The sequence below is a fragment of the Erinaceus europaeus genome, chromosome 8 (genome assembly GCF_950295315.1).
Source record: "Erinaceus europaeus chromosome 8, mEriEur2.1, whole genome shotgun sequence".
NCBI lineage: Eukaryota > Metazoa > Chordata > Mammalia > Eulipotyphla > Erinaceidae > Erinaceus > Erinaceus europaeus.
In genome coordinates, this window is record NC_080169.1 from 36,153,357 (window position 1) to 36,225,445 (window position 72,089).

At 38.9% G+C, this 72,089-nt stretch overlaps 2 protein-coding genes across 3 annotated transcripts; one reads left to right on the forward strand and one right to left on the reverse strand.

Moving 5' to 3' along the window:
• Positions 1 to 2,516: 2,516 nt before the first annotated feature.
• Positions 2,517 to 14,580, forward strand: AGR2 (anterior gradient 2, protein disulphide isomerase family member). Of its 2 annotated transcripts, none has more exons than XM_016192070.2 (8): positions 2,517 to 2,663; positions 6,333 to 6,478; positions 6,686 to 6,749; positions 7,041 to 7,093; positions 9,118 to 9,191; positions 10,777 to 10,840; positions 12,718 to 12,801; positions 14,387 to 14,580. In XM_016192070.2, exons 2-8 carry the CDS (start codon positions 6,340 to 6,342, stop codon positions 14,434 to 14,436), a joined length of 528 nt encoding a protein of 175 aa, XP_016047556.1. In that variant the 5' UTR covers positions 2,517 to 2,663; positions 6,333 to 6,339; the 3' UTR covers positions 14,437 to 14,580. The 2 variants fall into 2 exon arrangements, with proteins under 2 accessions (XP_016047556.1, XP_007532025.1); XM_007531963.3 differs by having other exon boundaries at positions 2,646 to 2,681.
• Positions 14,581 to 20,009: 5,429 nt separating this feature from the next.
• On the reverse strand, positions 20,010 to 52,755 carry TSPAN13 (tetraspanin 13). Its single transcript, XM_007531964.3, has 6 exons — positions 52,437 to 52,755; positions 33,110 to 33,277; positions 31,301 to 31,381; positions 30,583 to 30,696; positions 28,489 to 28,602; positions 20,010 to 21,057 (listed from the first exon to the last, which is right to left on the reverse strand). Exons 1-6 carry the CDS (start codon positions 52,497 to 52,499, stop codon positions 20,983 to 20,985), a joined length of 615 nt encoding a protein of 204 aa, XP_007532026.1. The 5' UTR covers positions 52,500 to 52,755; the 3' UTR covers positions 20,010 to 20,982.
• Between the last annotated feature and the right edge of the window lie 19,334 nt (positions 52,756 to 72,089).

Sequence of the window (72,089 nt, forward strand, 5' to 3'; positions counted from 1 at the left end):
AGCCCTTCATATTTTATAATATTTGGAGGTAAAATATTTAATGAGGTAACTGAATTAAATACATCATTATATTGGAACCAAAACCAAGATAACTGTCTTTAAAAATAAGAGGAAATTAAGCTACAGACAAGTACAGAGAAGACTGTGTGAAAATATAAGATGATATTCATGAGCCAAAGAGAGGTCTCTAAAAAAATACAACTGCAAACACACATATACACCAAAAAAAAAAAAAACAGGATCTAAAGAATCTAGAGCTTCTTCATATATATATATATAATATATATTATATATATAATTTATTTATTTGATAAAGACAGACAGAAACCAATATGAAATGGGGAAATAGGAAGAGAGACACTTGCTGCAATACTTCACCACCAGTGAGACTATCCTTCTGCAGATGAGAATTAGGGTCTTGAACCCTAGTCCTTGTGTATGGTAGCATGTGCACTAAACCAGGTGTGCCACTGCATGGCCCCACTTCCTCAATTCTTAATGCATTAAAGTTTCATTTAATATTAACTCCCATTTCACAGATAAGTCAAAATTTAAATGTTAAATGACATATCTGATATCATCCAGGTAAGCCAACACCTGGACGCAGGTCTCAAACTGGAATCTTCAGCACCTAAATCCTGTCCAATTTCAATTGTTAACAGGTGGTGAACTAGAGGACACCTGGCCTTTAGTCTCAGCATTACTCCAATTAGTTGTGGGATTTTTTAAAAGTTATTAATTTTAAAATATCATTTTAGTGCTAAGTGGTAAGATTGAATATTTTAAGGGTAAATAAATTTAAAATCCTCTCTCTCTCTCTCTCTCTCTCTCTATATATATATATATATTTTTTTTTTTTTTTTAAAAACCTCTTTTTTTTCCAAATCACTTTCTTGGGGGATTAATAGTTTGCAATGCAGCTGTCGACACATAGGTACAACTTTTCCTCTCCCCATGATAGGTGACTTTCACTCTCACACACAAACTTAGCAAAACACTCTCACCCCCAATTTAGATCCCTTTCCATGTCCAGGACCTTAAGGCCTCTTCCTCCCCGCTTTTCTCAGAGTCCTTTGTTTTGGTGCAAGCCTTTCCAGCTTTACTTATTTTATTTTATTTTTAAGGCTTTATTTAGTAATGAGGAAGATAGGAGAAGAGAGAAAGAACCAGACATCACTCTGGCACATGTGCTACCGGGGATCGAACCCAGGACCTCATGCTTGAGAGTCCAAAGCTTTATCACTGCGCCACCTCCCAGACCACTTATTTTATTTTTTTAAGATTTTATTTATGTATGTATTTATTCTATAAATATTTTATTTATTCATTCATGAAGAAGATAAGAGGTGAGAGAGAGAACCAGCCACCACTGTGGTACATGTGCTGCCAGGGGTTAAACTTAGGACCTCAGGCTTGAGAGTCCAATGCTTTATCCACTGTACCATCTCCCAGACCACACCTTTCCAGTTTTAAATGTTAAAGTCAAGTCATTATTTTCAAATACCTAAAGAAATTATCTCTGTAAATTCATGTAAAATTGAAAGAAAATCTGATATCTGGGAACCACTTAGTATGTTGCACAGAAAAATTAAGATTTTCATCTATACACACACATATATATGTATATATATATGAATACTACAAAATATATCTTTTAAATTATCTTATAAAATATACATATTGAAAAGTTTTTAAATATTACCTCATTTAAACTTTTTCCCTAGAAACTGTATCCCACTAGTTAAATTCCTGTTAAAGATTCCCCATTCTAAGCTTTTAAGGATTACACATAATTTAAAACTCAAAAAATAATTTTTCTTACAGAGAATCTGAATTCAGTCTTAATATCTTCAGTGAATAAATGTATGTGAGTTAAAAACAAAGTTGCACCGTTAAGTTTCAAAGTCTGAAAAGTAATAAAAGTAGTTTCTTGCTTGACTAGCACTAAAATTTGCCACCAAATGAGAGAAAAAACTGTGAAATACTTCTCTACGTGTTGGTGGGAAGTTACTGCATATATTCAACTCCAAGATAAATAGTAAAGCCTCATGTTATCTTTTTTCAGTAATTCCCTCAGTTTTGTAACAGTAACTCCTTGTTTTCCTATGCCTAGTGAATGCGCACATCTCATTTGACAAATGTGCACATCTCCTTTGACAGGAAGGAAGTGTACTGTAGAAAACTAATAATGGAAGATCATCAGTTATGACTATAGAGTTTAGCATTTTGAATCATCTCTGTATTTTCAACTATATAAAAGCACTGTGGCCACAAGGGAGAAGAAAAAAAAAACTACAAACTCAAACTTTATCCAATCACCTAAAGACAAATCAGCCTCCAGGCAAATCAAAAGTCTCCACTTAAAGTTTACCTGGAGTTGGCATGTTGCCCATCTTTTCCAAACCACCTAACAATATACTTTCACAGTTTAAAAGCATGCACAGTGAAACAGCAAATCTTTTGAGATGCTATTTTTAAGAATAAAGATCTCTTTAGCCCAGGCAAATGCTTAGGAAAAGAAAAGTTCCTTTCTGCATTTGCAGTATGTAAATACGGATTAGTGGGTGGGATTGAGGTGAGCTTCTGTGCATAAATACAGTCTCCACACAGCTAGCACACTAGGAAGGTTGGAGCATATTGAGGCTGGCTGACTCACCAGACAGGTGGGTGAAAAAATCCAGGTAAGACTCCACCAAAAGCTTTGGAACAGCTTTCTTGTTAAAATTAAGTTTTGGGCTCTGCTTGCTATGTGAAGTGCTGGAGATCAATGAGTAGAGAACTGCGAAGTTAGTTCCAGGGTCAGGAAAGCATGATTTGTAAAGAATTAATGGAATTTCCATCAAATGTTTACTGGTACATTTCTTTTGTCAGTGCCAACAGAGTCTTTTATTGCTGATCTCATTCAGAATAATCCATTCTCCTCTGAAAAACAGGGGGACTAAGAGTAGGTAAGCAGTCAGAGAGGTGGCTCTGTGGGTAGTTTTGCTTGTGTGAGGAGACTGTATCACCGGCACACATATGACCGTGTGTGTGTGTGTGTGTGTGTGTGTAAAGAATGAATAAACTCAAGTTGTTCTCAGGACGCCAGGTCTTCTAACTCAGTAACTACATCCTGGTCACCCACCATCTGTGCTCTGCTTTCTCACTGGTCAGAGTGAAAGCCCTTAGGACTCTGAAACCTCAGTTTGATTGTCCAGTTGGAGTTGGAATTGAGAACAGTATTGCAAAGGTGCTTTTCTTTTTTGTTGTAAAGATATCTGAGTTGCTTCTTCAGTCTTTGAATTTATGGTATAGACTATAAAAAGAAATCTGAGTGCTTTTTCAAAGTATTTATAAACAGGCAAGCTAAAGCTCCTGCAAGTTTATTCCCTGATAAAGAGAAGACAAGCTCACAGTGATGGGTTAAAAATAATAATAACATTGGGGGCCTGGTGGTGGCAATGTGCAAGGACCTGGACTCAAGCCCCCAGTCACCACCTGCAGGGAGAAAAGCTTTGCAAGTGGTGAAGCAGTGTTGCAGGGGTCGGTCTCTCTCTCTCTCTCTCCTTTTCAACTTCTGGCTGTCTATCCATAAATAACTAAAAACAATAAAAATAAATAATAACATAACCCTAGTTTCAGAGAGTCCAGACTGATAATATCTTCCATGGTAAAATCCTATTAGGTGGTAGATAGAACAGGAAATTCACATAGCCAAATCTATTCACTGGGAAAACGCCATACAGCGAAATGCAGAAGTCAGCCCAGAGAAGTTTGTTTGTATAGCAGAAGTTATATTGGGCTCCCTTGAGATAGCCTGCCATAAAGCATGTGTAATACATCAATATTTCTAATCTTTTAACTACACTGACATAATGAGGTGTTCTAATGCCACCTGTACAATAACTATTGTCTCTGGACTAAATAAATCTAGTATTTCTAGGATTTAAACAAAAAAAAAAACTGTTTTAACATTTCTGCATCTTTCATGGGCAAAGGAAAAGAAAGTATACCCAGAGTGAAGCTTAAACTATTGCAGCAAAGCCAAGCACTCTAAAGGGGCAGGCAGGTGGAGAGAAGGTGGAGTACCCAGTGCATGAGGGAGGAAGGAAGACTAGCTTGTGGTGGGTGTGGTAAGCAGATACATATCATGGGGAGATAAGAAACTGTACTCTTGTGGCAGCAACAGTCTTGTAAATCATTACCTACCCCCCCCAACCCCCCAATGAAGAGATTTGGAAAAGAGAAATAAAACACACACACATACAAGAAAGTATGTCCTTGTCTTTTTCTTTTTGAGAAGTTTCATGAATATATACTATAAATTGGATAATAATTGTCTAATACAAGGCATCATGTGTGTCTGAAAACTTATCAAGGATTTCTTTTTAAACAATTAATGCTTAGCAAAGGTTCTCCTTCAAACTATCAGAATATGAAATTTTTCCCCTTAAAAATATTAACCATAGGGGGCCAGGCAGTGGAGTACCCAGTTGAACACACATATTACCATACACAAAGGCATGGGTTCTAGGCTGCAATCCCCACCTGCAGAAAGAAGTTTCAAACGCAGGCCTGCAGATGTCTGTCTCTCTACCTCCCCTTCCTTAGTTTTTCTCTGCTCTATCAAATAGAAGAGGGGGAAAAAAAATACCAAACATTGACAGTCTATTCAGCATCTTTTGCAAAACTAGATTAAATTCAAAACCTGCAGCGTATTAGAGTCAGATATATTTTATGAGCTGGGTGATGGCACACTTTGCCGAGTGCACAGGTTACCATGTGCAAAGACTCAGGTTCAAGCCCCAGTCCCTACCAACAGGGAAGTTTCACTAATGGTGAAATAATGCTCTAGATGTCTCTTTCTCTTTCTTTCCCTTCCTATCTCCCCTCCCTTCTCAATGTCTCTTTGTCCTATCAAATAAAAAATAAAAATTATTTTTTAAAAAAGCAACAACAAAAAAAGATATATATTTAAAGTAGTGTACCTTTAGCTTTTCTAGAATCCCAAATCTCCAACTTTGTATGTTGCTTCCTGAGTATTCATAGTGAGTTGCTAGGGCAATTCACCTTGCAAGCTAACTCATTCCATTACTCAGTTTATGGATCTTATCTTGCCATTTATTATTTTTTTTTTTAACAAATGGGATGTTTTATTAAAAAGTGGTAACTGGCATCAAAACAAAAATATCTTACAGAACAGGAGAAAATATTCCAACAGTATATATCTAAGAAAGAGCTCATATCTAAGACATACAAAGATTTCACAGAATTCAACAATACCATTTACTTTCTTGTTCATCGCCATCTCCTTCACTGTAGGGTGACCTTCCCTAACAGTTAAATGGACAATACCAGAGGGTGTTGGGCGGCAGTGCACTGGGTTAAGTGCACATAGTACGAAGCACAAGGACCTGCTCAAAGATTCTGGTTCAAGCCCCTGGCTCCTCACTTGCAGGAAAGAAGCTTCACAAGCAGTGAAGCAGGTCTGCAGGTCTGTCTCTCTCTATCTATCTGCCCCTCCCTTCTCAAGTTCTCTCTTTCCTGTCCAATAAAAATGAAAAATGGCCTCTAGGAGCAGTGGATTCATAGTGCTGGCAATAAGCCCCAGTGATAACCCTGGAGGGAAAAAAAGTATTTTAAAAAAGAGAAAATACTAGAAAAAAAAAGTTAGCAAAGACATACTGTGCTTTTTCTTCTTTGTGTAATCAAACTATTTTTTTCATTTTATTAGTGATTCAATATTGGTTTATAAAATTATGAGACCAGACTACTTCTAAGTGAATGTCCACAGATACCTATCTAGGAAGGGCCACAAAGAACTCACTGGAAGGAACTTGTATCAATATATTTTAATGACTTCAAAACTAATATACAGAATATGAGTAAATGTTACACTGGGGAGGGAGTCAAATGGGTACAAGTCTTCTGCTTGTCTTTACCTCTGAATTTAAAATTCTTCTATATAAAGTGAAGTGGGGGGGGGGAGGAGATAATTCCTAAAGTGTGTTCCAGGACCAGCTTTTTTTAAATATAAATTTTATAACTATAAAAGTAATAGATTTCTCTATTTCCTTAAAATGTGCACCTATATCCACTTTTATATTGTAACTTCTATGGATATCTCCATCAGCAAATTTACATGTTCATAGATCTGTATCTATACAAAGATAAATATATATACTATGTACTCTTGAGGAAATTCTGTGGGAAGTTTTTTCACTCCAATCATGTGTTTAATCTCAATTGCTGTTATCACACAGTCAGCTGTAATACAACCTGAAATCTTTGAAAACTACCAATTTCCTTTTATTTTATTGACTTTTTGCGCACGTATTTGTTTTCTATATCAGATTTGCAATGGAGAAGATTTTGGTGTCAGCATTCTTGCTCCTTGTGGCCCTCTCCAACACCCTGGCCAAAGATACCACAGTCAAACCAGGAGCTAAGAAAGATACAAAGGACACTCGACCCAAACTTCCCCAGACTCTCTCTAGAGGTAGGAGTCAGCCTCCTGTAACTTTCTAACCCTATCCATCTGGTAAGCAGAGATTTCTGTGGTGAACATATTTCCATATGTGTCCTTTCTATATTTATCAGTTTATACTTATTTCCACTTTCTCCCTACCCTTTATTTAAATGCTTTTCTTAGTTTTGTGTCTCAAGTTATTAATACTTTTACATATACTGTTTCGCTTTATTCTAGGTTGGGGTGATCAACTCATCTGGACTCAGACTTATGAAGAAGCTTTATACAAATCCAAGACAAGGTAAGGACCAGGGTTACAGAATTTGCTAAAGCTCTCAAGAGCGCCATCTAGTGATTTAACTATACATGAAATCCTACTCCTTCAGTGGGATGGTACAGGAACTTTGGTGGTGGTGAGTGTGTGTGTGTGTGTGTGTGTGTGTGTGTGTGTGTGTGTGTGTGTGTGTGTGTGTGTGTGTGTTGGGTGTGTGTGTGCAACTATACTTTTGAAATCTCTTAATATTGTAAACCAATATTAAGTTAATTTTCAAAAAAAAATCATCCAAAGTCAATCTTTCTTTGTCTTTTATAGCAACAAACCCTTGATGATCATTCATCATTTGGATGAATGCCCACACAGTCAAGGTAATTTCTTCTTCTAACTATCCTTTATAGGCTATTAACTTTAGGGCCAGGGAAGAGATCATTATCTTTTTTTTTAAGATTTTATTTTTTTTATTCATGAAGACGATGGGTGGAAAGAGAGAAAGAACCAGTTATCACTGGGGTATATGAGCTGCCGGTGATTGAAGTCGGGACCTCATTGAGAGTCCAATGCTTTCTCCATTATGCCACCACCTGGACAACAGAGATCATTTAACTTTATATTTTTAGCAATAAGCACAATTGGGAAAAAGAAAATATATTCCATAATAAAAGCATATTTTGAAGTAACTTCAAACATATCTATCCTCTGTGTTATAACACTGATGAAAAGGTATACTCCAGAGTGCATTCCTTTTTTTTTCTTTTTGCTTTAATATCCTACTTCCAATAAGTAGCAAATACCTTTGTTTTTTTACCTTCAAAATGTATCCTAAAGCTCGTGTCCACTTCCTGAGAATACAACCTATATTCAGTGTTTAGAGGTTTATATGCTTGACTTAAAGCTCTGTTATCTCCATATTAACATTCTTAAAATTTTTTTGAGCAAAAACTTTTTTTGGTGGTCTGGGAGGTGGCGCAGTGATAGGGCTTTAGACTCTCCAGCATGAGGTCCTGAGTTCGATTCCCGGCAGCACGTGCCAGAGTTATGTCTGGTTCTTTCTCTCTCCTCCTCTTCCTCATAAATAAAAATATTTTTTAAAAAAACTTTTTTGTTCACTTTTTTATACTGTACCCTACAGTCAGTCATTTCCTGTTCCCTTACTGCTACTTCCCTGATCCAAACCAAGGGCACATCTTGTCTAGAGTACTGGTCACCTATCTGTGTTCTCCAGGCAGAAGCCAAAGTGAGACTCAAGCAAATGCTATTACTGAGGTTCATAAATAGTTTCTCTTCACACATAAAATTATCAATAAGGGGGCCAGGTGGTGGAGCACCTGGTTGAGTGCACGTTACAATGCTGAAGGACCAGGGTTCAAGCCCCCAGTCTGCACCTTGCAGGGGGAAAAGCTTTGCAAGTGGTGAAGCAGTGTTGTAGGTGTCTGTCTCTCTCCCTTTCTATCATCCCCCTACCTCTTGATTTCTGGCTGTCTCTATCCAATAATTAAATAAAGATAATATCAAAAAAAATTTGAAAAAAAGAAAAAGGATCCAAGTAAGTTCAAGTTCCCAGTCCCCACCTGCAGGGGGAGATTGGCAAGTGGTGAAGCTGTGGTGCAGATGTCCCTTTGTGTCTCTCCCTCTCTACTTTCCCCTTCCTCTCAACTTCTGCCAATCTCTATCCAATAGAAAAGTAAAGATAATAAAAAGTTTCAAAGAAATAAATGAGTATAATAAATTAAAAAATAAAAATTAGCAATAAGTTCAAATTCCTTATCATAACCTACCAGGTTGAACATGATCTGGCTCCCAGATAATTTTCCCTTTCTTATCACTGTCACCTAGTTTTTTTCTACACCCACCTAGCCCAATCTTAGTCTTTTCCGCAAATATCTGAGCCCATTCCTACCTTAAGAATATTGCACTTAAAGTCCTCTGTGCCTGGAATCACCTATCCCCCACTCTTTAAACTTTTCTATTGATCACACTTTCCCTTTAGTGTGATCTCAGAAAGGCCTACCCTCTTATCTTGCTATATTTTTCTTAAAGTATATGTCTCCACCTGAAATTACTAGATACGTTTGCTTATTGTTTCCTATACAAGAAGTTTTCTCAAGAAAGTACATTACTTTTTTCATACCAATCGATCCCTAGTACATAACACAGAGCCCACACAGCACTCACTCCATAAATATAGGCTGAAAAAAATAGATTGATGAACAAATAAGTAAATGAGTGACTGGCAAAAGACAAGGGGGGCCTAGGTATTACTAATCACCTGCTGAAATAGCAACGTGGAATTTTACAAATACAATGCACCTTAAAAACACAGTTCAAGTTAAAACAGAAAACAATAGTTTTTTAACCATCATGAAATAAGTACTTACTATTTTTTATACTATAGCTTTAAAGAAGGTGTTTGCTGAAAACAAAGAAATCCAGAAATTGGCAGACCAGTTTGTCCTCCTCAATCTAGTTGTAAGTTTATTTTTCACCATCACTAGCAAATCCTTTTGGTTCACTATTTGATATGGGTGATTCATTTTCCCTATACATCATTCCTATATATTACATGAATTTGGGTTCTGATTCAAATATCTAATCTCAAATGAAAAAGACAAAATATAACTTACTAATAATCTATCTTGCATGTTAATTTGTTTATAAGCTTAAGTTGTTTGAAAAATAATCTTCTGTAGTTAACATTTCTGTTACTGTAATATTTTTGTACTTTGCAAATTATTTTTGTGTACCTTCTTATATAACCCTAACTACGCAGTAGCCCTTTGTAATTCATCCTCCTCTTTCCTGGGAAAATACAGCTCTTTGGCTGTTCAAATCAAATCATGAAACCTATACTTTCGTATCGTGAGTTCTCTCATGCACTTCAACATCACCAGTTTACCTTATACTCAATTTTTTTTTCCTTACCCTACCCAGCAGTAAGTCTCCTTGAATCATACATACTCTTTCTCTTCTCTTCACAGATTGACAAAAAAAAAAAATCCACACCATAATTCTCCCCCCCCACTTCCTCTCAGTCTCTTTCTCCTACACAGCCATCAGTGTAATGACTCCCAATACCAAATGGGTATATTGGTATCTCTCCTAAAATTCCTCCACTGGTTATTTATGAATAAATGCAGGTATTCTTCATGTTGTACACCAACATTCGTGAAGCAGTTCTAGTATCTTCTGTCCCCAGCACCTCATGAGTCCCTTATATTTAAGCATTCCTAAAATACTGGGTCATGCCAGAAATCACTGTCTTTCCTCTTGCTCTTCCCCGTTTTCAACCACTGTCTTCTGTTCCACATAAATGATGTCTATGCATTTGAAAATATCTCTCCACTTCAGAAAGTCCTGGCAGAATCTGTATTCTGGATAAGATGTCCTGTCTGGCACTCACCTTCACATTCTTCACTATAACATTTCAACCTGTATTCATTTTGCTACTTGCATCTTCACATCTTCCAATAGATTCTATACTCATTCAAGATAAATCCTCTATATAAAAAAAATAATAAAGAAAAATTATGCATGAAAATTGATCAACTGGGCTAAAACACACACACATACAACAGCATAAGTTATTCAAAAAGATTTCCATGCCGAAGCTCTTGAGGTTTCAGGCTCAATCCTCAGCCCCACCATAAGCCAAGCTGGGCAGTGCTCTGATAACAAAAGTAACAATTAAAAATAAATAAAATGAATCAATAGATGAGTACTCAAGACCATCCTGTTTCTATAATTTCAAAAAAAAAAAAAGACCAGGCTTTTTTATTAATCTATCTCTTCCTAAGATGTCTTTAACCAAATATTATAACTCCTTTATATTCTTGACTGTCATGTATATTCTTTGTATTACTTAATGCTATGCATCACATTTTACTGGAGTTACTTCATCCATGTAACTTCTCTCCCTATTTGAATTACAATCACTTTAATAAAAAGAGCCATACAGTAAAATTTAGACCCAAAAAAGTGACTTTTTTACTAATAGTTTTGATCATAACTGAAGAAGAAACCAACTAAAAGCTGTTTTTCTTTTTTTTTTCCTTAGTATGAAACAACTGACAAGCACCTTTCTCCTGATGGCCAGTATGTCCCCAGGATTATGTTTGTTGGTGAGTGGCACAGTGATAAATCAGATTTTGAGCATTATACAAGTGGTGTCTTATCTCTCTCTCTCTCCCTTTGCCCACCCCGCCTTATCTACCACGTTAATGCCACTACAAAGCTCGAGCAACTTCCTTGAAGTTTCACAAAATATTGTCTGCTTGTTTCCATAGATAACATTTTCATTCTCTTCTGCTAATTTTAATCTTTTTCATCCTCAGCCACAAATACATCCGAGAAGGAAGCTTACCCCTTATCTTGTATTGATCATCCAGTCATAACTTGTGCAGTTTTCTCCACAGTGTTTTTATATAGGACATAACTCATGCTCCATATTTTCTGTCCTAAGAATCAACTGTGATGCAGCTTGTTCCTCTAACTCAGCAACTCTTCTAAAGTAGCACCTCAGACTCACCTGAATGTTATTTGAAATCAGACTGCCACAGTCACAACTTAAACCACTTACATCAAAATCTCTAAGCATGGGAGTTCTTTTTAAAGACCTTCCAGGTGATTTCAGTGCAGTCAAGACCTAGAAGCAATGGTCAAGTAGTTGCGATGCTGCTCTCGTGTTGATTTCTAAAGAGACCCTAGTGTCTTCTGCAGCATGAATTAGTAGGTTTTGTGTCCTTGTTGAACAACTGAATGTTTTTGCTGGTTTGACGGTCCTGGTTCAATATTCTGAAAAGCCAGAGTTTATCTACTCAAGTACAGAGTAGCAAGATTTGCATACCTGGAAATGGTTCCAACATGTCCTCTTCCAGCTTTAAGGACATGTTCTCAGTGTTCCCTCACTCACCTCTCTCACTGCAGGCTTCTAAACCTCTGTATTCTAGTACCTCCCTTTTGGATAGAGGTTGCTTTTAAAATAGCCTTTTCCTTCTTAACTAATGACTTCAAATTAAACATTTAAAAAAATGAAAAACAAATTAAACATAGATCATGAAAAGTACCTAGAGAAATGTATGTATATATAAGGGAGGTCTCTAAATCTCAAAATGCATCTTATTATCATTAAAATGAAAAATAAAGAGGTGTTATATTGCATGCTTGTTTGCCACTTAATTCCTGCTCCTAAGGACTTACATTCCTTTATTCATTAAAAAAATTTTTTTTTTCTATTTTGAAAACCAGCATTGACTATGGGTTGCTAATTACCTAGTTTGTTGTAGGGAACACATTCCAACTATGCTATAATTTAAGTTTTAAATGGGGCTGGCAAAATAACATCTGTGAAGGCGCCTGCTGGGTCATGCGTCCATGTTCTGACCAATGCAAGCCTCACCACCACAACACTGGTGGGGGAAGCTGTCATGCTGTCTGAAAAAAAGTCAGCCCAGAATAGTTAAGTTAGGGAGAAGAAAAAAAAAAGTTTTGTGGGTTTTTTTTAATAATTCTTTCCAAGAGAATGCCAATGCTTTCAATAGAAAAGAAAATACAACCACAACAATAGACCATCCTGTTTTCAAGACAACAGTTAACTACTTTCCTTAGTTATCTTTTATTTATTGGATAGAGAAAGCCAGAAATCTAGAGGGAAGGGGGAGGGAGAGACAGAGAGATACCTGCAGCCCTGCTTCACCACTTGTGAAGCTTTTCCCTGCAGGTGGGGACCAGAAGCTTGAACACTGTAACATGTACTCAACTAGGTGCACCACTACCAGCCCTTAGTTAAAGATCTTTTCCACAAATAATTTTATACAGCTGGTGAATGTTCCCAGCCCAGGTAACTGGGTTGCATATAGAGCAGTGTAGGCCTCTATCCAGAGGTACACATGAGGAATTCCTTTCCTAGGACAAGGTAAGTATACTAGCTTTATTATGGAAATAAGAGTTACTAGGAACATGACACTCCACTCCATTCCCTTTTGCTTTTTCTTTGTAGATCCATCCTTGACAGTTAGAGCTGACATCACTGGAAGATATTCAAATCGTCTCTATGCTTATGAACCTTCAGATGTAGCTCTGTGTAAGTGGCACACCTTGGTGACATATTTCTTGATGTTGTGTTGGGTACTCCCAAGTTTCCATGAGGAGGGGAAGAAAGCCCTGCTCAGGGACAAAGACCGTGAAACCTTAACTTAGTTTGTGTCCTCAGACAAACACATTCATCTTAATTTAGTTGTTTTGCCTTTTTTTTTTTTTTTGACGTCTCAAAATCTTTATTGAAAGTTAATTCTTTAAATTAAGAATATTTCCCTCCAAGAAGATATGACTATGTTATCTGCTTCTTAGGTTTAAACACATCAACACGCAACTCATGCTACAGGATTGACAATAATCTTTCTATTTAGTGGCCACAGCAATATGCTGAATGATTTGTTAAACATTTTTATTTTCTAAATCGCAAAAATGAAAATAATGTAGCACAACTTGCTGAAGCTGAATTCAAGTTCAAGTCTTAAAGAGCTGGAGGAAAAGATCCCAACAAGTTGCCAAGATACTTACTTCTCTTGGGAATGGCAAAAAACAAGAAAATAAAAATAGACTAGGCTCAAGGAGAATGAAATACCTTAGTGGCAGGTTATACCAGTTTTAACACCTAATAGTCCTTCTCAGAAGAAACTGTGTTTTGTCTTAAGAATTAATTCTGGGGCAGGTGGTGGCGCACCTGGTTAAGTGTACACATAACAGTACACAAGAACCCAGGTTCAAGCCCCTGGTCCTCACCTGCAGAGGAAAAGCTTCACGAGTGGTGAAGCAGGACTGCAGATGTCTCTCTGTCTCTCTCTCTCTCTGTCTCCCCCTCTCTCAATTTCTCTCTGCCTCTATCCAAGTAAATTTTAAAATTTTAAAAAAGATTTTTTAAAAGAATTAATTCTGTCCAATGGCTAGAATTCTACTGCCCAATATGTTAGCCATATGTGATTTGTTTGATAGTTAATTGGAATTTAAAATTCAGTTCCTCAGTCACATTAACCACATTTCAGTTACTTAATTCAGTGAATATTTTTCATCATCACATAAATTTCTATTTGGGCAATACTGACCGAGGACATTATGTTGGGGGAGACTTCATGAAGTCATGCTCTAACGAGCGCCATGGGAACTTCACTAAGGACTGGCAGTTCTTGAGATAATAGCAAATGTCTTTACTCAGGCTTTAGACTCTAAAAGGAAGGTATCCTGTACAGGAATATCACAGTGCCTTGTAGTATGGTATTTAATAATTGGGAGGGACTACTATAAAAGTCAATTCATTTACAAAATTGTAAGATAAAGGTGGTGGGAATAAGAGACTGAGAAGGTATCGAAGAGCCAGTACACAGTGGTGGGGGAAGACCTCAAGTTGGTGTTAGGAGTGGTGTGCAGACACCTATTAAGGCAAGACGAGGACTAGCACTCTTGCAACAACTGGCTGATATAAAGCATTACTTCCCTGATAAAAATAATAATAATAATAATAAGATGATCAAATACTTAATCGTCTTAGTAATTATTACACTATTATAAAATAGCAGCCCATTAAACATTGACTTGAGAGCTTAAGTGTGAGGCAATTACTATAGTAACATAATTTCTAGTGGCATCTTGACTCTTTTCCTTTCTTTTAGTGCTGGACAACATGAAGAAAGCTCTCAAATTGCTTAAGACTGAGTTGTAACAAAGAAACAATACCTACAAGCTCTTTCCTGTGTTGGGCCTTGAAACCTGAAACTACAGGAGACTTTTAGAAGACTGAAGAATAAGGAAGCACTGGAAGATGTACTGATTAGATTACAATTTAATGTTACAACAGCTACTTTTTTTTTTTTAATTTTGGTTTCAAGTAAGTATACATGTAAAAAAACAATATTGTATACTGCCATAGTAAGCCATGTTTGTTTTTTTAAATAAACCTTGTGGAGATGTTCAAACTTTTGCTTATTTATTGGTTTTGTTTTTTGTTTTTTTTCCCCAACTTGATCTTTTGAAGAAAAAAAAACTCTTCGGTACATTCACACTAGATTTTTGGATATACAAATCTCAAAGGAACAAAAACAAATTCAGGAAATAGAAATTAAATACAAAGCTGTCATCTCACCTCACTGTAATTTTTCACTAACGAAAACAGACAAAAGCTTAATCAACAGTTATATCCAAAAGAACATGTTTAAGTGTGAAAGAATATGTCAAAAGGCATCCCAAGGAAGCTAGACATCTACTTGGAGACACTTCCACCCTAACCAGGAATTCCAAAGTATTCACTTTAATAATTCATCTTGTTAGACTTTGATCAACTGAATACTCTTAGAAAAAATTATCTGGCAGGTGCTTTCTCCTTCAGAAGACTATTTTAATAATAATAATAAAAAAGCTTCACTCCTGAAAGAATCCTTAAAAAAAAAAAAGAGAGAGAGAGAAATCCGGCTTTATAATTGATGTTCATCTCTGACACAGTTTTTTAGAATACTTATAAGGAATAAATTCTATTAAACTATTTCCCGGTGGCTGGCAAACAGCTCACCACACTTTACACACATGAGCTGTACACTTTACCACACATGAGGACCTAGGTTCAAGGTCCCAACTAGGTCATGGGAACATTACGCAAGAAGCTTCAAGAGTAGTGAGGGTAATGTTATGATATCTTCTTTATCTCTTTCACTCCCTCTGTATTTTACTCTCAACAGGGAAGGGGGGGGGGAAGCAAACAAGAGTATTCAGTCTGCAGCAGTGGAATCACACATACACAAAGTCTAAGCAAAGTAAATCTAGAGGCCAGGTGGTGGTGCACCTGGTTAGGCACACACAGTATATAGTGCACAAGGAACCAGGTTCAAACCCGTTTCCCAATTGTAGGGGGAAAGTTTCACAAGTGCTAAAGCAGGGCTGCAGGCGTCTCTCTCTGTCTCTATCTCTACCTCCCTTCTCAGTTTCTTTCTGATAATTTTTTTTTTAAGTAATCTAGGGGAGTTGGTGGTAGCGCAGCGGGTTAAGCGCAGGTGGTGCAAAGCACAAGGACCGGCATAAGGGAGTCGCGTCACAGGTGGTGAAGCAGGTCTGCAGGTGTCTATCTTTCTCTCGCCCTCTCTGTCTTCCCCTCCTCTCTACATTTCTCTCTGTCCTATCCAACAATGACGACATCAATAAGAACAACAATAGTAACTACAACAATAAAACAAGGGCAACAAAAGGGAATATTTTTTTTAAAAAAGTAAATCTAGATTTTATGAGATCCCGCAGCAGAGAAAATGAATAATTAACTTTTTAAAATGTTATTAACATAAATCATCTTTAGAGCTAACTTACATGGATTAACAGCATGCCTTTGAAGTTATTTTTGCCTATTTGAACTAGGGATCTCATGCCTGAGAATCCAAAGCCTTACCCACTGTGCCACCTCACAGCACACAGGTTCTTTGATTTTACATTTGGTAAACTTAAGTTGCTACAGAGGGCATGACATTTAGTAATCACTGTGAAACTGGAGGACAGAAAAAGACCTAGGGCAACAGTAAAATACATGCTACCACCTGACTCCCGAATTATATTTGTATAACAAAAGTGCTTAAAGGTATTTTTCATGTATAAATTTCTCCTGTGAAAATGTGCTTTTTAGGGGAGCTGGGCGGTAGCCAGCGGATTAAGCTCACATGGCGCAAAGCTCAAGGAGCAGCTCAGAGATCCCAGTTCAAGCCCCTGGATCCCCACCTACAGGGGGTCACTTCGCAAGCAGTGAAGCAGGTTTGCAAGTGTCTTTCTCTCCCCTTTTTTGTCTTCCCCTCCTCTCTCCATTTCTCTGTTCTATCCAACAACAATGACAGCAATAACAACAATAACAGTAACAACAACAAGGGCAACAAAAGGGAAAAAATGGCCCACAGGAGCAGTAGATTCGTAGTGCAGGAAACAAGCCCCAGCAATAACCCTGGACACACACAAAAAAAAAAAAGAAAGAAAGAAAGAAAGAAAGAAAGAAAGAAAGAAAGAAAGAAAGAAAGAAAGAAATTAAAATTAAAAATAATTTTAAATTTTTTTAAAAAAGAAAACGTGCTTTTTCACTGCCTGCTAATAATGAAGTTGTTTCATATATTTACTCAGTGGATTTCAAAAGAATGAATAAACAAAAGTTGAACAAACATTTTAGAGAAACTGTAGAGGAAGATTTTGGAATATGGAAAATTAAGAACCAAAAGCCACACTCCAATGTCTTTTTTCCCCCTCTGAAAGGTTCCATTCAGCAACATAATCCTAGGTTAAACATGGAGAACTGGTTTTCATACCAAACTCATGGTTAATTAACAAAGTATCTGAGACTAATTTATACCACAGGAACTTAGGTTATAGAAATCATAACCTGCCATTTTCCCCTTTGTATTATATTAGTATTTATGTTCTCTGTCTAAAATATTAACATCGGTGTTGACCAGGCAGTCTAAAAAATAAGACTTCTAAATCAAGATTGGGGAAACTTTTTTTCTGTCAAGGGTCACTTAGAGAGTCATATCATTCAGGGGTCATACAAACTTATCAACAGTTAGCACTGAATGTTGATATGAAAAAAGTTCTAGTTGCCTTGGCAGAGCCAGACTAAATGACTTTTCTATATACAACCCACAAGCCAGATGTCCCCCACTCATATAAATGGAATGTATAATCAAAATATAAGAGACAAAAAAAAAAACAAACCTTTATTTGTATCGTTTCTTTTTAAAAAAATAAAGACTAGATTACAAAGAAAGGAGGTCTTGGGTCTTGAGTTTGCTTTATAGCTACACTAAAACTGGCATTGCTCTAGACAGGCTGGGAGTATGGATCGCCCTGAAGCAATTACAGAAGCCACCTTCTGTACCCCATAATGATCCTGGATCCATACTCCCAGAAGGATAAATAGGAAAGCTATCAAGGGGAGGGGATGGGATACGCAGTTCTGGTGGTGGGAATTTTGTGGAGTTGTACCCAATTTATACTATGGTCTTGTCAATATTTTCATTTTACAAGTAAATAAAAAATATTGCTTGGCAGGCTGGGCGTATGGATGAACCTGTCAATGCCCATGTTCAGCAGGGAAGCAATTACAGAAGCCAGACCTTCCACATTCTGCATCCTACAATGACCTTGGGTCCATACTCCCAGAGGGATAAAGAATAGGAAAGCTATCAGGGGAGGGGATGGGATATGGAGTTCTGGTGGTGGGAACAATATGGAGTTGTACCCCTCTTATCTTATTGTCTTGTCAGTATTTCCATTTTATAAATAAAAATTAAAAAATTAAATTAAAAAAATTGGCATTGCTCTGGTATCATGAATTTGTGACGGAATTTCTGTGCCTGCAGATAATGGCCTTCCTGTAATCCAGGGATCAGTTTACCTTCTACAAGCCTGTCATTTGGAATTTAGGGCAGAACTATTTAGAGGTCTTTGCCGTGAGTGTTGTAACACACTGAGGGATAGGAGTTATATTTATGTACCCAGTCACAAACAGATCACAGGTGACCTTCCCAAAGAGACTGAGTAACTCTACCTACTGTGTGAGAACAGAACCTCTAGAGTTAATGTGATAAAACATGCACTGGATGTCTGAAAATGTCTATCTTGTTTCTGGAGCAACTTACCATCACTCACCCTTAGTTTGGTAAACCTAAAGATGCATCATTCCCAAGCCCTGATTTATAAGTAGGATGACCCAAATACAGGTATTTCAACTAGAACATAAATCCAGGTTATAAGTTAGTTCCCTCTGGAATAGCTCTTTCTACATTTGCCCCAAGGAGAGTAATGTATTAGGAGATTCCAGAAACTCATAGGAACTTCAAAGTTTAACAAACAGTAAAGTACAAATGACTTAATGAAAGAATCCAGAAATCTCATTTCCTTCACACCTACCTCACTGATAATCTCATTTAATAGTACAAGACAGATGACCGTTAAGAGTGGTCCAGAGTTCAATACAAGATCGAAGGTGCAGTGGAGGACAGAAAATTTCATCCTAACCCTCTGGGTTCTTCTTCAAGCAATCAAATTAATAGCAAACAGATGACTGGGAAAAAAGAATGAATTGAACTACATACACATGGAAAAACTACATGGGTGCCATATTCTAAAATAAATATGGCAGAGGTAGGGGCCAGGCAGTGGTCCACCTGGTTGAACATACAAGTTCCAGTGTGCAAAGACTGTTCAAACTCCCAGTTCCCGCCTGCACAAGAGAAGCTTCATGAGCTATGAAGCAGTGCTACAGGTATCTCTTTTTCTCTCTCCCTATCTTTACTTCCTATCTCAATCTGTCTTATCTGATAAATAAAATGAGGACAGAGGTAGATAGCATAATGGTTACGTAAAGAGACTCTTGTGCCTGAGGTTCCAAAGTCCCAAGTTCAATCCCCAGCGCCACCATAAGCCAGAGTTGAGCAGTGCTCTAGTAATAAATAAATAAATAAATAAATAAATAAGGTAAAAATGAAGCTTTTTTTATACTAAACTAAGAAAAAGAAAAAGGGTCTTGAGCTTTAAGAGTAAAGGAGTACTCTTTTTGTTTTTTAGAGTATTTTCTTTTTCTTTTAGTTTATTTATTTATTTATTTATTTATTTATTTATTTATTTATTTATTTATTTATAGAAGGAGTACTCTTATGGCCAAAGGACCAGGTATTCTATACTTGTATCTTTCCTCTGATATATAGATCTCTCATACAACATAGTGGGACTTTAACTTTCTTGTAAGATTAGCCAGTCTCACAGAGTCATGGAAGTGACATATCCACAAAATGTTCTCAAATTCTAAAAATCCATCATTTTCCATTTTTATTGGTCTAAAATCATATACTACATAAAACACAAGTAATTTTCAGCAGGAAAAATAAAAACATACAAATCTCCCCCCACCCAAAAAAAAAAAAAAATTATTCTTTCTTAAAATAAATCTTCTCACCATGAAGGAAATACTAAACACTGAAGGGGGTAGGGATAGGGTTGGTGGGTGGGGACTCGGGTCTTCAGGTGAGGACGGAACCTTAAGCCCCCTCAATATTAAATTTAATAAAATAATACTGAAATATTTTCTAAGGAGGGGGGTTTGAAAATGACAGTAGATATTAGTGTTGGAAGTTCATATCCATAGCTTGAATATACACTAAAACAACACTATCCAATTTTAAGTCAAGTGAGAACAAAGCACAAACAAGAGTTCCATGTATTTAATTCATTTGTCAATCTTCCACTATTTTCTATCAATTCAAACATTCATACACAAAGAAAGAGTCCATCTTTTAATTGTTTTTTAAACACATTATACAGAGCCACAATACTATTTCAACTTCAAATTATGGGGGGAAAAATCACAATCAAATATGCTTGAATTTGACAAGCTGCTTTTACAATACTGAGAAATTTCATGAAAAAGTTATTTAACAATATGTAAGATAATCAAGAAGCTTTTCTCCTACATAGGCCTATACATTAATAATGACTTGTTTAAAAACATAGCATTTCAGGCTGTAAATCATTATAAAAGAATATCAAGATTATATAGATATACTCTTTGAACTTTTCAAACTCTTCCCAATCCAAAAGCTTGACAGTAGAACATTTCATGAGTCTATTTCTCCTTTGCACTTAGCCTGTGAAAAGCAAAAACTAAACTACACTTTCCTAGTAGCATAGCTACTTCTAGAATACACAGTGTAATCATACAAGACTACTAGAACTAAATTATCACTTTTATAGTTACAATTTTCACCACAATACATCTTTCCTAAAAAGATTTGGGGGGGTGGGATTTAGACTGCCCCTACTGAACTCAACATGAGAGAATCTCATACTTTCTGGCTTTAATAAATTGCAATTTTTTTACCAGTAGGAACTATCTACAGCACAGTGCTACACACATGAATTATTCCAGTGAGATGTATATTTAGATTCACGATATAATCAACATGATAGTGCCATACAAAGTTTTTTTCTGCAGGTAAAAATGCTAAGAAAGGCCACAGCGGACATAGCCAGACACTGTGAATACAGTAGATTACAGGTACCACTGAGCTTCAGGGGAAACCACAAGTTCCAATTTTATCTTCAGCAATGGAAACAGAAAAACATTTAAGAGAAACATAAGAGTAAAAACATATGTAATTCCAGATACTGTTTCTTTAACCAAGCAAATAAGCATAACTTAAAGTTAGAGTAAGTGAACGAGATCAGTATATGAAAGGTATTCATTCTTTCCTCATCAAAGGAATGCACTAGGATTAGCACGAGGATCTTTTTGGTTTCTGTATCTGTAGGTCAGCCAAACACCCAGGATCTAGAATGGAAGAAAAAAAATAAAGGAAGGGAAAGTAGTAATTGTGCACAATTCTTATATAAGAAAGAAGTCTTGAGAACTTTTCACTTTTTTGTTCCTAGAGGAAGAAATTTCCTTTTAAAATGTAGTGACTCATGCAAATGTAGTAAGTAACCTCACCCCACCCCACCCCCAAAAGTCAACATGAATGTTGTAATAAGCTTAAAAAAAAAAAAAAAGACCCTTCAGAGATGTTCACATAATAATCAAAAAAATGCAAATGTGTTACTTGAACATGGTAATAGGTTTTTGTACATATTATTAACTGAATTAAAGTTCTCCCCATATGGAGGTTATCTGGATGGGTTTCATGCTATAGAAATAAGATATAATTAAGAGGCAGGAAGGTCAAAAATCAGCAACACAGAGAAAAGGTAAGATGAGAACTGAAACAGCAGGAAGCAAAGCAAACACATTGCACTATTGGCTTTGAAGATGGAGGCTGAGGCCAAGAGTCAAGGAAAGCAGGTTATCCGTAAGAGCTAGAAAAGTCAAGGCCACAAATTCTCCCCTAGAACTTCCAGAAGTATGCACTATAAATTTGTGTCTCAGGGTCCAGGCACATATCCAGTTGAACACACGCATTGCCATGCACAAGAATCTAGAATCAAGCCCCCAGCCCCCATCTACATGGTGGTAGCTTCATGAATGGTGAAGCAGTGTTGAAGTGTCTCTCTCCCCCTCCTCTTTCAATTTCTCTCTGTCCTATCAGATTAAATAAATAAGTAAACCTTAAAAAATACATTTATGGGAGTCGGGCAGTAGTGCAGCAGGTTAAACGCACGTGGCGCATAGCACAAGGTTCTGCGTAAGGATCCCGGTTCCAGCTACCGGCTCCCCACGTGCAGGGGAGTCGCTTCACAGGTGGTGAAGCAGGTCTGCAGGTGTCTTTCCCTCCCCCTCTCTGTCTTCCCCTTCTCTCTCCATTTCTCTCTGTCCTATCCAACAATGACATCAATAACAACAATAACTACAACAATAAAACAACAAAGGCAACAAAAAGGAATATTTTTAAAGTACATTTATATCCTTTAATATACTTTTTAAAAATATTATTTATTTATTTTTTACTGGATAGAGACAGAGAGAAATCAAGAGGAATAGGGAAGGGAAGAGAGACAGAGAGATACCTGCAGCCCTGCTTCACCACTTGTGACACTTTCCCCCTGTAGGTGGGTATTGGAGGCTTGAACCTTGGTCCATGCTGCACTAAAACATATGTGCTCAGCCAGGTGTGCAACCATCCGGCTCCTTCCTTTGATATACTTCATTTATTTTGAGCATCAAAAGAGAGCTAATACAAATTTTATACTGCTTAAACTGCTAAAATACTATATACTTTTGAAAATTCAGAAACTAGGTTCAGTGAAAATTAAGCAAGAGAAGTCCTAACGTACTAAATTTTCCAATATACTATTTTTTTAATAGAGGTTGCAACTGCACTCTTCAGGGGGAAAGTGTGTGGAGGGGGACATAACTTTGCAAATGTAGCAAGTTGCAGGGTTACTTCCCACATTTGGTCACAAAGGAAACCTGGTAACATGGCCAAGAAGTCTAAAGTTGCCCAATATAAGTTATTTAATTATCACTGTTATTAAGAAATGTGTTCATTTTGTTTCAGCCGTCTCAAAATTAATTTATTTAAATATCAAAAAGTCTTAGAATGGGGGGGGGCAGAAGACTGTCGAACTGGTAAAGTGGCTCTGCCCATGGACTCTGGGGCACACAGAATAGGGGCCAGGTGTGGTTGGTGTACCTGGTCAAGTGCACATAGTACGAAGGCACAAGAACCCATGAAAGGATTCTGGTTCGAGCCCCTGACTCCCCACCTGCAGGGGGATGGTTTCACAAGTGGTGATGCAGGTCTTCAGGTGTCTTCTCTCTATCATCCCCTCTCCTCTCAATTTCTCTCTGTCCTAGCCAAAAAAAGATCAGGGGGAAAAAAATGGCTGCCAGGAGCAATGGATTTGTAGTGCAGGCACAGAGCCCCAACCTATGAAATCCTGACTAAAATTTGAAGTGTCTACAAAAAGTCACTATCCAAAAATACATATAATAATAAATATCAGGCTAGATTATCTTGTTGAGTTTCAAAAAGAGATGTCCCTAAGAATATAGATGGATTCAGGACTGGGTGGCGGATCACCTGGTTGAGTACACATGTGACAATGTGAAAGGACTCTGCTCCACCACAGGGGGAAAACTTTGCAAGTGGTGAAGCCGTGTTGCAGGTGTCTCTCTTTCTTTCTCTCTCCCTCTTGATCACTTCCTTCCCTCTCAATTTCTGGCTCTCTCTATCCAATAAATAAACTATAAAAAAGTTTTTTTAAAAGAATATAGAGGGGGGCGGTAGCACAGTGGGTTAAGTGCACATGGCTCAGGGATCCTGGTTCAAGCCCCCCGCTCCCTACCTGCAGAGGGGTTGCCTCACAAGCAATGAAGCAGGTCTGCAGGTGTCTTTCTCTCCCCCCTCTGTCTTCCTCTCCTCTCTCAATTTCTCTCTGTCCTATCCAACAATGACAGCAATGACAACAATAATAGTAACCACAACAACGATAAAACAATAATGGCACATAAAGGGGGAAAAAACAGCCTTCAGTAGAATTGGATTTGTGGTGCAGGCACCGAGCCCCAGCCATAACCCTGGAGCCAAAAAAATAAGAATATAGAGTGTGGCCCAGGAGATGATACATTGGATCAAACATTGGACTCTCAAGCATGAGGTCCTGAGTTCAAGCCCTGGCAGCACATGTACCAGAGTGATGTCTGGTTCTTTCTCTCTCTCCTCCTAGTAATAAATATATAAATGAAATATTTTTTTTTAAATAATGTAGATGGATTCTATAAAAGAACACTATATATCTAAGACAAGAGTTTCTGTTTACAATGAATTGATATCTTAAGAAATTACAAGGGAAAAACGAATAGGCAGAGCACAGAGGATTTTTTAAGGCAGTGAAACGCTCAGTATGGTATGACAATGAGGAGTACATGTTAACTTTTGTCCAACTGCACAGGATATGAGAACCCTATTATAAACTATGGACTATATATAATTCTAATTTGTCAATGTAGGTTTACTAACTATAAGAAATGGACCACTCTAGTGAAAGATAGGCACCATATGAGGCAAGAGTACAGCTTTCTGGGAGCAACAGAAAGCTTCATACTTTTCCCTGAGTAAAAAAAACTCTAGAATTATCCTCTAAAAAAATAGGAAAAACTGATGGAAGCAGAAAATGGTCTTGCTCAAAAGAACTAAAATTTCAAAATAATGAACTTCATATGTATTTTTAAATATAGCAAAATTCTAATGACTTTCTTCCTTTTTTAATGTTACTATCTTTATTTATTGGATAGAGACAGCCAGATATCAAGAGGGTAGGGAGAGAGAGGGAGAGAGAAAGAGAGACACCTGCAGCACTGCTTCACCACTTGCAAAGCTATCCCCTGCAAGTGGGGACCAGGGGCTCAAACTCGAGTCCTTGAGCACTATAACATGTGCTCAAACAGGTACACCACCACTCGGCCCTTTTTTTTTTTTTTAATTGTCATCAGGGTTATTACTGGGCTTGGTGCTTGTACTACAAATCCATTGCTCCCAGTAGCGATTTTACTTTCGATTTTTTACTTGATAAGACAGAAACTGCAGGAAATGGAGGAAGAGAGGGAGAGAGAAAAACAGATACCTGAAGACCTGCTTCATCGCTAGTGAAGCTTCCACACCTCACCAGCAGGTGGGGAGCAGGGGCTAAAACATGGAGCCTTGCTCATGGTAACAATAGTACTCAACCAAGTGCATAACCACCTGGTTGTTTTGTTTTGTTTTATTCATTTACCAGAGCACTGTTCAGTTCTGGCTTGTGGTACTACAGGGCATTGAACCTGGGACTTTAGAGCTTTAAGAATAAAAGTCTTTTGCATAACCATTATGCTATCTCCCTCATTCTCAAAATGACTATTGAATCTAGCTAATGAAGTATATGGTTAACCAGTTCAGTTTTTTTTTCCTTCCACCTATATTTTTAACTTTTTCATAATGAAAATTTATGTTTTTTAAAGGAAAGAAAAAATTCACAGAATCATTTTCAAGCTGGGTTCTCTTCAATCAATATCACAACACACACGTAAGGGAGTTCTTACAATGAAATGAAAAAATTCAAGTTGGAAGGAGTAACCTTCTAACAAGTGAACATTAAGAGGGTTAGCAAATTTTACTATTGAATGTAAAACATTAATTCCCCAACAAAGAAATTAAAAAAAAAAGGGGGGGTAGCAAAACAGCTCATTTGCACAATTTGCTTGCTTTGCTATGCATATGACCCAGATTCAAGTCTGGTCTCCATCACACTTTGCTAATAACACTCAATTATAAGGGAGTCGGGCGGTAGCTCAGCAGGTTAAGTGCATGTGGCGCAAAGTGCAAGGACCAGCTTAAGGATCCCGGTTAGAGCCCCCAGCTTCCCACCTGCAGGGGAGTCGCTTCACAAGCAGTGACGCAGGTCTGCAGGTATCTTTCTCTCCCCCACTCTGTCTTCCCTTCCTCTCTCTATTTCTCTGTCTATCCAACAACAAAATAATAACTACAACAACAATAAAAAAACAAGGGCAACAAGAAGAAAATAAGTATTAAAAAAAAATTCAATTATAGATTGTTTTTTATTCCTAAGTAAAAACAAGTAAACTAAAATGCAACAGACACATATTTTCTGTATTTATGATGCACTATACTAATTGATACTAATTGTGCATTGCGTAAACTATATTATATGCATATACAAGACATACATGGTATATGGAAATATATGTTATATAGCCATAAATCAAAATGATCATGATACACTACAATGTGTTATATAACCGAACCATTCAAAAACAACAGAACTTCAATGTTCTCATCCTTTGCCCCCTCAATGAAAGAGTAACTTTGAGGTGATGAATATGTTAATTAATTAGTAGAGGTGAAGCCTTTCACAGTGTATACACATATCAAATCATAAGGTTATACACTTTTAATTATACCTCAAACCGAAGAGTTTATATATGTAACATAAGTTCAAAATTAGAAAGGCTTTTCTAAGTATTATAAAGCCAACAGGGGGGTCTGGCGGTAGAGCAGCGGGTTAAGCACACATAGCACGAAGCACAAGGACCACGTTAAGAAGCCCAGTTCAAGCCCCTGGCTGCCCCCTGCGGGGGTGGGGGGGGGGTTGGTCGTTTCACAAACTGTGAAGCAGGTCTGTCGGTGTCTAACTTTCTCTCCCCCTCTATATCTTCCCCTCCTTTCTCGATTTCTCTCTGTCCTATCCAAGAACAGCAGCAACAACATAATAATGACAATAAACAAGAGCAACAAAAGGGGAAAAAATAGCCGCCAGGAGCAGTGGATTCGTAGTACAGGCACTGAGCCCCAGAGATGACCCTAGAGGGGGTAAAAATAAAAGCCAGAGATGACCCTAGAGGGAGTAAAAATAAAAGGATAGGGTCAGGTGGTGGTGTACTCAGTTTTGTATGAGGACGTTACTATGTGCCAAGGACACAGGTCCCAGCCCTGGTCCCCACCGACAAGTAAGAAGCCTCACACTTCACAAGCAGAGGTGAGGCAATGTTGAAGGTATCTCTCTTTTTCTCTCCCTAACACCTATCATCCCACCTCCACTTCAGTTTTTCTTTGTCTGTCAAATAAAAAAAAAAAAAAAGGAGGAAAAAAATAGCTACCTGGAGCAGTGAATTCATGCAAGCAACTAGCCCTGGTGGCAATTAAAAAAAAAAAAAAAACACTTTTTTTTCAAGAGGACAGAAGTGGTAAAACTACATGAAAAGTAACATCTTCTATAAAGGATTTTTAATCATTAAAAATGATAGGAAAAGAATGGGGTTAGATAACATATGGTTATGTAAATGTAAAGAGACTCTCATGTCCCAGGCTCCTAAGTCTCAGGTTCAATCCCCTGCACCACCATAAACCAGAGCTAAGTAATGCTCTGGTACTTTTTTTTTAAAAAAAAAGATAGGGGTCGGGCGGTGGCACAGTGGGTTAAACGCATGTGGCACAAACCACAGGGACCGGCGTAAGGATCCCAGTTCAAGCCCCGGCTCCCCACCTGCAGGGGAGTCGCTTCACAGGCGGTGAAGCAGGTCTGCAGGTGTCTCTCTTTCTCTCCCCATCTCTGTCTTCCACTCCTCTCTCCATTTCTTTCTGTCCTATCCAACAACGAACAACATCAACGGTGGCAATAATAATAACCACAACGAGGCTACAACAACTAACAAAAAGGGGGAAAAAATGGCCTCCAGGAGCAGTGGATTCATGGTGCTGGCACCGGGCCCAGCAATAACCCTGGAGGGGAAAAAAAAAAAAGAAAAAGATAGGAAAATATCAAAGAAGCAGTCAGCATGAACAAAGAACCCAAGTAGTGTGAAAAATGAGAGGAAGAAGCTGGTGGAGTAAAGGAGGAAATGAAGTGGCTGAGCAACATTCTTGTGCTCCTGGGCTTCTAACACAACCTCTCATGGGTCCCACTCTGAATGCTGCCAATACTTCTTATATAGTTTCTAGGTCTAGGTCAGCAACTTACTCTGGTATTCTGGTAATACAGAATTCCCATCTTCTTCCTACGGTAATTTCAGTATTAAGAAGATGAAACACAGAGGGCCTGGTGGTGGTGTATTGGTTGGGCACACAATCCACAAGGACCACGTTTGAACCCCCTGTCCCCACCTGCAGGGGGAATGCTTCACAAGTGGTGAAGCAGTGCTGCAGGTGCCTCTCTGCCTCTCTCCCTTTCTGTCTCCCTCTTCTCTCTGGATTTCTGACTGTCTCTGCCCAGTATATAAATAAGGATAATGAAAAAGACTTTTTAAAAAAGAAGATGAAACAGAAGCGCAGACAGGTTAAGTAGCTTTCCCAAGATCATGCAACGACTAAGCAGTTGAACTAGGTTTCCAATCCAGATAGTACTCCCCTCATTGATTTGGTCCTATATACTACACCCTAATTTAGAAAACCCACCACTGAAGAAAGCCAGTTGCCTCAAAATGTGATCTTATAAATTGGTTTTAAAAAAAAAATCAGATATTCATCATACAAAGTTTATATGATTGTCCCAGAGATAAAATCATATAATCTGTGAATTAAAAAAAAAATTGAGTTTGGTACATATTATCAATGCAGATGCACTAAAGGATGTTTACACGAGTATAATAAAGACAGTGAGGAAGGAATAAACATTCCTTAAACATTATCAAATAATACCTGTTTGATTTTACTTATATTATAGATAAAAATTCCAAAAACTAAGTGCCATGCTAAGGTAAAAATGCCACATCCTTTTGGCCAGTAAAACAGGAATCCTATAACAAAGGAGAAAAGATACTGAACTTTGCACATACCTCTGTAAAACTGAAGAAGAGGCCAATGCCACCAACAAATCTCAAAACTTCTCCAGCATATTTTCCTATTATTGGGGCACATAGTGAGCAGGGGTGGTCACTTTTAACACAGCTCTGTATCAATTAAAAGGGGGGGATTATTTCAAAGTGCATATATAAAGAAAAACTATAGCATAAGAATTAGTATCTGGGAATATCATTTGCAAAGTGGGACCCTGGTTTGTTGACAATGTCCAGAATGTCTATCCCCAGGGTACAGGCCCTGAATAATCTCCCACACCTCACCCCTCACCCCAGTATAAATAGGATTGAGGAAAATTCCTACACTGCACCATGGAAGATTGTAGAATGGATTTAGTACAATGGAAGACTAGTAGAATGGAGAGAAACTGTCAGGGTGACTTTTATGCCACTGTGGTATGGGACTATGGGCACAGGAAAGGGAGGTGGGAGGGGAGAGGGGAAGGAGGAAGATGGGAGAGGGGAAAGCAGACAGGAAAGGGAGAGGAAGAAAGATATGAAGGGGGGGAAGAGAGGAAGAGGAAGAAAGATATGGGGGGGGGGGAAAGGGAAGTGAAATTAATACAAATCCATATGAGAAAAATAATCCCAGTACAAAAGACCTCAAGGAAGAGATATTTGAAATTCCCCCACCCCCCAAGCACACACACGTGAACTTCCTAGAAGAGTTAAGCTATAAATCAATCAGCTTACAATGATCAGGCTGGAATGCATATCTGGTGTAGGACAACAGGATGACTCTAATTAGTCCATCACTAGGATCAACTCCCAAACGGAGTATGACAAAAAGATAGGGGAATGAGGTAGACTTCATGGTAGACATGGAAGTCTCATGTGTCTACCACCCTGGCCATGATGAGCTGATTAAATCCAAGACAGGGTTGGAGAAGTAATTCACTGGAGGGGGCCAAGCAGAGGCAAACCTGGTTGAGAACGTATAATATCACTATATACAAGGACCCAGGTTCAAGCCCCTAGTCCCCATCTGCAGGGGAAAGCTTCATTTAAGAGTGAAACAGTGCCTCAGGTATCTCTCTGTTCTCTTCCCTTCTCTTTAATATTTTTAATATTATTTATTTACTTATTATTGGATAGAGACAGAGAAATTGAGGGAGAAGGGTTAGATAGAGAGAGGGAGATAGACAGAAACACCTGCAGCCCTGCTTCACCACTAGAGAAACCTTCCCCGCTGCAGGCAGGAACTAGAGGCTTGAACCTGGGCCCTTGTGCACTGTAGTGTATACACTTAACCAAGTGCACCACTGCCCAGCCCCTTCTCTTTCCCTCTCTGTCAGAGGTCCATTTCTCTATCAAAACAAAGAAGAGAGAAAGGAAAAATATAGAAAATCATGCAGTGATAATCCTAGTGGCAATTTTAAAAAATAAATTCATTTAATTTAATGTAAAATCCACTGGTTAGGGTGCCTTCCGGGACTATGACTCAGGCATAATCAGCCCTGGCATGGTACAGAAGGTGCTATGGCAATGGAGTTAGCATCCAAGCCATCCTACTTCTCTCTCTCTCTCTCTCTACCTGAATGAAAAAAGGGGCTTATAGCAGAGCAATGATTAGGAGCAAAGAAGCAAAAGCACTTGTCCTAGAATGTTCAGTACTCACAAGATATTTTTAGAACAGGCAAATGATACAGTAGTATACATACAATGTAATGCAGTATATGTAAAACACTTTTAAGATATAATTAAGCCTCAGAAATCCATCTCTCCTATGTTATATGTCACACATATCAAAAAGGTATTTTAGGGAGTCGGGTGGTAGCACAGCGGGTTAAGCGCACATGGCGCAAAGCGCAAGGACAGGGAATAAGGATCCTGGTTCGAGCCCCCAGCTCCCCACCTGCAGGGGAGTCGCATCAGGGGAGTCGCATCACAGGCAGTGAAGCAAGTCTGCAGGTGTCTATCTTTCTCTCCCCCTTTGTGTCTTCCCCTCCTCTCTCCATTTCTCTCTGTCCTTTCCAACAACAACAATAACTACAACAATAAAGCAACAAGGGAAGCAAAAGGGAATAAATATTTTAAAAAACATCAAAAAGGTATTTTATACATGGTACATACCGCCAGACAGGTGTCATTTTGGTTAAAACTTCGAAAACCACAGCAATTTAAATTTCTCTGAATGTCATCTCGAGCACTTGCTGTATTGTTCCAACCAACCTCCAGAAGCTGTCCCTAGAAAATGCATTTAATATATCAATAAAATGTGCTATCCTTGAATGAAATGTACACAGCTAGAAAGTGCAGCGTTTTTACTAGTGGATGCACAGTATACCTGCATGAAGGCATATACCTCGATATACAACAAAAGGCAGGTGGGATTTCTAACCCACAAATGAAAAGTCGTCATTTTTTCATATAATTGAAAGATGTAAAAATAACTTTTCCATTAGCCAAGACAGAGATCCGTATTCCTCTATAAATTAGAATTTAAAAAAACTGTCTTAAAAGTCTGTAACCACAAATATTCTAGAATGCATCCTTCACTGCATAATGGTGGGTAAAATAATTCAGTGGACATCTGCTGGCAGTAGTGATTTCCTTATCCTTTGAGAGTGAACACCTACTTTAAGAATGCAAGAAAAAAAATAGCATCTGCTAGTATTTTAGGGCACCAACCAGACCCACTAATGCAGTAAGGACTAAAATATTCACTGTTTAGACTAAAATAACATTTTGAACAAGAAGAAATTATCTATATTGCAGTCATCCCCCTCCACACATATACATCATATAGATTCATCTTACAATAAAGTGAAGGAAAAAAAAACTTGCTTACCTGTTGCTCCTGGTTCAGGGCTAAACAAGCACAAGATACAGAAAACTGAACAATAAATACAAGTAAGAGAATAATCATGTACTGCAAATTAGAGTTAAGGATATTTCTAGATAATCTTTAAAATAACAAAAGAGAGGTATTTGCTGGCAACTTTCTAACACAATAGAAGGAAATTATCTATTATCTTTATTTATTTATTGGATAGAGACAGCCAGAGATGGAAAGGGAAGGGGATGGTAGAGAAGTTGAGAGAAAGAGAGACACATGCAGCCCTGCTTCACTACTCATGAAGCTTTCCCCCCTGCAGGCGGGGACCAGGGGCTCAAACCCAGGTCCTTGAGCATTGCAACATGTACACTCAGCCAGCTGTGCCACCACCCAGTGCCCCCCCCCCAGAATTTATCTAGAAAATAGAATAAATCACACTTAGAGTTACAAAGGTATACATCTATTTATTAATTTTTGATAATACATCATATACATACATACATATATATATATATGTCACTAGAGGAAGGGCTGGGCAGTGGCGCACCTGGTTAAGAGCACATGTTGCCATGCGCAAGGATCAGGTTTCAAGCTGAAGACCTACTGCAGGTCTGCAAGTGTCTCTCTCCCTCTCTACACTCCCCCCCTTTCCATTTCTCTTTCCTATCAAATAAATAAAATTTTTAAAGAAAATACCAAAACTAAATATTCAAAAACTTCTCTATTAAATTTCATTTAAAATATAAAACTATGTTTGGGCGGGGGTAGATAGCATAATGGTTACACAAAGAGACTCTCATTCCTGAGGCTTCAAAGTCCCAAGTTCAATCCCCCATACCACCATAAGCCAGAGCTGAGCAGTGCTCTGGTAAAAAAAAAAAAAAAAAAAAAAGCATTAAGATATAAAGAAGAAATAATATAAATAACTATGTTTTATATAGAATTATATAAAATAACAAATATAAATAAGCTTTGTAAACAATTAAGTCTGAAAAAAATCATGTTTTCAATGAGATATTACTTTTAGATATAGCCTAAAGGTCCCTAACTATTTTATTACTTACTTACTTACTAATTTATCAAAGCACTGCTCACCTCTGATTTATGGTGGCTCTGGGGACTGAACTTGGGACCTCCTAGGCTCAGGTTCAAAAGTTTTCTATATACCCACTATACTATCTCCCCTACCCACTAGTCAGTTTGATGTCATGCTGAATTTATAAAACATAAACAGAACTATATTGGACTTGGAGAATACATTCCTCATGTTCTGACAAGAAGTGGAAAAATGTAATTATACAATAACTTCACTCTAAGAAATATGCTAATTCCCTGGCTGAATAATTTACGAAGATTTGTGTGGAAGTTATTGTGTGGCAATTCATTTCCTAAAGATAGTTATTAAAAGAGTAATCTGTAACAAGTAGGAATAAACCCAAGTGTAGTATACATCTTTATGTTTATATAAAATGCATACTGGGCAGGGGTAGATAGCATAATGGTTATGCAAAGAGACTCTCATGCCTGAGGCTCCAGGGTCCCAGGTTCAATCCCCTGCACTACCATAAGCCAGAGCTGAGCAGTGCTCTGATAAAAAAATGAATAAATAAAAAAATGCATATTTATTTATTTACTTTCACCACTCCCATTACCAAAGGTCCATGTCCCCATCCCCACCTCCATAGATAACCACTACAGTTTGTCCACAGTCTTGAAAATAGGTCGACATTTTGCTTTGTTTTTTTCACATTTGTATATTCAATTGTCTATATTCCACATGAGTGAAACCATTCTGTACATATTTGTATTTTTAAAGGATACAAAAAACAGCAACACCTGATGATGTTTTATAGCTCCAATAAGTCCAACAAGTGCGATCAGGAACAAGAATATGCCCACAGCAATGACTACGCCAACCACCCGCAGACTGGAGATCAGCCCAAAGCCAATGCCCCATGCAGCAATGCCAATTAGCAGCAGACTCACCAACTGCAAAAATAATCAAAAGGTGAAAGGGGGGGGGGATCATTAATTCATATAATACCAAAACATTTGATCGGCACCATCTTACTATCTTACAAGTGTTTTATTCAATACTAGAATACGGTTAACTCTCAGAGGATAGTACTATTTTTTTATTATTTATTTTCCTTTTTGTTGCCCTTGTTTTATGTTGGATAGTTATTGTTGTTGATGTCATCACTGCTGGACAGGACAGAGAGAAATGGAGAGAGGAAGGGAAGACAGAGAGAGGAAGAGAAAGACAGACGCCTGCAGACCTGCTTCACCACCTGTGAAGTGACTCCGTTGCAGGTGGGGATCCAGGGCTCAAAAACTGGGATCTTTACACTGGTCCTTGTGCTTCGCGCCACGTGCATTTAACCCACTGCTCTACCATCCAATTCCCAGGATAGTACTATTTTTAACAAATTATAATGATGCTAGGGTCTTGCTAAAAATATTAATAGTAGTAATCAATAAAATTATTGTGGTGCTCAAGGTCACCTTGCTTATTAGCCTGAACAGTTGCTGATGAATTTTTTGATATATTAGCAATACGTAAAACTTCTAGATGCAGTACATTTCTTTTTTAAATATTTTTTGTATATTTTAAATCTTTATTTATTTACTGGATAGAGACAGCCAGAAATCGAGAGGGCGGGGAAGAGAGACACCTGCTTCACCACTTGTGAAGCTTTCCCCCTGCAGGTGGGGACCAGGGGTTTGTGCATTGTGACATGCACTCAACCAAGTACACCACCACCGGGCCCCAATGCAGTACATTTCAATTGAACATTTTGAGCTCTTCCCATGGAAATCACTTATCCTTTACTTTAAAATCTAATCCCCAATAAATTAAATCTACGTCTTCCTTCTTTGGATAATCTGTTGAATGTGGTTACATTGTTTCTATCATCACATTAACATTCTGTTTCCAAGTCTGTCCTGAACAAAGTAGAAGCAAATACCATCTTTTGGGAGCCAGGCGGTACTGTAGCGTGTTAAGCACAGGTAGGACCAGCCTAAGGATCCCAGTTCGAGCCCCTGGTTCTGCACCAGCAGGGGAGTCGCTTCACAAGTGGTGAAGTAGGTCAGCAGGTGTCTATCTTTCTCTCCCCCTCTGTTGTCCTCTCTCCATTTTTCCCTGTCCTATCCAACAACGATGACAACAATAACTACAATAAAACAAGGGCAACAAAAAGTAATAAATAAATAATTAAAAATATATATGGGAGTCGGGCAGTAGCCCAGCGGGTTAAGCGCACATGGTACAAAGCACAAGAACCTGCATATGGATCTGGATTCGAGACCCCGGCTCCCTACCAGCAGGGGAGTCGCTTCACAAGTGGTAAAGCAGGTCTGCAGGTGTCTATCTTTCTCTCCCCCTCTGTCTTCCCCTCCTCTCTCCATTTCTCTCTGTCCTATCCAACAATGACTACATCAATAATGACAACAATAATAACTACAACAATTTAAAAAAAAAAACAACTCTTTTTACATGTCCACAAATTAGAACCTATCACAGAACATGGTTCATGGGAAAACTAAGACTTCTGCCGAATTATTGCCAAAAATGAATTCTTCTATTAAGACTCAGAGAGGAGGAGAGGGAATGGGGGTAGGGGGCAGGGCTATACCTCTCTTAGCTAGATCTGTATCGGGAATAAGATCTGGTCCTGCCAAGGCAAGCGCAGGCTAGATTTGAAACTCCAACATTCAGTGGAAATTTTTAAGCTGATAATTGTGCATGATCCACAAATGATGTATAAACATCCAAACAGATGGCTTAGGAGGGCCACTTACCATAAAATCCTTCCTCCTACGAGTTTTCTTTAAAAATTGAGAAAGATTTTTAAGATGGCATTTAAATATGTGGCTGAGCACAGAGAAGTGTGAGAAATTTCCAGAGGCCAAAAGGGAAAGAAGAAGTGAAAGTCAGCATGGTAAGCATACAGCTGATATGTGAACCTACTGGGGCAGAAGTCCCTGGATCTGAGCAGTCCTTAGAAAGGAAGGGTTTAGAATTTAAACTAGACAGGACTGGAAAGTGAAACAAAGAATACTGCATAGAAAAGCCCTCCAGAAAACTGTTTTCTGTAAGTGACTACAAGAAGAAAAAAAAAAAAAAACTACATGCCCTCCCCAAAAGGACAGCATGATTTTTTGAGTCTCATCAAAAAGCCCCTTACTCCATCTTCAACCTTTCTCTTCTAAGAGAATTTCCACGCCTATCAACTCTATGTCTGGAGTCTATATACAGCCTGTCAAGCATGTGGCAACTTTCAAACAATTCAGATAAACCTTGTTCACAGACAGTGATAACACTAAGAGAGAAAAATGCTTGTTGTCTCTCCTGTTTTTTAAAAAAATATTTATTTATTCTTTTTTTGTTGCCCTTGTTTCTTTATTGTTGTAATTATTGATGTCATTGTTGGATAGGACAGAGAGAAATGGAGAGAGGAGGGGAAGACAGAGAGGAGGAGAGAAAGATAAGACACCTGCAGACCAGCTTCACCGCTTACGAAGCGACTCCCCTGCAGGTGGGGAGCTGGGGGCTTGAACCAGGATCCTTATGCCGGTCCTTGCGCTTTACGCCACCTGCGCTTAACCCGCTGCGGCTACCACCGGACTGACTCCCTGTCTCTCCTTCTCTATCTCTCCCTTCCATCTCATTCTTCCTCTCTCCCTCTCTAATAAATGAATAAATGAAACTAAATTTAAAAAAGAAATTATAACATTGCTATCAAAAATCTATTATAAAAGATGCACTCCTCACAGCAGAAGGATTAGAGGATCCAAGTAATAAAATGAATTGAATGAGATTAAAATTAGTGTCCATGGCCATACCACCCTGATCTTAGAGATTAAATTCAGTAAGCCTAAAAATCACTAAAATATATATTAGGTATAAAAACGTAGAAAAATAAAAACAAATTTTAAAATGTAGAGTTGGTGATAAGAGAGATGGATCAATGGGGAGCCAGGCGGTGGTGCACCTGGTTAAGTGCTCACATTACAGTGCGTGAGGACCTAGGTTCAAGCCACTGGTGCCCACCTGCAGGGGGAAAGCTTCATGAGTGATGAAGCAGGGCTGAAGGAGTCTCTCTGTCTCTCTCCCTCTCTCTATCACCCTCCCTTCTCGATTTCTCTCTTCCTCTATACAATAATAAATAAATAAACAGATAAAAAGAGATAGCTCAATGGTAGAGCATAGGACTTGCAAGAAGTCCTGAGTTTGCCTATTAAAAACTCAAAGCAAACCACATGCTCAGTGATAAACAATGAAAAACATTTCCTTCAAACTTCAATAGGGTGAAGGTACTAGCTACACCACTTCATTCAGTACTGCAGTAGAGATCTTAGATAACTGAAGTAGAGTGGACTGGGACAAAGACATAGAGAAAGCATAGCTCTTAAGATTCAAAAATTAATGAGTATTCACAAAGGAAATAAAAAAGAATGCAATTATTAATATTGGTAAGCACCAAGAAGTTGCTAGAAACAGGATCAATATACAAAAATCAATGCTGATGGACCGGGTGGTGACGCACCTGGTTGAGCACACATGTTACAAAATGAATGGAACTGGGCTCATACCTCCGGTCCCCACCTGCAGAGGAAAAGCTTTGCAAGTGGTGAAGCAGTGCTGCAGGTGTTTCTCTGTCTTGTCAATATTTCCATTTTATAAATAAAAATTTTTTAAAAAGGAAAGGAAAAAGTACTACTTTAAAAAAGGAAGAAAAATCAAAAGACATTGATATCTGTGAAGTCAAGCTATCAGGTTCAAAGGGATTTAATTTTCTGTGCATGTAAAATATATTCTGATAAATATTTTGTATTTGCCATAAATTCAGGGAAAATGTCCTGAAATATTTTAAAACCCCTGTATGGCTGAGGCATCAACTCTAAATTCTTCTGCTTTGCTTTTCTTCTGTAAATTGGTATAATTCATTCTTTCTCTCTTCCTTCATTCCTTCTTTTCCTTCTTTCTTTCTTTTTTCTTTCTTTCTCTCTCTTTCTTTCTTTCTTTCTTTCTTTCTTTCTTTCTTTCTTTCTTTCTTTCTTTCTTTCTTCCCTTCCTTCTTTCTTACCAGAGCTGCTCAGCTCTGCTTTATGTTAGTGTGAGGGATGGAACCTGGGACTTTGAAACCTCAGGCATGAGAGTCTCTTTGCATAAGCATTATGCTATCTAGCCCTCCCCCATATAATTTTTTCATCAGGCCTTTGTTCCTATTTTTCCTTCAAACACAAGCTACTTAAATTAAAATATTCCCATATTTCTCAGATATTCCAAATTAAACCCCATCTGTTCATCTATAAGTACCAATCACATTCTCTTCATTGTTTCACTTCCACCTAGGGAAAAAAGCAGACAATCTCATATGCTTTGTTCCTACTTTTTGGTTCCTGTTCACTAATCACTTGGTCTCACTTTATATCCTGCCACCTTCCAGGCACCAAGATGCTACCATGATTCAACCCTGACTTCTCTGGGCAGAAGACCTCACCAATGAGTCCTGGAACCCCCACCTCCCCAGAGCCATACCCCACTAGGGAAAGACAGAAACAGGCTGGAGGTATGGATCAACCTGCCAATGTCCAAGTCCAAAGGAGAAGCAATTACAGAAGCCAGAACTCCTACCTTCTGCACCCCCAAAACAATTTTGATCCATATTCCCAGTGGGGGAGAAGTGACAGAAGGAGGAAGATGAAAGGGCTCTGAACTCCAGCTCCATCAAGACCCACAGATAGAGGAGGAAAAGAGGAGAAACATTTGGATGTAGTAATAGGGTCGTGAGTGGCTTTGAGGGGAAGAGAGAACTGGACCTGGAAGAAAATGGGGGTAATTATTTACAAATTTAGACAGATAATTGTAGAGATGACAGTTAACCCATGTCTGCAACCTTGTGAGAACCGTGGTGGTTTGCAATGGAGAGATTAGGGAATTCAGAACTTGGGTGATGGGAATGGTGTGAAATTATTCCGCTGTTGACATGTAATTTTGTAAATCAATATTAAATCACTAAGAAAAAAGTTATTCCTGAAGATAGAAGAAAACATATTTAACTGTCCATTCCAAAACAAAATTTGCATTTATTAGTACAATAATGAAAGTATCCAAACTAGTATTTGAACTAATCAGTTTTCTGAATCAGCCTGAGTAATAAAAATTAATGAATAAAAAAGATTGACAACTGCATGAATGTTTTCTTGTAATAGTTGTTTGTAACAACCCCTCTCCCAGTATACACATTTGTAATTCAAAATAAAACCTAAAATATTCATGGCATGCCTCCGATTAGATGTGATTATCAATCCTTTAACTTTTGCTAAATAGAAGTCATTTAAAAATAATAATCAGTACACTATGCAAGTAATAACACTATTTATTTGAGTGTATGAATTGCCCTTTTGAAGAACCATATTAATAGCCTAATTTTATTTCTGTTTTGGAAATTAATAGCAACATATTTCATTAGAAGCAAATTGTGGATTGAAAACATACTGAATTTTTGTTAATTCTTAAAAATAATTTATTTATTTTTGTTTTGGATAGAGAGAGAAATTGAGAGGGAACAAGGAGACGTAGAGGGAGAAATAGAGACACCTGCAGCACTGCTTCACCACTCGCAAAGCTTCCCCACTTGCAAAGCTTGGTACCAGGGGCTTGAACCTGGGTCCTTGCACACTACATCATGTGCGCTCTACTAGGTGCGCCATTACCTAGCCCCTTAAAAAATAGATTTTTTTTTTTTTTTTTTTTACCAGAGCCCTCCTCAACTCTGGCTAGTGGTGGTGCAGGGGATTGAACCTGAGACCCTGGAACCTCAGGCATGAGACTCTTTGCATAACCATTATGTAAAAATACTGACTTTGGGTATGGACCGACCAGTCAACGCCCATGTTCAGCGGGGAAGCAATTACAGAAGCCAGACCTTCTACCTTCTGCATCCCTCAACGACCCTGGGTCCATGCTCCCAGAGGGATAGAGAATGGGAAAGCTATCAGGGGAGGGGGTGGGTTATGGGGATTGGGTGTTGGGAATTGTGTGGAGTTGTACCCCTCCTACCTTATGCTTTTGTTCACTAATCCTTTCTTAAATAAAAAATTTAAAAAAATTAAAAAAAAAAAAAAATACTGACTTTCTTTTAAAAAAATATTTCTTCATTTATTTTTACGACAGAAAGAGACCAGAGCATAACTCAGCCTTGGGCTACGATGATCGAACCTGGGACCTTTCAGGCCTCAAACACTGAGTGCATATAAGTGCATATAAGGCTGGTTTATAATTTTTAAAATAATGGAATTATATAAAGTCTTCCAAATTAATTACCTAAATCTTTTTGATTCCAACATGATTCTATGTGCATTATTAAAATGTCTAAGCTTGTCATTAGAACATGGTAGACAGAGGAACTGTAAGGATGTTTTGTTCAATAACAACACCACTTTCCTTATGAGGCCAATTGAAATAGAAAGTAAATTTAGACCTATGACAAATAGTTTCCTTCCTTTGGGAAAGAGAATGCTATTAAAAACAGATTATGGATCTGTTAACTCCTTGATAGTGATGCCTTTATGAGCAGGAAGCTCCAACCTTTCCTGTTTTCTCTTTGAAACAAAGAAATGTGAATTACATAAAAAGAACTTTAAAAAGAGAGATTACAGAACTATGACAGAAAAGGCACACAAAGCAAGACCTTGAAAGTGTTACAGCTGGTATTGTTTCCCCCAAGCAAATTCTAAAAAGAAGAGGTAGTAGCAAAACCAGTGTGTCCCATGCACCAGGGTAGCTTCTGATGAAGGCAAAGAAACAGTAGGATCCTAGTGGGAGAGATTATAAAGTAGGACAAATTTACTAAGTTTGAAGGCACAAAGCCACCTGCCCTGAGATCCTAATCTATACCTTTCATTTGACAGGTGGGTAGTAAATCCAGATAATAAAATAACATGTTTTGACACAGAGGCAGAATACTGACAATTTTTCTGCTTTTTTGTTCACTTATAGGATCCTGTCATATTGCGTAGCAATATATATTTGGGCATTTGGTTGTCAGAAAAGTCATGATATATTTTTCTATGATTTTTATGCAAAAATAAGTCATGACTTTTCTGACAACCCAATAAATTTTGACACTGAAATATGACAATAAAAACAGTAATATAAATCATAAGAGAGTGCTGTCCTTGCTTTGTAGCCACATTAGAATAGCATCTTGCTTAATCCCAAGAGGCCTATCTGCACATGATGTATAAAAGAATGAAATCTTTTATTCACACTTCTTCATCAGCACCAAATGCTAACTTAATCAGCCAGAAATCGAGAAGGAAGGGGGTGACAGAGGAGAGAGACAGAGAGACACCTGCAACACTGCTTTACCACTCCCAAAGCTTTCCCCCTACTCTTCACCTTCACTCTCTCCTTTCTTTATTCTGCAGTGAAAGACAATTTTTGTTAAGTGAAGCTGTGATTATTTTAGCACTAACCATCTCTGTTGACCTATTTCAAGTTCTCACAGTCAAAATTCCATTCCCTCTAGGTTTCCCAAATAAGATTATAGAGAGCTCTCTTAACAGAAAAGATCTCCCTCAAACTTTTTGACCCAAAGGATGAACTAAGATGTAAATTAGTGAACCGGCGTAAAATCTGAGGTCATCTTCTAACTGAAGACATCCTCCAAAAGCTTTCTAAATTTAACTTCTACTAAGCAGAACAGGAGCAGGGGTTGTTGGGTGGGAAAAGAAGGACTGTAGAGAAAGGTACAGGTGGAAGTAGATAGCATAATGGTTATTCAAAGAGACTCATGCCTGAGCTCCAAAGTCCCAGGTTCAATCCTCTCCATACCACCATAAACCAGAGCTGACGGAGGGAGGGGGAGAAAGAGAGACAGAGAGAAAGATTGAGATAGAAAATTAGGAAAACTTAGGGGAAATGATGAAAATGTTCTGGAATGTGATAATGAATTTAAACATACACACGGATCAAACATCAAATTTATACTTAACTACATGCAACTGATTGTATGTTAATACTTCAAAAAAGCTACTGAGATGGGAGAGACAGCATAATGGTTATGCAAAAGACTGCCATGCTTGAGGCTCCACGTTCAATCCCCTACACTCCCATAAGCCAGAGCTGAACAGTACTCTGATAAAAATAAGTAAATAAATGGCCCTGGGGTGGGGGTGTGGGAGTGGAGGGAACATAAGCTTTACAAAGAAGACATTTTACATAATCCATTGGTCATTAAAGCAAATCTCAGGAGTTGCAGATGAAATTTGTGGTCAAGGAAAAAAGTAACATGTCAGAAAGGAAGATAAGGCAGGGAGACAGATGGAGACAGGAACCGTGATGTGTATATGACTTATGCCTCTGCTCCCGACTACCTACTTATGAACATCTTGCTACATGAAAATGTTAACTCATTGCTGCTTCATGTCCAGCTGTTGGTCTGCTACTAAATTCTGCTTCTAAAACCCCTTCTGTTTCATTGGTTTAATCCCCCCTGCTTAACACTGTATTCTATTTACATAACCACTGTTAACTAAGCACTGCCCTGCCTCCAAGGCATTGGTTTAATCCTCACTGTTTTGCACGCTTTTTCCTTCTCCCCACCCCCTATCCTACATACATCCTCTTCTGACCTGATACTTCCGCCTCAGGATATATAAGGACAGGATTGTGATTAGAGATAGCTTAGATTGCGTTGTCTTCCACATGAATAAAGACTGAACTGCATACCACTCAGCCATGAGTCCCTGGTCATCTCTCTCTCCTGCCCGTGAAGCTAACCCGGCATCCAGCTATATTCAATTCCAGTTGACCTGGATGACCTTCTTAATCCATAAAAGCAGGTCGTTCTCATACTATCTTGGAAGTCCAAACTCCTAGGCTGACAGAAATCTTAAGGGGCAGTATTACCTTTGGAGGTAAATCAATAGCCACTATCCCTACTTTCAGCCACACTTTTAACTTACTTAAAAGTCATCTATGGGACTCGGGCGGTAGTACAGAGGGTTAAGTGCAGGTGGTGCGAAGCACATGAACCAGAATAAGGATCCTGGTTTGAGCCCCCAGCTCCCCACCTGCAGGGGGGTCGCTTCACAGGTGAAGCAGGTCTGCAGGTGTCTTTCTCTCCCCCTCTGTCTTCCCCTCCTCTCTCCATTTCTCTGTCCTATCGAACAACAACAACATCAATAACAACACCAATAATAACTACAACAATAAAACAGCAAGAGCAACAAAAGGGGATAAATAATTTAAAAAAAAAAGTCATCCTCAAATAAATCCCTTTCTCCATTGTTACTGGTCATCTCTATCAGGAACAACACAATAGATCCCTTTGTGGGCCCCCATAGGACCTTGCCCTCAACTTGGATCAATAATGGTAGAGAATGTTCCATCCTCCACAGGGAGGATGGACAACATACTCTATGATACACCTGAGGAAGATGGGTCCTGATATTGGGGCAGCTTAGACTGCTCCTACCAATAACCACAGAATGTGAGCTCAGATCTACAGGGATGCAGAGGTCACATGGCCCCAGATCACATCAAACCAATGGGAATTACAGTCAACAATATTTATACCTTTTTCCCATATTAGGGAGCTACTCTCTTCCCTGATACAGCTTTCTGGTCCTTTTTCCAGCCATGACATCATCTCCCCAGACAATAACTTGGATCCACCTGCATATCAGATTTCAAGCTCAGGGGGAAAAAAAAACTAGTATAGCCACAGGCCCTTTGGAATATAACTAAAATATGCCTACTAGCTATCTACAAAACGGAGACACCCCCCCCCCCTTCAACTGCACTACTCCAGCCTTTAGGTTCATGATCAACAATTTGTTTGGCTTTTTAACTCTCTCTTCAACCAACAGGTTCCAGATGCTAGCATGATGTCAACCAGACTTCCCTGGACAGACAACCCCACCATTGAGTACTGGAGCTCCAATTCCCCAGAACCCCACCCTACTAGTGAAAAAGAGAGTATGGATCAACCTGTCAATGCCCATGTTCAGTGGGGAAGCAATTACAGAAGTCAGACCTTCCACCTTCTGCATCCCACAATGACCTTGGGTCCATACTCCCAGAGGGTTAAAGAATAGGAAAGCTATCAAGGGAGGGGATGGGATACAGCATTCTGGTGGTGGGAATTGTGTGGAGTTGTGTCCCTCTTATCCTATGGTTTTTTCAGTGTTTCCTTTTTATAAATAAATTAAAAAAAAAAATAAAAGGAATGCAGAACATTGGGAAAACTAGTTTGAGTCCAGGAGGTGGCACAGTAGATGGAACATTAGATGTTAAGGCATTAAGGTCCCAAGTTCAACCCCCAGTACGCCAAGTGCCAGAATGATGCTCTGATTTGTTTCAATTTCTATCTGTTTTATCAAACAAAAAGAAATTGCAAGGGAAAAAATGGGGGGGGGGGTTGGATGGCTATCAGGAGCAGTGGATTCATCTTGCAGGCAGTGGCCTAGCAATAACCCTGGTAGCAATAATAATAATGTAAATTAACAAAAAAGATATTTTGTACATTATATAGATAAAACTAACTCTGACTTATCTTTTTTCTAATAATTATTTATTTATTCCCTTTTGTTACCCTTGTTGTTTTTGACTTATCTTTTTTTAAGCCAAGGATAACAATTATGTTTTAAAAGATGACTCTCCCTTTAGGATTAATTTCAATCAAAAGATCTCTATGCAAGTTTTGATTATGTCAGTTGTATATGTAATGAAAACAAGTCAGTCAACTCTACAGAGTCATTCAGTATTTAAAGAGTACAAGCTCTGTGTTAAGCAGAAATAATAATAAAGCACTAAAGGATGCAAAAAAAAAAAAGAACAAGTCAAAATCTCTGCCAACAAAAGACAAATGGTACAAAGTTATCTACGTGGCATCGAGCACTGGCATGGTAAATGGCGAAGATCAATTAAACAAAGTCTTACTACACTGGCTCTCAACCCTCACTAAGATTAAGACTTGGCCTGGAGCCTTTTTAAAAAAAAGCATTTGGGAGTCGGGTGGTAGCGCAGCGGGTTAAGCACACATGGCACAAAGCATAAGGACCCGGGCTCAAGCCCCTAGCTCAAGCCCCCGGCTCCCCACCTGCAGGGGAGTCGCTTCACAGGCGGTGAAGCAGGTCTGCAGGTGCCTGTCTTTCTCTCCCCTTCTCTGTCTCTTCCCATCCTCTATTTCTCTGTCCTATCCAACAATGATGACATCAATAACTACAACAACAATAAAAACAGTATGGGCAACAAAAGGGAAAATGAATAAATAACTATTAAAAAAAAAAAAAGCAATTGAGCCCCCACCTGTTTGGGTTACCTTCCCCTAGGCCCTTTCACTCCTTCCACTCCCTTCTTCCCCTCCTTTTCCTTCCCCCATCTGCCTCCCTTCCCAAATAAATAAATAAATAAATAAATAAATAAATAAATAATAGCCTTTGAGCTGCTAGACAGAGATGGCTCAGTGGTAGAACACAGGACCTGCATGAGACCCAGGAATTGATCTCAAGTACCACATATGCTAAAATAGCTCTGGCCTATCACTAAGTAAATAAACAAACCAAAAAAAAAAAAAAGCCCTTTCCCTCTGTAAATACTGATACAATTAATCAAGCCCTTTCCCTCTGTAAATACTGATACAATTAATCTGTGGTGGCATTCAAGTATGAAATACCAATACCCAAGTGAAAACTTAAGTAAACTATACATTCTGGCAAAAGAAACAGGAGTTTTTATCTACATAATTTTATAAAGATTATAGGAGCCAGGTGGTGGCACACCTGGTAGAGCACACGTTATAATGTGTGAGGAGCCAGGTTCGAGCCCTCAGTCGTCACCTGCAGGGGAAAGCTTCACGAGTGGTGAAGCAAGGCTGCAGGTGTCTCTCTCCCTCTCTATCCCCCCACCCTCTCAATTACTGGCCGTCTCTATCCAATAAAGAAAGAAAATTTAAAAAGTCAAAAACAACAACAACAAAGACTATGAAAGGCATTTCAGATTGAGAACAGAGATTCAGCAAAGACAGAAAGGTAAGAAAGAACAAAATGCATAAGGATCCTCTTTGGCTGGAATATAATATAAAAAGGGTTACAGATGGGAAAACCAAATGGTACCCCCCAAAAAAAACTGGGTATATTCTACTAGAGTTTGAATCCATTATTACAAGTGAGTTGGAATCATTTATTTTTTTGTCACTTTACTGAGAAAATGTTGACTTACAGGACTGATACTACCATAGGATATAGTTCCTCCAAGATAAGTGTTAACACACCTCATTCTCCACCAAATCATCCTCCTTTTCCACCACAGGGCACTGGATCCCCAACACCCTAGCCCCATCCTCCAAGAGTATTATTCATTTGCATATCAAGACAGAGAGACAGAGAAAAAATTAAAAGAGACCACAGCACCAAAGCTTCCTTCAATACAGTGAGAGCCAAGCCTGAACTTAGGTTACAGACATGGCAAAGCAGCAAACTATCCAAGAGTGCTATTCACTGGCCCTGGGATTATTTGTTACTTTTTTAATATTTATTTATTTGATGAACAGAGAGAAATTGAAGTGAGGGGAGAGAGAAAGACACCTGCAGTACTACTTTACTGCAAGTGAAGCATCCCCCCTGCTAGTGCGGACTGGGGGCTTGAACCTGGGTCCACGCACACTGTAATATGAGTGCTTAACTAGGTGTGCCACTGCCCTTTCTCAGGATTATTTATTCTATAGCTTGAAAGATAAATGCAAAAGAAATATGGTAAGAAAGAGAAATTAAACCAGGTCTGCCTTCAGCAACAATTCAAATGTTTGGAGGGATACAACTACTTTTTTTACTTTAGTTTTCACTTATGAACCTATGGTTTGCAATACAGCTTCACATCTTTTTTTTTTTCTACCAGAGCACTGCTCAACTCTGCTTTATGGTGGTACAGGGGATTGAACCTGGGACTTTGCATAACCATTATGTTACCTACCTCCCCCCATCAGTTTCAAATGTTTATGATCATTATCCTGTCTACTACCAAAGTTCTAGTCTCATTCACCACCATTACCATCCACACAGACTAAAGCCTTATGCAAATTAAGTCATTGAGATATACAAATTTAACTTCTCAAATATGGGCTGAAAAGTAATGTTTCCCTAGTTTAACTGTTCCTTCTTTGTAAATGCCTCTTAATTACATATTTAAACTACGTGGGAGTCAACAGCCTCATTTCAAGTAAGAAATAGTATAAAATGGCACACTTTTGTCAATTTTTCTTAAGATTTGTTTATATATGAGAAAGAGAACAAGAATGTAACTCCAGTCTATGCAACTCTGCAGATTGAACTTGGGACTGCAGACCTCCAAACGAAGGCCTTATCTACTGTGTCACCTCCCTGGACATTGTCATATATATATTAATTGGGATAAGAGATATAAAGAAATTAAGAGAGAATGAGGGAGAAGGGGAGAAGGGAGGGGAAGGAAAGAGAGGCACACTTGCATCACTGCTTCACTACTCATGAAGCTTCTGCCTTGCCGGTGGGGACCAGGAGCTTGAATTTGGTTCCTTGTGCATTATAATGTGTGCACTCAACCAGATCTGCCAATGCCTACTCTGTTATGTGATTTTAAATCAAAAGTTGGGAAGTTTTACAAACATACTAAACACAATGGCAGGCTATAAATATCTGCACCCTATGAAATTTCCAGGTTCTGCAAATAATGAATCATTTTCAAATTCAAACAGTAAATATCAAAATAACTTAAATGTTTTAAATTCATTCCAGTTTGAAAAGACAAAAAGAAGTAGCATAACCTACCTACAAATTAAAATAACAAACAAGAATAATCTGAAAATTAATGAGCAGAAATTTGAAAAGTGGCAAGGGCGATAATTTGAAAGCAATTTCAGAAGTTGACATTTGACTTACTTTAGTATTTTTCTTGTTTTGGAGCTAAGACAGAATTAAAATTATAGATTCCCCACACTCAAGTTGATCAGAATAGAATTCAAAACATAAAGCTACATCATTGCAAACTCAGCGTACCTCATATTTTTTAATATTTTACTTACTTACTAGATAATGACAGAAATCAAGAGGAAGAGAGACAGCGAGACACCTGCAGCATTGTTTCACTGCTCTCAGAGCTCTCCCCCTGCAGGTGGGATCTAGGAGCTTGAACCCAGTTCCTTGCACATGGTAGGTAACATGAGTTCAAACAGGTATGCTCCCACCCAGCCCCTATCTTTTGTTTTGTTTCTTACAAATGAAGGATTAATAATATTACTATTGAAGGTAGGAAGTCTTGCCTCTATACCTTCTCATTAAAACCTGCAGGCTTATAATCCAGAAATTTGAAATAATACAATTTTCTTTACCTAAAGTTATAACTTTATTTTTTTCTGCATTGCACTGAAAGTTCTTATTCACATTCTATTTTACCCTCATTAACAATGCCATGAGGCAAATAAATATATGTGTGTGTGTGTGTTCACCAGTTTATAAATTTAAAAACCTATTTTTTGAAACTCACTTAAAATGGCCTGCTTGATCAAGGTTAAATTCCGAACAACTATAGGGCTGCTCCTCAACCTCTTCCTGAATACAGTGATTTTTCTCTCCATGGGTAGTACAGATATTTTCTAATCTAGTAATTAGGGTGCCCTTAGCCAACTTTAAGACAAATCTGAATTTCTTTTTTCTTTTTTTATTACTATCATTATTATCTTTATTTGTTGGATAGAGACAGCCAGAAACCGAGAGGGTAGGAGGCCTTAGAGACGGAGAGAGAAAGAGAGACACCTGCAAACCTGTTTTACCACTCACAAAGCTTTCCCCCTGCAGGTGAGGACTGGAGGCTTCAACCTGGGTCCTTGTGCACTATAATAGGTACACTCAACCAGGTACACCATCACCCGGCCCCAACAATCCAAATTTCAGGGATAATAAAATGTAAATCAACAGGTGTCTTAGAACATATTTAACACAATATAATTTTTGATGCTGTATAGGAACTTTTTCCACAGCACCCAAAAGTACAGGGGGAAAAATTCAAAGACAAAAGCTAACAGAAAAAAATCTTGGGGTCAGGTAGTGGAAAAACTGGGAGTGCACACATTACAATGCATAAGGACCCAGGTCCAAGTTCCCAGCCTCTACCACCAGGAATGATGAAGTAATACTGCAGGTCTCTCTCTCTCTCTCTCTCTGTCTGTCTCTGTCTCTTTCACATGCATAAGACCCTGAATTTGAGCCCAGGCACCACATAAGAACACTACAGATGTTACCAGGGAGTTCTATGGACAGTTGAGTATGCTATGGTTTCTCTCCCTACCTCACTTTATATTGTATTTTTCACAATTTGCTTAAATGATATCATAAAATAAGCTATTAAGATAAGATATTTTTCCAAAAATAGTTGCCACATTTATATCAGAAACAGAATTAAAAAGACCCACACTACTCTTAACATGTCTCCAATTCAAGCATACCTTTTTCATTCTACTAACTTCTCTACCCTACAAAGTTGTCCCTCAGTCCTATGTTTAGGGTAACTCAATTAAGGGAATTCTTCTTTTCAGTTGTATTTCAATCTCTCATTCCATGAATTTTAACTGATCCTGTCTTCACTGGGTAACTATTTGTCTTTTTTTATATGTTTATTATGTTCCAGTTGTCAGGACAGTGCACACAGGAGGCAGGTGTTTATTGACTGAAGAAAGCTCTTAAACTCTTACAAAGAGGGGCCAGGCTATGGCACATTCAAGGGCTCAAAGAACTGAATCCCACCCCCTGGTGCCCACATGTGTGAGTTGGGGGTGAGGGGGCTTCACAAATGGTGAAGCAGTACTGCAGGTGTCTCTCTTTCTCTCTCCCTCTCTTAATCTCCCTCTTCCCTCTCGATTTCTGGCTGTTTCTATCCAATAAATAAATAAATAGATAATTTAAAAAAATTGGGTGGGGGGGTCAGGCGGTAGCGCATCAGGTTAAGCACACATGGCGCAAAGCACATTGATCCCTGTTCAATCCCCCGGCTCCCCACCTGCAGAGGAGACACTTCACAGCTTCACAGGCAGTGAAGCAGATCTGCAGGTGTTTTTCTCTCCCCCCCTCTGTCTTCCCCTCCTTTTTCCATTTCTCTCTATCCTATCTAACAAAGACATCAATAACGATAATAATAATAACCACAACAACGATAAAACAAGCAGTGCAACAAAAGGGAAAAAATAGCCTCCAGGAGTAGTGGATTTGTGGTGTAGGCACTGAGCCCCAGCAATAACCCTGAAGGCCAAAAATAAATAAATAATTAAGAAAGAAAAGGGGCTTCATAAAAAGATTTATTTTAAATGCCAGTTTGGTTTACTACTGTAGCCTCAGACTTTGTATTTTGTACATAGTAGGCAATCAATAAATTTTTATTAAAGAAACTTCCAGGTTTTTTAAATATAAGAGGTTCTGAAACAAGCCATTCTTTTCCTATAATACCATGGAAACACATGAAGAGACTATATAGCTCCCTTTCTGCACAAATCTGTAAGTTGTTTATATTCACTACGGTAACTAAAAGTTACACAGTACAAGAGATTCTATTAAATAATCAAACCATAAAAAAAAATCAATTACATTTTGTCTAGTAAACAAATGTCCATGACAAATTTGGAGGATGGTCTTTGCAACCTATTTTAGTTACATGCTTTCTAGGCTGATCATAAATTCTGCTCTAATCTTGGTCAGTCTCATTCTCAGGCCACAAAACCATGTGAACACTTTGGTAATAGACTTAAAATTCCTCAAGAAAATGCTTCAACACAAAAGCAAGGCAGCTTTAGGCAAGCCATGGCCTTTAGTCCTACCACTCCCATATGCAATCATGGTTTCACTAATACTTTTTAAAATGACCTCAGACCTAAGCAATACTGAGCTAACTTTAGTGGCAATGACACAGGTAAGATTGGAACCTACAATGAAATATCTCAAGTCTTTAATATCAGTTTCACTTGCAATCACTTACATTATTCATCTTAAAATGTTATGGGAGTGACTAGCTACAGAATCCAAATAATAGCAGTGACATCGTTTCAGCCATCTAATTAAGACCTGACTTAATGTGTACCCTTTCATTTTACCTCCAATTTAAACTGCTCAGTATTATTTCATCTTTTAAAAAAATCTAAGCAGACATTAACTAATCAAGAAATACTCTGTGTCTAGGACTTAAAAGGGTTAGTCAATTTTTATAGCCCTGTGAATTTCCAATTAATCAACTTTTACTACATAGCTATTAAAATCAACAGAATACATTTTGAAGGTCAGTAATATAAACTACACATCTAAGTCTTAATATGTTTAGAATCATTTTTCTCTTTGCTTTCCTGATACATAGCAAAAGCAACTAGAAACTATGTATCTTGCAATAAAACTAGATTTGAGTGACTTATCTTTTGAATACATATGTATATAGATAGAAACAATGTAGATATGTAACAAAGTATTCTAGGTAAACTCAGTCAAGTAAGTCAACTCAAGTATGTCCACTATATAAAGCAAACATTATAAAGTAGACATTATAAAGCTAAGCATTTGATGAATAGGGGACTAAATCATTGTGGTGAGGTTGAGGATGAAAGTAGAGAGAAAATAAAGAATTTGAAGTTCTAAGCAAGACACTCATGTAATAATAGAAAAATACTTGGCATATTTGTCAGCAGCTATGTAATAATCAATGTGATAAGCATGCTTCAGGTGAGACAAAGGTGAATTTTGATCTGAACGTGGCATGGATCACCAATTGCAGGGAGCTGTATCACTAGGTGTTTGAGGAAGAATTTTCCCTCATGCAGACTTTTAACAACCATATTGATTAAATTCCTGCTAACTAGCCAAAATGAAACACTTTATTACAGTCTTGCCTTCAAAGCTTTGCAGTCATGTCCACATACCAAGGAACAGCAATGGTAAAATGACCCAGTCTCTTTCTTGTTTGTGACCACAGGAAGCCTCTCCATTCCAAGGATGTAACCTAAGCTTGCTTGCACAGATGGCCTCCAGCCTCCAGCTCTGCTAGTGCAGGGGAACTGGGTTTGTTTTCAGGGTGGGTGCTGGATAACACCAGGTGTATTTATAGAAGACAGCAATAACAAGGATGGAGGGATGAAGACAGAAAAACGAAGTGTCTTCTCACTGGTTGAGAAACCTGCAGAAGGATCTAGATCCCACAACATGGGTTCCACTCCTGATTCGCCAGCTACCAGCTATGTAAACTTAAACTCATTTTTGGATATATTACATGGCAATGCCCCTTGCCTCAGATGATTGTCAGACTAACGAAAATCATGTGTATAACTGGGATGTGGTGTGGTGTGCAATCACATGTGAGATGTGATAAGCAACCTGCTCTCCCATCCTCCAGTCCATCCAGGATTGCACCTCAGAAAATAATAATAATAATAATACATAGCACCTTTTAAAACTAAAATGTTCAAGTTGGATAGCAGCGAAATACTGGATTTGGGTGGAGTTTGACTTATTTACCATAGCATTTCGTTATTGATTAAGGAACCACATGGCAAATGCATCAAGTATGAACAACACTGGCAGGAGGAAGAAGAAAAAAAAAATCCCTTTATATAAGCACGAAACAAACTTCGGAAGCTGCGGATATCCTGTGAACCTATTGTCTGAATTAAAATCACAATAGCACAATAGCTAAGACCGCGAGAGTGCACATGCTACCTTGTCAATTTCACATCACACTATATTACAAAACTGTTCTCAAACCCTACGAGGATCTCCTGCTCCATATGGTTTTGGAAGCCCGGAATAACAGAAAGGACAAGATTCTAGGAAAGTGGATAGAGCTGATACAAATGACTGAAAAGCAAGGAGGTGGGTGAGGGGAGGGCTTGGGTAGAGCAATGTGGTAGAAACGATGCCAGCGAGCCAGAAAGACCCAGGCTTCACCAGGAGGAAAATGAAGAGACTGCGACATGCGCCGGGTCCCTGGAGGGGGATTGATGGCGAGGCAGGGGATGAGCAGAGCGTGGGAAGAGGGGAAGGAGGCTGGGGATGAAGTGAGAGAGAAGCTAAGGAGCACTTGGACAGGTGCAAAAGGCCCTGGACGCGGAGAAGCCGGCTGGGTACTCACGGTGTAGAGCAGGTTGAGCGCGCACAGGCAGTTCTTTGAACAAGCGAAGCCTCCGCAAACCATCTTGGAGGCTGTGGTTCCCGATAACCTCAGGTAAATCTGAGCCCGGAGGAAACCACTGCACACGCTCTTTGTCTTTGCTTTTGGGGCCTGGCCAAGTCAAGGGAGCCGCGCGGACAGAGCAAGGGGCCTGGGCTGGGGCGGCACTGCGCGGCGCGCCCGCGACGACTGGGACCCGCGCCGTAGAACCCGCAGCCACCGCAGCGGGAGCCGGAGCCCGAGCCCGAGCCCGACCGGGAGCCCCGCCCAACCTTCCCCGCCTCGCCCCGTACGCTGATTGGCCGCCGGCAGCGAACAAAGGTAGAAATATGCAAATAACTGCGCTCGGCCAGTCTGTATCCGGGAGGGGCGGGGCGGGGCAGCCCTGAGGCGAGGGGGAGGGGATCGTGGCCGAAGGGCAGAAAGCCAGAGGCCTGAGCAAAAGTCTGAGACCCAGCTGTTGTTTCCAGGAAAGCAGGTGAGGAAAAGAGGGCGGGACTCCACGGAGATCTTCGCCTGCCTGGAGAAGACTTGTACTTCTCTGTTCTTAGCCCTGGCCCATGACGTGGCACCTTTTTTGAAGATTTTAAAATTATACACCTGGCCTTGTTTGAATGAAAAAAAAAAAGTGATGAATGAAAGTGAAAGATTTAAGAGACAGTGGGAGTGTTGGTTTGAGGAAGGAAATTAGTGAACGAATGAAAGGGATGAAATGAAATCTCTGCTCCCATTAAAAAAAAAAAAAAATACATGACCTATGATTGTGACTCCCGTTGGCTGAGATTTACCCTACAGAGATTTGCAAAGTACAGATAAACTGTGCGCATACAAATATGTAAAACAAAAATCAGGAGATATTTTGGTCTTTCAACTCTGAATTTCAGTAAGGTTTTCTTTTCACAAGAGCTGTGACAAAAAATTAAATTACACAATCTTCACCAAGCTAATTACTTTATTGAGTGTCCTCCTATAGGACAACATTTTGCATTCTCACATCCCTTATCTATTAATTAAAATATTAAGAGTATATCAAGCTCTTTTTGTATGGTGCCTGACGCTGAGTAAGAACTCAGCTGTCAACTAGCATTAGTAAGTAGATCTGTCAGGGTTTTTGTTTGTTTTTATGCCTACTGTTATGCAGACAATAAATCAATAAAGATTTGATTATTTCAAAGTAACTCCTCTCCTCTCTGCTTCCCCCTCCTCAAAGGTCCTTATAAAGAAGTGTTCATATACCTATACGGAACTTAATAATCTATGCTGTGTAAATTATGTGATAGCACCTGCTAAACACAAGTTAATTTAAACACTAAAGAGCAGAGATCAAGATAATCCATTATTTTGGATATCTTTACTCTCTCTAATCTCTGTTTATCTCGCCTATTCTTACAATACCAAGACTCATTGATTCATTAGTTTTTGTTTATTTGGGTTTGTTTGTTTGTTTTTTACCAGAGCACTGACCAGTTCTGGCTTATGGGGGGGCGGGGCAAGGGGATTGAATCAGGGATTTCAGAACCCCAGTCATGAGAGTCTCTTTGCATAGCCATTATGCTGTCTATCCCCATCCTAGTTTTTGTTGAATATATATACATATATATACATATATATATATATATATATATATATATAAGCTTTATGAGCGGTGAAGCAAGGCTGCAGGTGTCTCTCTGTGTCTCTCGCTGTCTATCTCCCCTTACCCTCCCAACTTCTGGCTGTCTCTATCCGATAAATAAAGATTTTTTTTAAAAAAAAATGGGGGTCAGGTGGTGGCGCACCTGGTTGAGTGCATATATTACAATGCTCAAAGACCCAGGTGGTCCCCACCTGCAAAGGGAAAGCTTTGCAAGTGGTGAAGCTGTGCTGCAGGTGTCTCTGTCTCTCTATCACTCCTCGATTTCTGATTGTCTCTATCCAATAAATAAAACTAATAAAATAATAAATAAATAAATAAATAAATAAAACTTTAAAATAGTAACTCAAACTCAAATGATAGTTTGTTGCTTACCTATCCATTGTGAAAGTCAAAGAATTACTAAATAAGAAATATTAGTGAGATAGAGTACGGGGCGTGCATGTCAGAGGCTTCAAGTTTGAACCCTAGCATTACATGTACATACATACATGGTATTCTGAGATCTATATAGTGTTCTGAGGTCTCTCTCTCTCTCTCTCTTTCTCTTTCTCTCAGCACTGTCATATGGATTAAGTAAAATAAATCTTTCTGTAAAAAATATTAGCAGGGAAATAATTTCATCCACTTTGCATTCCTGTATATCATCAATACACCAACACTGCTACTATATATAGCAAGAAACTGGCCAGGATCCAAGAGGAGCCCCTACAGGACCAGTATTCTCCCAAAAGAGAATTCTCAGCACCTTCTTGAAAGAATTACAATAGACCTGTGATCAAGTATGCAAAGTTCAAACTTTTTTTATTACAAAGATGTGAGGTAGAGATCATGAAAAAGTGATATTGAAGTATAAAGACAGGGGGGTGGGAGAGGTCCCTCTGAAAATCAGGAGAATGGCCTGGGCTAGCTTCTTATTAGTGCACTGGGATCACCAGGTGGAATTACCTTATTAAAACTTCTCCCAAAAAGTACATAGTGATTTCTTTTGTGCTTTCCAAAAACTGTATACTCTTTCCTGGTGCTACATTTCAGTTCTTCCCCACTGGCATGGAGAAATATGTGATACGCAACAAAGTGTCTAAGTCCTAACTATTTCACATTTCCAGCCTCCTGTCCCTGTACTGTTTCTAATACTACCACTCAACCAACTATGGTAAATCTTATTGTCATATTCCTAATGCTCTACTATCTCTTAGTAGGTTAAAACTCTTTCTTCTCTGAGAATTACCTTGTACTAGTCAGTGATCCAAAAGGTAAGAGGTGGCTTTCTAACAGAATAACTAAAAAAAAGCTTAATTAGAGATTAGTGTTAGGAGGTCAGGGGATGTGTTAGATAGCATAGTGGTTGTGCAAACAGACTCTCATGCCTGAGGTTCCAAAGTCCCAGGTTGAATCCCAGTACCACCTTAAACCAGGGCTGAACAGTACTCTGGTAAAAAAAAAAAAAAGACTATTTTCAAAAGTGTTGAATAGTGTTAAAAGAATTTAACAGGAAGTCAGGCAGTAGCACAACAGGTGGCACAAAAGCAGGTGGCACAAAGCTCAAGGACCAGCATAAGGATCCCGGTTCGAGCCCCGGGCTCCCCACCTCCAGGGGAGTTGCTTCACAAGCGGTGAAGCAGGTCTGCAGGTGTCTTTCTCTCCCCCTCTGTCTTCCCCTCCTCTCTCCATTTCTCTCTGTCCTATCCAGCTACAATGACATCAATAACAACAATAATAACTACAACAACAATGAAAAACAACAAGGGCAACAAAAGGGAAAATAAATAAATATTTTTAAAAAATTCAACAAAGGATGATGAACCACTCAGGGAAAAAAAAAAAGGTATTTATAGCCACCCTTAAGTCTGAAGGACAATTAAAAGAGCAGTTAACAGAGCTAGGGTAGTGCTGTAATTGTATGACAGTTACCTGATGGAATTGTGTCTTTTTAAAAATATTTTTATTATTATTATTTTGGAATTGTGTCCTTTAATAGAGAAAACAAATAAATTACTAAAGATTGGGAAGCCGGGGGAGGAATGAACACTATGGGATTTCTCCTTAACATTTAGATATAGAAATTTGCAAAAGATGATTTACTTTTACCATAATAAAAATGAACTCACTATGAATCTAAAGGCTGAAGAAAGCTCATATGAAGAGTTGGGGGGAATCTCCATTTTGTAGATAGTTATTAGTCCTATTTTAATTGTATTCCAAAGAGCCCATGACTATACTAGTTTTGTTGTTGTTGTTGTTGTTCCTGAGCCTGACATCTGATATGCAGGTGGATCTAAGTTATTGTCTGCAGAGATGATGTCATGGCTGGAAAAAGGACCAGAAAGCTGGATTAGAGAAGAGAGTAGCTCCCAAATATGGGAAAGGTATGTAAATGTTGTTGACTGTAAACCCCATCAATTTGGATTTGATCTGATACAGGGCCCATATTGAGCTTAGAAGCCTATGTGACCTCTACATCCTTATAGATCTGAGCTCACAATCTGTGGTCATGAGTAGGAACGTTCCAAGCTGCCCCAATTTCAGGGCCCATCTTCCTCAGGTGTAGCATAGAGTATGTTGTCCAGCCTCCCTTCGGAGGATGGAACATTCTCTACTGTTGTTGATCCAGGTTCAGTGGGGAAGCAATTACAGAAGCCAGACCTTCCACCTTCTGCACCCCTAAGCACTCTGGGTCCATACTCCCAGAGGGATAAAGAATAGGAAAGCTATCATGGGAGGTGATGGGATACAGAGTTCTGGTGGTGGGAATTGTGTGGAGTTGTACTTCTCTTATCCTATAGTTTTTGTCAGTATTTCCTTTTATAAATAAAATTTTTTAAAAATGAACTCAATAAACAACAAAATCAGGGCTGTTTTTTTTCTTTCTTTTTCATGAGAGAAAGACACCAGATCATCTCTCTGACATACCCAGTGAACAATTATTTATTTATTTACTTATTCCCACCAGAGTCCTGCTCAGCTCTAGTTTATGATGGTGCTGGGGACTATACCTAGAAGCTTTGGTGCCTCAGGCTCATATGAAAGTCTTTTTACATAGTCATTATACTGTGTCCCAGCTCAAGAAAATTTTAAGCTTGGTCAAAACTAGAAATAGTCAGTAGAAGCAAACCCAGAGAAAATCAAGATACTAAAATTACCAGATAAGTCTTGAAAATTAAATGTAATAAGTAAGTAAAAAGATTTAAGGTAAAGCATACAGGAACATCAGGGGAATTTTAGCAGAAAGGTCAAAATGGTGGAAAAAACTAAATTAAAAAGACAATAAAAAAAAGACAATCAGATTTTTTTGTAATGTGATCTGAAGACTGAACACAACAAAAGAAATTAATAATAACATGAACCTGAAGATAGGTTAATACCCAGAGAAATATCTTAACTTGTACAGCATTAGGCTTACATGCCTGAAGTTCCCAGTTCAATCCTCAGAGCCATGCACTTGTCTCTCTCTTTCTCTATGCTTCACATGAAACTATATTTCATGTGAAAAAAATAAGAATAAATCTTTGGAAGAAATAAGTTATTCAAGCTAAAACAAAAAGTAAAAATTGAATCAGAGCACATATCATCTGTGAAACAAACTCAAGTAATATATTTTTTTAAATTTTTTCAATTAACTTTATTTACTTATTGGATAGAGATAGCCAGAAATCAAGATGGGGGGCATAGAGGAAGAGAGACACCTGCAGCACTGCTTCACCACCTGTGAAACTTTCCCCCTGCAGGTGGGGACCAGGGGGACTCGAACTTGGGTCCTTGGCATTGTAACATATATGCTCAGCCAGGTGAGCCACCACCCAGCCCCTCAAGTAATATATATTATCAGAGTTTCAGAAGGAAAAATAAAATTGGTCAAAGAAATATGTGAAGATTTATTATTTTACATAATTGGAAATAAGAGCTACTCGTGAACTCAAGGAATGGATCACAGTGTGTTGACCTTATCACTCTGTAGGCCTGAAAGTAATCACAAGTCTGTTCTGGTTCAGGATAAGAGTAGCATAGATCCCACCTCTTGGTAATGTTACAAGACTACACAAGATGGGATGTACTATAGTATACCTTTGGAAAACAGAATCTGCAACAGATAATGTCCTTTTCCTATACTATGCTATATATATTGCCTCTTTGGTGACAAACTGCCTCTCTTTTTTTCTTTTTTACAGACAGAGGATGAGATATCAACTTGGGTGGAAGGAGAAAAGGAGGAGAGGTGAGAGAGAAAGAGACTACTTCATTGTTCCTGAAGCTCCCCTACTGCATGGTACTTCATGTGGTGGCAGAGGTTCCATCTGAGTCCTTGGGCATAATAAGTATGTACTCTTCAAGATAAGCTACTTCTTGGCCCTGAAAATTGCCATTTCCTTGTGAGAAAAAGAATAAGATTCTGGAGAGTCAGGTGGTAGTGCAGCGGGTTAAACACACATGGCACAAAGCACAAGGACTGGCATAAGGATCCTGGTTCAAGGCCCCAGCTCCCCACCTGCTGGGGAGTCGCTTCACAGGTGGTGAAGCAGGTCTGCAGGTGTCTATCTTTCTCTCCCCCTCTCTGTCTTCCCCTCCTCTCTCTGTTTCTTTCTGTCCTATCCAGCAGCAACTACATCAATAACAACAACAATAATAACTATAACAATAAAACAACAAGGGCAACAAATAGGAATAAATATTTAAAATACTACTAATAAAATAAAACAAAACAAAAAGACACAGAGTAGGAAGATGGATCAGAAAACACAACCCAACAATATGTTGTCTACAGGAAACTCACCTAACGCAACAAGACAAACACAGACTTAAAGTGAAAGGATGGAAAACTATCATTCAAGCCAATGGCCCACAAAAAAGGGCAGGAACAGCTATTCTCATATCTGACATGATAGACTTTAAAATAGGTAAGATTAAAAAAGATAGGAATGGACACTACTTAATACTCAGAGGATCAGTCAATCAAAAGGACTTAACAATTATTAATATCTATGCACCCAATGAGAAGCCATCTAAATACATCAAACTTCTACTGAAAGAGCTACAGCAATATATTAACAGTAACACAATCATAGTAGGGGACTTCAACACCCCACTATCTCAACTTGACAGATCATCCAGGAAGAAAATCAGTAAAGACATAAGGGAGCTAAATGAAGAGATAGATAAACTAGAACTATTGGACATTTTCAGAGTCATTCATCCCAAGAAACTGGAATACACATTTTACTCAAATCCACATGGATCATTCTCAAGGATAGACCATATGTTAGGCCACAAAGACAGCATCAGCCTATTCAAGAGCACTGAAATCATCCCAAGCATCTTCTCAGACCACAGTGGAATTAAACTAACACTTAACAATCAACAAAAGATTAGTAACAGTGCCAAAATGTGGAAGCTCAACAGTACACTTCTTAACAACTTCTGGGTCAAAGGGGAAATCAAGGAAGAAATCAAAATGTTTCGAGAGTTCAATGAAAATGAAGACACAAGCTATCAAAATATTTGGGACACAGCTAAAGCAGTCCTAAGAGGGAAGTTCATAGCTATACAAGCACACATTAGGAAACAAGAAAAGGCACAAATAAACAGCCTGATTGCACATCTTAAAGACCTAGAAGAAGAACAACAAAGGAATCCTAAAGCAACCAGAAGGACAGAAATTACTAAAGTTAGGGCAGAAATAAATAACATTGAGAATAGGAAAACCATACAAAAGATCAATGAAAGTAAATGTTGGTTCTTCGAAAGAGTAAACAAAATCGACAAACCTTTAGCCAGACTCACAAAACAAAAAAGGGAGAAGACCCAAATAAATCGGATAGTAAGTGAAAGAGGAGAAATCACAACAGACACTGCAGAAATTCAACATATCATGCGAGGCTTCTATGAACAACTATATGCCACCAAGCTAGAGAACCTGGAAGAAATGAATGATTTCCTAGATACTTACCAACTTCCAAAACTAAGTAAAGAGGAAGTGGATAACATGAACAGGCCCATCACAGCTAATGAAATTGAAACAGTTATCAAAAATCTTCCCAAAAATAAAAGTCCTGGACCAGATGGTTTTACAAATGAATTCTACAAAACTTTCAAAGAAGAACTAATACCTCTACTTTTAAAAGTCTTCCAGAAGATTGAAGACACTGGAATACTCCCTGCCAGCTTCTATGAAGCCAACATCACCCTGATACCAAAAGCAGACAGGGACACAACCAAAAAAGAAAACTACAGACCAATATCTCTGATGAACATAGATGCGAAAATATTGAACAAAATTCTAGCCAACCGGATACAGCAGTATATCAAAAAAATTGTTCATCATGACCAAGTGGGGTTTATCCCAGGCATGCAAGGTTGGTTTAATATACGTAAATCAATCAATGTGATCCACCACATCAACAAAAGCAAGACCAAAAACCACATGGTCATATCAATAGATGCAGAGAAAGCCTTTGACAAAATACAACATCCCTTTATGATCAAAACACTACAAAAAATAGGAATAGATGGAAAATTCCTGAAGATAGTGGAGTCTATATATAGCAAACCTACAGCCAACATCATACTCAATGGTGAAAAACTGGAAGCATTTCCCCTCAGATCAGGTACTAGACAGGGCTGCCCACTATCACCATTACTATTCAACATAGTGTTGGAAGTTCTTGCCATAGCAATCAGGCAGGAGCAAGGAATTAAAGGCATACAGATTGGAAGAGAAGAAGTCAAACTGTCCTTATTTGCAGATGACGTGATAGTATACATGGAAAAACCTAAGGAATCCAGCTAGAAGCTTTTGGAAATCATCAGGCAATACAGTAATGTGTCAGGCTATAAAATTAACATTCAAAAGTCAGTGGCATTCCTCTATGCAAACACTAAGTTAGAAGAAATTGAAATCCAGAAATCAGTTCCTTTTTCTATAGCAACAAAAACAATAAAATATCTAGGAATAAACCTAACCAAAGAAGTGAAAGACTTGTATACTGAAAATTATGAGTCACTACTCAAAGAAATTAAAAAAGACACAAAGAAGTGGAAAGATATTCCATGTTCATGGGTTGGAAGAATTAACATCATCAAAATGAATATATTACCCAGAGCCATCTACAAATTTAATGCTATCCCCATCAAGATCCCAAGCACATTTTTTAGGAGAATAGAACAAATGCTACAAATGTTTATCTGGAACCAGAAAAGACCTAGAATTGCCAAAACAATCTTGAGAAAAAAGAACAAAACCAGAGGCATCACACTGCCAGATCTCAAACTGTATTATAGGGCCATTGTCATCAAAACTGCTTGGTACTGGAACATGAACAGACACACTGACCAGTGGAATAGAATTGAGAGCCCAGAAATGAGGCCCCACACGTATGGACATCTAATCTTTGACAAAGGGGCCCAAACTATTATATGGGGGAAGCAGAGTCTCTTCAACAAATGGTGTTGGAAACAATGGGTTGAAACATGCAGAAGAATGAAACTGAATCACTGTATTTCACCAAATACAAAAGTAAATTCCAAGTGGATCAAGGACTTGGATGTTAGACCAGAAACTATCAGATACTTAGAGGAAAATATTGGCAGAACTTTTTTCCGCATAAATTTTAAAGACATTTTCAATGAAACGAATCCAATTACAAGGAAGACTAAGGCAAGTATAAACCTATGGGACTACATCAAATTAAAAAGCTTCTTCACAGCAAAAGAAACCACTACCCAAATCAAGAGACCCCTCACGGAATGGGAGAAAATCTTTACATGCCATACATCAGATAAGAGTTTAATAACCAACATATATAAAGAGCTTGCCAGACTCAACAACAAGACAACAAATAACCCCATCCAAAAATGGGGGGAGGACTTGGACAGAATATTCACCACAGAAGAGATCCAAAAGGCTGAGAAACACATGAAAAAATGCTCCAAGTCTCTGATTGTCAGAGAAATGCAAATCAAGACAACAATGAGATATCACTTCACTCCTGTGAGAATGTCACACATCAGAAAAGGTAACAGCAGCAAATGCTGGAGAGGGTGTGGGGTCAAAGGAACCCTCCTGCACTGCTGGTGGGAATGTCAATTGGTCCAACCTCTGTGGAGAACAGTCTGGAGAACTCTCAGAAGGCTAGAAATGGACCTACCCTATGACCCTGCAATTCCCCTCCTGGGGATATATCCTAAGGAACCCAACACATCCATCCAAAAAGATCTGTGTACACATATGTTCTTGGCAGCACAATTTGTAATAGCCAAAACCTGGAAGCAACCCAGGTGTCCAACAACAGATGAGTGGCTGAGCAAGTTGTGGTATATATACACAATGGAATACTACTCAGCTGTAAAAAATGGTGACTTCACCGTTTTCAGCCGATCTTGGATGGACCTTGAAAAAATCATGTTGAGTGAAATAAGTCAGAAACAGAGGGATGAATACGGGATGATCTCACTCTCAGGCCGAAGTTGAAAAACAAGATTAGAAAAGAAAACACAAGTCGAACCTGAAATGGAATTGGTCCATTCCATTCATGGAATACAGGTCCATGAAAAATGATGAATGAAATAGTGGGGGTTGTATTGTTAAATGGGAATCTGGGGAATGTTATGCATGTAAAAAAAAAAAAAAAAGAAGTAGAAACGCAAAGCAGAAATTGACTGAGTTTGGAGTATGGCACCAAAGTAAGAAAGCAGAAGTACACTAGAGTTTGCAGTGAATACCTCCCTAATACTTCCTCTCCACTTTTCCAAGCTTTGGGTCCATGATTGCTCAACAATTTGTTTGGCTTTGTATGTTAACTCTCTTTTCAGTCACGAGGTTCCAGGTGTCATCAGGATGCTGGCCAGGCTTCCCTGGATTGAAGATCCCACCAATGTGTCCTGGAGCTCAGCTTCCCCAGAGACCCACCCTACTAGGGAAAGAGAGAGGCAGACTGGGAGTATGGACCGACCAGTCAACGCCCATGTTCAGCGGGGAAGCAATTACAGAAGCCAGACCTTCTACCTTCTGCAACCCACAATGACCCTGGGTCCATGCTCCCAGAGGGATAGAGAATGGGAAAGCTATCGGGGGAGGGGGTGGGATATGGAGATTGGGCGGTGGGAATTGTGTGGAGTTGTACCCCTCCTACCCTATGGTTTTGTTAATTAATCCTTTCTTAAATAAAAAAAAAAAAACAACAAAAAAAATAATAAAAAAAATAAATTAAAAAAAAAAAAGAATAAGATTCAGGACTATCGTTCTTTTCAGAGTATTGAAGATTAAGGTGAGATTATACATTTTTATTAAATGAGAACAAAAAAGTTACATTTATTTATTTATTTATTTATTTACTTTAGATAGAGGCAAACAGAGATAAAAAGGGAAATAGATCCAAAAGGCCGAGAAACACATCAAAAAATTCTCCAAGTCTCTGATTGTCAGAGAAATGCAAGTAAAGACAACAGTGATATACCACTTCACTCCTGTGAGAATGTCATACATCAGAAAAGGTAACAGCAACAAATGCTGGAGAGGGTGTGGGGTCAAAGGAACCCTCCTGCACTGCTGGTGGGATTGTCAATTGGTCCAGCCTCTGTGGAGAACAGTCTGGAGAACTCTCAGAAGGCTAGAAATGGACCTACCCTATGATCCTGCAATTCCTCTCCTGGGGATATATCCTAAGGAACCCAACATATCCATCCAAAAAGATTTGTGTACACATATGTTCTTAGCAGCACAATTTGTAATAGCCAAAACCTGGAAGCAACCCAGGTGTCCAACAACAGATGAGTGGCTAAGCAAGTTGTGGCATATATACACAATGGAATACTACTCAGCTATAAAAAATGGTGACTTCACCATTTTCAGCTGATCTTACATGGACCTTGAAAAATTCATGTTAAGTAAAATAAGTCATTAACAGAAGGATGAATATGGGATGATCTCACTCTCAGGCAGAAGTTGAAAAAAAGGATCAGAAAAAAAAAAACCACACACACAGGTAGAACCTGAAATGGAATTGGCGTATCGCACCAAAGTAAAAGACTCTGGGGTGGGTGGGGAGAATACAGGTCCAAGAAGGATGACAGAGGACAGTGGGGGTTGTATTGTTATATGGGAAACTGGGGAATGTTATGCATGTACAAAATATTGTACTTACTGTTGAATGTAAAACATTAATTCCCCAATAAGGAAATTAAATAAATAAACATATCATAGAGCTAAGCAAACATTAAAAAAAAAAAAAGGGAAATAGACTATACAGTCCCAGAGCTTCCTTTAGTGTGGTGGGGGCTGGGCTCAAACCTAAGTCACATGCCTGGCAAAGCAGCACACTCCCAGTGAACTATTTTGCCAGCCCAAAATTTTTTCTTTCTTTTTTTTTTCTTTTAGTAAAACATTTTTTTTCTTTTAGTAAAACATTTATTTCATTATTATTGGTTAGAGACAGAGAGAAATTAAATGGGAAAGGGGAAATGGGGAGAGACCACCACTTGCAGCACTGTTTCATGGTTTGTGAAGCCCCCACCCCCTGCAGTGGGGATCAGGGTCTTGAACCCAGAGTCTTGCACATTATAACATGTGTGCTCAACCATCCAAACCTCAGTGCAAAGTTTTATTTTTATATAGTAAGTCCCAGTTTTATTTTTATATAGTAAATCCCAGGTTCAACCTTTTGTACTGCATATGCCAGAACAGTGCTCTGTTTTCTCTCTTTTTCATAAATCTTAAAATAACAAAAACAAACAAGCTAAAAAAAAAACAAAAAAAAACTGTGTACTGAAACAAAGTAAAAGAGGGTGGAGGGTTCAGGTCCTGGAACATGATGGCCGAAGAGGACCTAGTGGGACCTAGTGGGAGTTGAATTGTTATGTGGAAAATTAAGAATTGTTATGTGGAAAATTAAGAAATGTTACACATGTACAAACTATTGTATTTTACTGTTGACAGTAAACCATTAATTCTCCAATAAAGTGTTGTGATTTAATTAGCATATGACTGCCTGATGAATTGGACATAATTAGCATAGGGCTGATATCAGGACAGAACTTAAGCCCACACCAGGCCAAAGAGGCACTCTGTTCCTGCACTCAGCCCTCTGGGCTCCCTGCTTTCCTATATGCTCACCGGGCCATGGTGAGCCATGGCAGCTCCTCCTGGGAGTTGTGCACACATGAAGCTGAACTTTAATTAACTCATTTCATGGGCCTGGCCTATCTTACCCCTGCAGATAATTGCTTATTTGCCTGTACCTAAAATATACCATTCTGTACTGTTGTACCTCCATGTAATAAAATTTTGATTGTCTTAAACTGGCACAAAGCAGTGCTTCCACAAAGCCCTTTTTAGTTTTTTACTTACAATAATAAACTTTCAAAAATCTTTAAAAAACTGAATCTCCAAAGTAAATCATTTTTGAAATTTTTATTTAGAAATGATAAAGTAAACCAAATCAATTTTACATTAAATTTCTTGGTGTCTACGTAAATCTTAATATGAAGTCAATTTACAACAATTTAGAAGAATTCTACACTCTTTCTTCTCTACTCCATTTTCAATAGTTTTTTTCAGCCACAGTGAACAAAATTCTTGTGTAATTAACTTAGATTCTCTGGGAAGCAGATATCAAGACTGGCATCTCCTGGTACAAGAAATTTATTAGGAAAAAAAATGATCTTGAAGGAAAATAGAGAAATAAACTGGGGAATGTGGGAGAGCTAAAAGAATATAATTTGGCTGGGCAGTATAGCGCTTGGTTGAGTGAATACATTACCATCCACAGAGACTTGGGTTCAAGCCCTCAGTCCCCACCTTTACAAAGGGGGAAGCTTCACAAGCAGTGAAGCAGTGCTGCAGGTGTCTCTCTCTTTCCTATTTTATCTCCCTCTCCCCTCTCAATTTCTCTCTATCCTATCAAGTATAAGACAAATAAAACAAAGCAATTTTTAAAAATTGTTGTCTTTATTTGTTTATTGGATAGAGGCAGCCAGAAATTGAGAGTGAAGGGGGAGATAGAGAGGGAGAGAGACAGAGAGACACCTACAGCCCTGCTTCACCATTTGTGAAGCTTTCCTCTTGCAGGTAGGAACTGAGGACTTGAACTTGGGTTCTTGCGCATTGTAACATGTACACTCAACCTGGTGTGCCACCACCTGGCCCCATAAAGCAAATTTTTTAAAATAAAAGAAGAACATAACTCATCTTGATGCAGAGAAAATAAAGAAGGAGGAAGGGAGAAGAGAAAGGAAAGGTTACAGACAAAAGAAACTCAGGGGAAAAGCTAATAAGTGTAGTAATTAAAAAATAAAAATACTTTGGGGGCACAGCTTGGCACAGGTTTAAGACAATCAAGGTTTATTACATCGTGGTTATTTAGGTACAGCAAATTCGGCAATGGGACAGAGATTGGCTAGTTATTATGGCCACAGAAGAGAGCTTTAAGCTGAGTTGACCAGTTCTCGGTTTATCAGTCTCTTCCATGAGAGGCAGCATGGTGGTTCCTGGGGAGCGGGATCAGGCATTCTGGAAAAGAATGGAGGTGGGGGAAGACTGACTTCCAGCCATATAGAGCTTAAGTCCTTCAGCCTGACATCAGCCATATGCTAATTAGGTTCCAACATCCTACTTCTTCTAGCGTTTGCCCTTCTTCCGTAGCCAGTTAACAGCGTCAGGTTGAGCCTGATGTGAAGTTTCAAGACCTCCTTTGAATCTGGAGAGGTGGCAGTCATTGACTATGTGGGTCATAGTCTGTCTGTAGCCACAGGGGCAGTTCGGGTCGTCTCTGGCTCCCCAGCGATGGAACATAGCGGCGCACCCGCCATGTTTGATAGCGATTGAGGAGGGCCCAATCATAACGTGCTAGGTCAAAGCCAGGTTGACGCTTGCAGGGGTCTGTGATGAGGTGTTTGTTCTTTACCTCAGCTGACTGCCAACTCTGTTTCCAAGAGACTGGAACAGAGAAGTTCAGTGTAGGCGTAGGGGACCAGATTGGGTGACGAGATGTCAAGCGTTGGACAGGGTGGGCGAAGATATCCGCGTATATAGGCAGGTCCGGTCGAGCGTAGACGTGGGAAATGAGTTTAGATGATGCCGCATCCCTATGAATATCTGGCGGGGCGATGTTGCTAAGAACTGGCAGCCATGGAACCGGGGTGGAATATAATTTGGAATATTCCTCATGGAGGAATATAATTTGGAATCGACCAAGTGGACATGGGGGCCACGGAACCATACTGGGGCACAGTATTCTGCAGTGGAATAGCATAATGCCAGAGAGGATGATCGTAGTGTGGAAGCGCTCGCTCCCCATGAGGAGCTGGCCAGTCTTGCAATGATGTTATTCCTCGTGCCCACCTTTGATGCAGTTTTTATGAGATGTTCGTGAAATGACAGAGTGCGATCGAGAGTAAAGCCAAGATAGACTGGCTGGGCTCCATGCCGGATTCTCGTATCACCAAGCTGCACATTAAGCTCACGCGAGGCCGAGGCATGGTGTAGATGGAAAACAGATGATACCGTTTTTGCAGTGCTAGGAATTAGTCGCCATCCTACTCATGTGCTGTGTCACAACAAATAGATTGCACTATAGACTTGAGGTTTCATAAAGTCAGCAGGGAATCTGAGTCAACTTTAGATGCCAGAGAAATCCTGCAAATTTCCCTGTAATATAACTATCCTGATAACCCTGTCATACTAAGTCAGTGACAGGAGACATTAGTCCAAATACTGTAATAGATTTCAGAGTATAAAATTGGTGTTGCTGGGAGTCGGGCTGTAGCACAGCGGGTTAAGGGCAGGTGGCGCAAAGCACAAGGACCGGCATAAGGATCCCGGTTCGAACCCCGGCTCCCCACCTGCAGGGGAGTCGCTTCACAGGTGGTGAAGCAGGTCTGCAGGTGTCTATCTTTCTCTCCCCCTCTCTGTCTTCCCCTCCTCTGTCCATTTCTCTCTGTCCTATCCAACAATGACGACAACAACAATAATAACTACAACAATAAAACAACAAGGGCAACAAAAGGGAATAAATAAATAAAATAAAAATATTTTTTAAAAAAATTGGTGTTGCCTTCCATTATGCTACCCATAAGAGATCTGAGAGGTGTGTTTTCTTGAAAAATAGTCTGACTACATTTCCCTTTATTTCCTTAAAATATTCCTCTGGTCACAATTTCAAGCCACCTTCCAATTTTCATTTAATCAGGAAAGGAAATATTTAATTTCATTCTGGTAGTCCATTTCAAGTTTGAGCTATCTTTGTTTAAAAACTCCTTTAGAGCCAGAAGACAGCTCACCTGGTAGACCTAGGTGTTTTATGGTATGAGGCACTCTGTTCAGGTCCCAATACTACAAGGGAACATCATGGATCACAACAGGGGGAGTATCATAGAGTGGCACTGAGGTATCTCTCCTTTTTCTGTCTCACTATCTCACTCCTGCTCTCTCTAAATAAAATGAATGAAATAACTGGGTTCAGGAGGTCACTTGGAGAGGCCATTCAGTCTTTTTGTTTTAATTAATTTTCCCTTTTTAAAATTTTTTTTGTTATCTTTATTTATTGGATAGAGAAAGCCAGAAATCAAGAGGGAAGGGGGCTATAGAGAGGGAGAGAGACAGATAGCCCTGCTTCATCACTTGGAAAGCTTTCCCCCTGCAGGTGGGGACTGGGGGCTTGAACCCTGGTCCTTGTGCACTGTAATGTGTGTGCTTAACCAGGTGCGCCAACTCCCAGCCCCATTCATTTTTCCCTTTTTGTTGCTCTTGTTGTTTTATTGTTGTAGTTATTATTGTTGTTATTGATGTCGTCATTGTTGGATAGGACAGAGAGAACTGGAGAGAGGAAGGGGAGACAGAGAGGGGAAAGAAAGATAAGACACCTGCAGATCTACTTCACCGTCTGTGAAGCGACTCCTCTGCAGGTGGGGAGCCAGGGGCTTGAACCGAGATCCTCATGCCAGTCCTTGTGCGCCACCTACGCTTAACCGCTGCACTACTGCCCAACTCCCCAGCCATTCAGTCTTATGACACATGGTCCTATTGCCCAAAACCACATTAAAAAAAAATAGCAACTTCTTTTTGGCATAAATTTAGATTAACTTTATCTTTTTTTTTTTAATTTCTCGTATTTCACTGCTCCTGGACAACTTTTTCATAAAGGAACAGAAAGACAGAGATAGAAAGGGAAAGACATCACAGCACCAAAGCTTCTTCCAGTGTATTGGGGACCAAATTTGAAGCTGGATTATGAACATGGCAAAGCAGGAGCATTATGTTGGTAGGGTATTATCCCAACTTTTTTTTTTTTTTTTGACAGAGAGAAATGAAGAGAGGAAGGGAAAAAGAGAGGGGGAGAGAAAGACACCTGCAGACACCTACTTCACAGCTTGTGAGATGACCCGCTGCAGGTGGGGAGCAAGAGGCTTGAACTGCAATCCTGCTGGTTCTTGCACTTCATGCCATGTGCGCTTAACCCACTGTGCTACTGCCCAACCCCCTATAAAATTCTTATCTTAATTTTTTTTAAATGTCATATAATCTTAAAGCTTTCTTTTTAATAATTCACCACTGGGCAGGAGTAGATAGCATAATGGTTATGCAAAGAGGCTCTCATGCCTTAGGCTCCAAAGTCCCAGGTTCAGTCCCCTGCACCACCATAAGCCAGAGCTGAGCAGTGCTCTGGTAAAAATAATAATAATAATAATAATTCACCACCAAGACTTGATTATAATCAATTAGTTCTAACCAAAGATATACCTCAGTTACCCTATAGCACTAGAAACCACTCTATCAAAGACTTCCTAGACTTTTGTGAAATACATTATATCACTTTATATTATAATATCACTTTATATGAACATAAATTGTACTCATGTGGGGCAAGGGTTATGCTAAGAGACTCCCATGCCTGGGGCTCCAAAGTCCCAAGTTCAATCCCCTGCATCACCATAAACTTCATCTGAGCAGTGCTCTGGTTAAAAAAAATAAAAATAAAGAAATAAATGTGGTGGTCCGGGGGGAGATGGCGCAGTGGATAAAGCACTGGATTCCCAACGATGAGGTCCTGAGTTCAATCCCCAGCAGCACACATATACCAGTGATGTCTGGTTCTTACTTTCTCTTTTCTCCTTTCTCATGAATAAATAAATTAAAAAAAAAAAAGTCATTGTAAAAAAAAAAGAAATGTGCAATTTATAATGATGTAAAATTTCAGTGATATAGTACATTTTAAATTGAGTCAGCTCTATATTTCTTTTAACCAGTAAGATAGAACTACTAAATAAATGCTGAGTTCTGAGATATCAGTCAATGGTTTTAACTAAAATTGATCCAGCTAAATGATTTCTAAGGACAAATACAATTTTTGTTTGTCTGCCTGTCTGTTTGTTTCCCTTTAGTCACAGGTCATCACCACTCTGGGTCAACATTTACAGAAAAAAAAGAAAGAAAGAAAGAAAGAAAGAAAGAAAGAAAGAAAGAAAGAAAGAAAGAAAGAAAGAAAGAAAGAAAAGAAAACAGTAGAGAGAGGCCACAGCACCAAAGTTCTCCAATGCAGTGGGCTGGAATCTGGGTTACAGAGAAGGTGACAAGTAGGTTCTTATTACCATTTTTTTTTTTTTTTTTAACCAGAGCACTGTTCAACTGTGGTTTATGGTCTTGTGAAGGATCAAATGTGGTAATTTGTATCCTCAGGCATGAGAATCTCCTTGCATAGACATTAAGCTATCTTCCCCCATTTTTCCCCTACCCTAGTGTTCCTCCATCTCCAAGTAAAGAAAGGCAAGAACTGTGTAGGGGAAATAGCATAGTGGTTATGCAAAGAGACTCTCAGGCCTGTGCCTCCAAAGTCCCAGGTTCAATCCCCTGCACCCACTATAAACCAGAGCTGAGTTGTGCTCTGGCAAACTGTATGTAGAAACCATCCTTTGGGGACTCCGAGTGTAGCCCAGCAGCTTAAATGCACGTGGCGAGAATCGCAAGGACCTGAAGAGGATCCCGGTTCGAGCCCCTGGCTCCACACCTGCAGGGGAGTCGCTTCACAGGTGGTGAATCAGGTCTCTCCCCCTCTCTGTCTTCCCCTCCTCTCTTCATTTCTCTCTGTCCTATCCAACAACGAACGACATCAACAATAATAACCACAACAGGCTACAACAGCAAGGACAACAAAAGGGAAAAAAAATCCTTTGGGGAGTCCTACGGTAGCGCTTAACCCACTGCGCTAACGCTCGACAAAGCACAAGGACCAGAGTAAGGATCCCAGTTCAAGCCCCCAGCTCCCCACCTGCAGGGGAGTTGCTTCACAGGCGGTGAAGCAGGTCTGCAGGTGTCTTTCTCTCCCCCTCTCTGTCTTCCCATCCTCTCTCCATTTCTCTCTGTCCTATCCAACAACGACATCAATAACAACAATAATAACTACAACAACAATAAAAAGACAACAAGGGCAATAAAAGGGAAAATAAATTAAAAAAAAATTTTTTAAAAAAAAGAAACCATCCTTTGTAGTGATTTGCAAGCTTCTGGATTGAATGAAGCATAAAAAGAAAGTTTCTTGGCCCAAAATTCAGACAAAGCAGCTTATCAGTAGCTGCCTCGCTCATTCCAACTCTATCTCAATTTTCTTTTTGATGGTTTGCCAAACTTTAGCAATTAAACTTCACATATTCATCCCTCCTGCAATGATAATTAGTCTTCGCTTTGCTGTCCAGTATGTTTCACTATTCATGCGAAATGGCTTCAAATCATAATTCATTTTCAGAGAATGTTTTCTCCAACTAAAAATTAAACTTGAAGATTTATTTTTAACTTTTTTTTTCTTTCCAATTGCAGCCAATGGGACTAAAATACATGCATATTTGGCTTTCATATTAGATAACACTACAGTCTCAATTCTGGTGTTCATTAAGATGGTTCAGTAGGTAAAAGCACAGGCTTTCTGTGAGTGAGGCTCTGGGCTTAATCCCTATATGAGGACACCAAAGACAGAGACAAGAAGAACCACCTAGTCCCTGAT

Excerpts from the sequence above, each read along its gene's own strand:
- AGR2 (XM_016192070.2), top strand. The coding sequence starts at position 6,340 with ATGGAGAAGATTTTGGTGTCAGCATTCTTGCTCCTTGTGGCCCTCTCC. Across the intron at positions 9,192-10,776 it reads TTGTCCTCCTCAATCTAGTT|TATGAAACAACTGACAAGCA; the intron begins GTAAGTTTATTT and ends TTTTTTCCTTAG. Across the intron at positions 10,841-12,717 it reads CCCCAGGATTATGTTTGTTG|ATCCATCCTTGACAGTTAGA; the intron begins GTGAGTGGCACA and ends TTTTCTTTGTAG.
- TSPAN13 (XM_007531964.3), bottom strand. The coding sequence starts at position 52,499 with ATGGTTTGCGGAGGCTTCGCTTGTTCAAAGAACTGCCTGTGCGCGCTC. Across the intron at positions 33,278-52,436 it reads CGCTCAACCTGCTCTACACC|TTGGTGAGTCTGCTGCTAAT; the intron begins GTGAGTACCCAG and ends TTATTTTTGCAG. Across the intron at positions 30,697-31,300 it reads CCCTGAACCAGGAGCAACAG|GGACAGCTTCTGGAGGTTGG; the intron begins GTAAGCAAGTTT and ends TGCATTTTCTAG.